The 72,089-nt window shown below is 35.9% G+C and overlaps 1 protein-coding gene across 2 annotated transcripts; it reads left to right on the forward strand.

Annotated features, from left to right (window-relative positions):
- The first annotated feature begins 19,684 nt into the window (after positions 1–19,684).
- Positions 19,685–45,329, forward strand: LOC129889131 (delta-1-pyrroline-5-carboxylate synthase). Of its 2 annotated transcripts, XM_055964306.1 has the most exons (21): positions 19,685–19,866; positions 20,144–20,215; positions 20,309–20,412; positions 21,024–21,126; positions 21,254–21,415; positions 22,076–22,353; positions 26,161–26,220; positions 35,502–35,652; positions 35,732–35,896; positions 35,980–36,057; positions 36,421–36,510; positions 36,773–36,859; positions 36,974–37,060; positions 37,174–37,270; positions 37,370–37,473; positions 37,581–37,656; positions 40,779–40,929; positions 41,071–41,139; positions 41,330–41,396; positions 41,499–41,569; positions 44,910–45,329. In XM_055964306.1, the coding sequence occupies exons 1-21, from the start codon at positions 19,807–19,809 to the stop codon at positions 44,989–44,991; spliced, it is 2,214 nt and encodes a 737-aa protein (XP_055820281.1). In that variant the 5' UTR covers positions 19,685–19,806; the 3' UTR covers positions 44,992–45,329. The 2 variants fall into 2 exon arrangements, with proteins under 2 accessions (XP_055820281.1, XP_055820282.1); XM_055964307.1 differs by lacking the exon at positions 26,161–26,220.
- Positions 45,330–72,089: the final 26,760 nt, after the last annotated feature.

Genomic DNA, 72,089 nt, shown 5'->3' on the forward strand with positions numbered 1-72,089 from the left:
CCAAGATTTGATATTTTGGGGTACTCACCTCTTAGAAATTTGGATATTTCGCCTCTAATCCCTATATATCTATGATGGTACGTAGTTCTGAGATGTGGTTATTTGTCCCTAGTCTAACTCGATTCTAGCTGAGCACTCAACGGAATAACATTTAAATATCATAATAACATAAACATATATATACCTTTAACATAAAATCATCACTTGATAGAATATCTCATTAAAACCTTTCATTTGATTCAATGCTAGAAATGTCCTTTCATATTGAAACCTTACTTTGGCTAAGAATACTTTTTCATCATTTAATCAATCATAAGACTCCCATTTCATAAACACTTGCTTCATATCATTCATTTTGGAGTTAAAGCTTTTATTTCAAACTTCATTGGAAATATAGTCAAACTAGGTGGGTTCTATTCAATTCATCTTTCAAACATGCATTTTCAAAAGGATTATGCATAAACATTGTTAATTGAGTCAATTCAAAACATACGTCAAATAACACACTATTCATTTCAAATATCCATAATAGCTTGAGATAGAAAATTACTTGAAATTCAACAATTTATGTAATTGAGTATTAATATATGCTTATTTGAATATAATATCAATAATTTGAACCATAACCTAGAAATTTGAGAAGGATTGAATAATACACATTCAAAGATTCATAAAACCAAGATAGAAAATTAGAACATTCATAGGTCGTAATTAATTTCATTCAATTTGAGTCAATAATCATAATTTCAATTATGATTAATGCTAATAAGAAGAAATTCGAATTACCCATAAAGAATTTAAATACTTAAAATCAAAGAAATTAGTAGGAGAGGGTTTGAGGATCCATGTGCGGAAGGACCCATGGATGAAGAAACTCACATACCTTAGAGTGAAACTTTAAGAAATCTTGATTCTTGTTCTTCAATGAGGAACCTTGAATCCTTTGAGTTTGAGAAAAAAATTGAAGGGGATGATTTGAGAGAGATGAGGATGAAGGTTAGGTTTTTGGTGAGGTGAAAGACTGAAAAATGACCCCCGAACACGTCCAAGCCAACATATGTTTGTTTAGGTAATTGTCCAAGATGTCGTTCATCAAAAACAAATCTGAAAATGGGTTCAAAAACCTGTAGGCGCTATAGTGGCACCCAGCACCAGAGCCAAAACTACTGTAGCTGATTTTGGGTGCTATAGTGGCACCCGGTGCTAGAACCAAAACTACTGCAGCTGATTTATAGCACTATAGTGGCACGCCGCACCAGGCTTGAAATCGTTGCAGTGATAGTATCTAGTAAAAAGGTCATAACTTTTTTTTCCAACTTGAAATAAAGCAACCTTGGTGGCATTGGAAAGAAGACTCAAAGAACTTTAATTTGATTGGTTGTGAGACACCTAATTCTTTATATACTAGGACATGGGCATTTGAAGATGACCTTTTTCCATACTAAAATGAAAATTTAGTCAATGGAAATACTTTGGACTTGGCTTGGTGTTAGAGATCCCTTATGACCATAAAACACATACATTACACTTCAAATACTTAGGAATTGATCCTAACTCATAAATACAACTAAAAGTCATCAAGTTCGATCCTATACGCATATGAAAAATGATTCGGATCTTGGTGTAAAAATATTTTTAGGGTGTTACATTTTTTAAGTCCAAAAGAGGTATAAGAAAGTAATTTGTTGGACCATTGTTGACATCATTGGCATACAGCCTAGTATTACACTCATAAAATCAAGTTAGAAAAAGAATGCATTCCTAGCATTAAGCACCAGCAGAGATTGAATCTACCTATTCAAGAAGTGGTGAAGAAAGAGATTATAAAGTGGCTTATTGCAGGCGTGGTGTATCCAATTTCAAACAACAGTAGGGTTAGTCATCTGCAATGTGTCCCCAAGAAGGGTTGTATGCTGGTTGTTTCTAATGACAAAAATAAGCTAGTTCCACTTTGATCGGTTACAGGATGTAGGAAACTTAACAAATGGACCTTGAAAGACCATTTCCCTATGCCTTTCATGGACCATATTCTAGACAGGCTAGCAGGTAATGGTTGGTAATGCTTCCTAGATGGGTACTCCGATTATAAAAACTACTCCCAATTAAAAAAATTTGAAATGCTATGTGATTAAGTCTGATATGTGAAAACTAACTTGTCAGGATCTTTATAGGACATTTTACATATTGACTTTCCAATCAACTACTAGCTATAACATGAACTATATTGATTAGTGCTGAATAGTGTAACATATGTGCCATGTGTTTCTGAGCTGAACTACTTAGTTCGACCAATGCATCTGTCAGCTAGAACTTTCCTAGTTAGTCTCATTGAAAGGATTGGATAACTTAATTTGGAAACGATTATAGGTCATTGTTGAAAATAAGAGCCTAAAAATGACCAACCAAATGAAATTATACCCTTTGAACCAAAAGTTTGAACCTGAAAAAGACCTTTCTTTGAAATAAAACAATTCACCTTTCCTATCTAACTGTAGACCTTTATCTTGAACCTGATCCCTCCTAGGACAATGTGCACCTCAACTCAGGCTAAAAGCCTAAGTTGAGGATGGCTAGTATAGAGAGAAGAAGAAAGTTTAGGGTATGAAATGAATTGTGTAATGAGAGGAAAAAGAAAATCATTGGTTGTGGCCACCAAGGAAATGAAAGAACGAGTGTAAAGCATCAGAAAATTCAAATTGAAATGATAAAAACACTTAAGAAAAAGAAAGAACAAAAGATACCCTGGCATAAATAAAGAAATAAAAAGGGGATGACACTAGTTTGGGGTTGAAAAAGAAGTAGCTAAGTCAAAATAGCATCGTAGAGGGACATAATAGATATTCAAAAGTGATCCTAATGTGATCCTAAAAGAGATATTCAAAAGTTAAATTATACAAAATAAGGGGAAGCTTATGGTCTGTACATATGCATTGAGTGAACTTCATTTATGAGAGTGAGTGATTTCATTTCAGTCTATCTTTTGCTTATTCATATCGTATGAGAGACTTTCTTATGATGAGGGCACTATGAATATGCTATTGAGTTGCTATATTGACTAGTACTTTGATGTTTACATTAGCTTAGTTGACTGTGAGTATTATGATATCATCAATCAATCCTTGTGAGTTATTTGAACTGTCAGTGCATTGCATAACTAAGTTGGTTAAAAGAGAGGGTCATGGTTTTGTGTGTTGGGCTGCTATATGTCTTCTGATAGTCATTTGTGTTTGCGCATCGTGTTGTTTTATTTTGTGTCATTGCTTGAGGACAAATAATAAGTATAAGTTAAGGGTGTTGATGTGGCGCATATTTACGACAGTTTGATGCTCAAAACAGTGGATTAGTGTGAGTTTCAAGCATATTTTTATAGATATGATCTGTGTTTTATTCATTTTGCAGGAAAACTAAGTCTGACATGAGTTTTAGGCTTGATTTGAGTTTTGAGGAGTTTTTGCTGAGAAAAATACTGCAGGAAAAGGACTACGAGTGCCACCACAGTCTGTGATACCTTATACGATCTATGGGGCCTTATACAGTCCATGGTGGCTGGTCGTTATGCTGACATGCTGAAGTGTCACGACCCAAACTAGGGCCTAAATCTAACACAACAATTAGGATTCTTGAAGAAACCCCAACTAAGTCTCTTAGCATATCATAAGCATACATGAGGTAAATAATAAGTGGAAACTCATAAAAGTCCAAAATACAAAGCATAACTAGAGAGAATTAAGACAACATAGACTCCTTATACATATGCCAAACATGCCTCTACATGACTACATAGGCGGGGACGAGGACATGTTCCTAGCTTACCCTAAAAGAAAGTATTGACATATTGTAGAATAGTCTTTAAACATCATCATAGTCTAAAATCAACAAATAAGGAAAGAATGACTCGAGTTGCACTCGAAGCATGAGGACTCACCACACTAATCTTCAATGGAACACCAACTAGCCATGGAAAAAGGATGGAACGTCATCTCTACATTGTGATATAATGTAGGGAAAAAGTATGCATTAGTACGTTTGAATGTAATAAGTATATAGGTAATGCAATGCATAGAAAACCATGTTTGTGCAAATGACCATTTTAAATAGCATGATAAGAGAAGTAGTAAAAATCATGAGTAGTCTTAAGAAGTATCAATTCATAATAAACCATAAGAGTATCATATGAAGTAAATAATAGGATTAGTCATTTAAAATATAAAAAGGACCATACATACATAGGAGATAAAAGTCATTTTGAAATCCATAGTCTTGGTGAAAGATATATTAGCCATAGTAAGAAATACCTTGTACATTGAAAGAGAGACCTTTTTACCTTTGTGAGAGCGACCGTTAACCGACATAAACCATGTGAGCTATAATATGGAGTCCCAATGTTTACCCATACATCGGAGGAAAGGGTGACATTACTTGCCAAGGTAGACTCCTATATGCCTAAGTGGATCCACTAAGCTACATGAAGGATCGAGCCTCAACTACAAGTGACCCTTAAGAAATCAAGCCTCTTCTATAGGTGATCTTTTAACCTATGATGGCACGTAGTTATGGGACAATGGAATCTTACTACGCGTCTCTTTCCTTTGCTATGGGGAGAATGCCTATCCCAAGATCTACTCAGTGCTAGGTAAGCTCTCAATAGAATACATATCATAACATAGTAATCATAGTTAACATACATCATAGACATGATCATAGATTTGAAATTCATAAAGTATCTCATTTTCATAACATAAGTGCAATATGAGTATTGTCCTTCCACATTACATATCATACATACATAATCATAATTCATACTTGGAAATTAGGATAAAACATGAATACATGATTAATTGACTTGAAAATATGCATGATCATATACTTTCTATCAGCCCATCCACAATTCATAAAGATAATATTATTTAAAAGTATAATTGAAAATACCCATAATTCATATCATGAACCCTAGAAATCAATGTAGGAGAATTCATTGAAAAACTCTTTAATTCAATACAATAATCGTCAATTGATGTTAAAATAGATTCATAACCATGAGTAGAATCATAATTCATGCAATTTAATATGAATCAAATAAGACCCATAATGAGATCATGAATCCTAAATATCATGAAATAAGATCTATTGGAAAATCATTGAAATCATGTAATATCTTAGAATTCATACATATTTGAGTAAAGAATCATGTAATTAAACTCAATTCATGAAATTGAAAGAAAATTCATGGAACCATAAAATCTCATACTTGAATTTGATAGAAAACTTGAGAATTGATTGGGCTTTATGGATGAAAGAATCCATGAATCAATACCCACATATCTTGAGTGAGAAAATAAAAGAATTTGGAAGAATTTGAGAGTTTTGATGGAGGGCTTGAGTGAATTTCTTGAAAATCTTCAATGGAGTACTTGAGAGCCTTTTGTAGAAAGAGAAATATTTGAGTAGGTGAGTTGTAGAAGAATGAATGAAATTAGAGGTTTAGGTTAGTTATAGAGATGAATTAGTCCCTAAAAATGGTCAGATTCATCAACTAACAATTTAGAAAATATCTAAATTACCCCCACTTAAAACTGAATTTAGAAACATGTAAATCGTATTTGGAAAATATGTTTTATGATATGTAAGGTAAATCGCATTCATCAAATGTGATTTATGCCTAATTTTTCCAAAATGATTTTTGGCCAAATTTTGGATAAAATTGCACTATGAGGGAGCAAGTCCGCGACGCAGACTTGCCGCGCACCCTCCTTTTTGGTACAATTCTTGAAAAATTTATCTTTTGATATACGGGTCCTAAAAATTCCCCGAGTCCATTTTTTCGCAGGTTTTGACCCCCTGATCGATATTCTAGACTCACATTTGCCAAAAAAGATAAGGATAATGTGTTACGTACGCGACCTATTTCCAAGGCATTTTTAAGGTACTTGTGAGCATTTTAATGAATGTTACATGAAGCCTAAGGTTGAGGAGAATTTTGGCTAAGTGGAACTACATGAGACACTTGCCATGGAATCTACCACGGGTTGTGGCCAAGGCTTGCGAAAGATATTTTGAAAATGAGTTGAAATTGCCCAAGGAAAGGACCACGAACCCCATTACGAGGCGTGATGAGGACTATGAGGCATGAAGAGTACCCATAAAGGAGCAGAGGACCGCACAGTTGTGGAGCTAAGTCAGACACCACAGAGCATGACCACGGGACGTGAATATGAATATGACCCGTGAAGCCTTGGTGTGAGCTCTGCTGACTTAAGCTTTCCTAGTTAGTCTAGGATTGGGTTTTGTACTTCTATAAATACCCAAACTTGTTTTATTTTAAGGGTTACACACCTTTACTAATTTTTGAGTATTGTGAACATTGTGAGAACATAACTTCGAGTACTTTTCAAGATTCAAACGTACAATTTAATATTTTGTTAGTTCTTGATTCGTTCTTTGTTCTTGTGATTCAAGGTTTACTTTTTCATAAATGTAAGTGTTATTTTTATGAATTCTACAATGATTCTTAATTCATTTTGTAACTCTTCGATTTTTTGAAATGTCTAATTAATCTGTGTCTTCATGGTTAGATAAAGAGTGGTTAATTAATTAAGAAGTATGTGGCATGTCACATTTTAAGTTTTCAAGGTTCGTATTTTATGTTTTGAAGTTTAGTGGGTTGTAAATTAAAAGTTGGCAAAAATTATCGTAAGTTCCTTTATAAAGATTTCTCTGAAATTTGGGTAAAATGTCTTAGAGGTTTTCTCCCAATCTATAAGAAGTTATGGGGCCCACTACCTATCAAATCGAAGGTGAGTCTAGTTTCCAACGTATCAAATCATTTGTCAATACGACTTTAAAATAGCGAGATGCTCACATTTTTGTAAGACTGCACAAACATCCACATGAAGTGGGCCCCTAGGTCGGTGGAACTTTTTATATATCTTCTTCTTCATTTTTTCTTCATTTTCTTCAGTAATGAACAATAAAAACCTTCAAACCCAATTCTAGGATCACCCAAATTAGTAATTTTATCGACCTAAGTCCTTGACAGAAGTTGTTCTACTCATTGAGCTCATCATCATGGTATAGTTTGTTTTATCAATTTTATAGCTTATCACATCTTGGTGTTAGGGAAGAAGGATTTTAGCAGTATTTTAAGGTTTCTAGGTGTGTTACAAACTTAAGATCAAGGTAAGACCCTTCTTTTATTGACTTTAGCTTTGAGAAGCTGCAAATAGTAATTTGTAATGGAATTTTGTATATTTTGTCAAATTATCATGGCATCTTCTATTCTTGCTTGTTGGTATTCATCCTTCCTTGTTGTAGTAGCAAGGGGGATCATTAAGAATTCCATAGGCCACTGAAAAAAATTTAAAAAGGTATGTTAAGGCTATTTCCTTCCTTCGACATTTTTCCTTAAAGCTTAGAAGCAATATGAGAAGGTTGTTATTATCATTGTTATACTTGTAGACAAGATTATTGGTTTTTGTTTACCCGAGTTGTTGTAATCCTGCCTTTCTGGGATTCGTATTCTTTTAGTATTGGTCCTATATTGGGCACAACTTAGAGGACATTTGTATAGGTTGCTTATAGCTTAATTCCTCACCTTTAGCCTATTGAATTGTTAGTGTTGCCCTTAGGGATATTATGGGTAGCTGCAGAAATGTGATTGTTGCCTAAGAAGGCTATGTGTTTCCTATAGGGCTATATTGATTCCTAAGAAGGCTATGTGCTGCCTATATAGTTATCATGTTGCCTAAGAGGGCTATGAGTTGCCTACGAGGCTATATTGATGCCTAAGAAGGCTTTGTGTTGCCAATGAGGCTATGTTATTGCCAAGAGGGCTATGAGTTTACTATGATGTTATATTGATGCCTAAGAGGGCTATGTGCTTCCTATGGGTCTATATTATTACCTAAGAGGGGTATGTGACTACCTACGGGGCTAGGGGACTACCGATATGGGTATATAGACTGAAGGGCACCTTCTATACTTACTAGGTAGGTGGTCTTATTTATTATTTGTACCCACTAAGCTTATGGGGGATTGGTTAGGTTGTTTTTTGATTATATTTGGTATGCTTAGATTCTAGAGCAGGTCAATATGCTTATCCTATTCTTGATTTCCTTACCTGATTACTTTCAATGTATTATGATACCTGCTAAGTTTATTGCCTTACATACTTGGTACATTATTTTGTACTGATGCCCCCATTCATTGCCTAGGAGTGTGGCATTCATGCATCTAGGACTCGACAGGTGTCCTGATAGACACCCCCAGCAGCATAGTTAAGTTTTAGGAGGTTGGCTAGCCCCTTTCTTCTAAAGCTGCCAAATTTTTGAGGTTTGTTAGATTTTGTTGTATATATTTTTGGATAGGAAGGGGATTTTCCTGCAAAGCTTTACTACTATTAGAGTCTTGTTGTAAGACCCTAGAAGTTGGAAGGTCAAAAAATAAGGATCAAAAGGTGAAATCTCAGAAAAATGCAAATTTTGACACTAGGTGATGACTACGAAGGCCATCACGGGCAGAGCTCCGCACCACGCCATGTGATGAGCCACTATAATGGTGGTTCTGAAACTTAATCCTACAGACAAGGGACCACAGACCGTGGTGAGCACCATGTTGTGATGCCCTCCGTGGTAACCCTTCCTCTGAGATCTTAGAAGATGATCCCAAGGCAGGGACCATGCCTCACCACCATGGGTCGTATAGCTTTTTACGGACCGTGCTGGGTTTCATGGTGGTCTTTCCTGTAGACCACCCTTCATATCCTGCACCAATGCCGAGATTCACTAACTGTGATGACCACCACAGACTGTGAAGGTCTCCATGGAGAAAGTCCTAAAAAATTTCCCCTGAAATCCCTAATATCAAGATCAATCTAATCACGACGGACACCACAACAGGCCGTGGTGATGAGATGGGTCCTCTGGGGTGAGACCCAGTTCTAGTTAAATGAAGGGGTAATTTAATTAATTCCCTATTCTTTCATTAATGCATGTAGACGTTTTTGGGAATAACTTTATTACGAAATATATCCTAAATACTCTTATGTCTATTATTTTCCCTCATTAACTCCCAAACAACTTCAAGACTTCTCTCTCAAGTTTCATTCAAGAGTTCTTCTTCTTCTTCTAGTTTGGCTAGGGTTTCTTTAAGAACAAGTCTCTTTTCTCAATTCCAAGTTCAAATTCAATCAAGGTATATAGGGATTGATCCATGGGTTCCTTTCACCCATGGAGTCCCAAGATTTTTTCTCAAAATCTCATGAATTTCAATAGAGTTTGTAACTCTAGTTTGATAAATTACTTGGGCTATTTCAATTATGTTTTTAATCATTATAAATGATCATTATAAGTATGTTTCTATATGAACTACATAATTTCAAGTTAAATTACGAACGTCCATGCATGAAGCTATCTTCAATAATGATATACATGAAGTATGATTATGGAGTTCAATGATTTTTAAAGTATTCTCATGGTTTTCATCCAAATTGACTGTGTATATGAGTTTTACTCTAGGTTCAAGTATGTATTATGATGATTTCAATTATCTTCCAATTATGAATTTCATAAAAGATCTGGAAAAGGTGACTTAGGTCCCTATGTTGGGGACCAAGGAACTTAATGACATGAATTATGTAGAAATGATATTGTAATGTTGAAAGGCTTATACTCACATTGCAAGTATAACATGAAAATGAGCTACTCTATCAATTACGAAGTTTATGAACAAGTTTATTAAATGTATTAATTATGATTATTATGTTGGGGTAGTTTATAGATGATCCTAGTTCCATTATGCCTCTGGATAATATTGAGTCAAAGAGAGTCTTCCGTACGAAGAAGTTCCGATTGAGATCTTAGAACTGCAAGTTAGGAAATTCTGAAACAAAGAAATAACTTCAATTAAGGTGTTATGGAGGAATCAAGAGGTTGAGGGTACTATATCAAAGGCCAAAACCAATATGATGTCCTGATATCCTCATCTCTTTCCTTCCTTATCTAGTTGAGGTATTTATTTCATTCATGATCCAATCAGCCCAAATCCTATATTTAAGTTATTCTTATGGTTTCATATGCATTCATATTCATGAAATGAGTTTTAAAGTTATGTTTTGAATATAGATTAAAGATTTCATATTTTATGCTTTTTAGAGATGTTTTGCATTCATGTTGGGTTGTTATGTTCCTTTCCTATTCCATTCATGCTAGGTTGAGTCCCATTCGAGAACGAATGTTCCTAAGAGGGAGATATTGTAAGACCCCAGAAGTTGGAAAGTCAGAAAATGAGAATCAAAAGGTGAAATCTCAGAAAAATACAAATTTTGGCACCAGGTGATAACCACAAAGGCCATCACGGGATGTGGTCTACACCATGCCTCGTGGTGAGCCACCGTGGCGGTGGTTCTGAAACTTATTCCTGTGGGGACCACGATAAGGGACCATGGACCGTAGTGAGCACCACGGACCGTGATGCCCTCCGTGGTGGCCCTACCTATGAGACCTCAGAAAATGATCCTAAGGAAGGGACCGCACCTCACCACTATGGGTCATGTAGGTTTTCACGGACTGTGATGGGTTCCATATGGTCTCTCCAGCAGACCACCATGTAGGTCATGTACCAAGGTCGTGTTTCACGGACCGTCAAAGTCTCCGTGGAGGAAGTCCTGGAAATTTTCCCCAGCAATCCCTGATTTCAAGATCAAGTCAATCACCACGGACACCACCACGGGCCATGGTGATGATCACGTACCGTGATAGGTCCTCCATGGTAAGTCTCAATTCTAGTTAAATAAAGGGTAATTCGGTCAATTCCCTATTCTTTCATTAATGTATGTGGATATTTTTGGGACTAACTTCATTACGAAATCTATCCTAAATACTCCTATGTCTATTATTTTCTCTCATTATCTCCCAAACAACTTTAACACTTCTCTCTCAAGTTTCATTCAAAAGTTCATCTTTTTTTTCAAGTTTGGCTAAGGTTTTTTCAAGAACAAGTCTCTTTTCTCAATTCCAAGTTCAAATTTAATCAAGGTATGTAGGGATTGATCCATGGGTTTCTTTCACCCATGGAGTCCCAAGGTTTTTACTTAAAATCTCATAAATTTTAATTGGGTTTGTAACTCTAGTTTGATAAATTGCATTGGGCTATTTCAATTATGTTTTTAATCATTATAAATGATCATTGTATGTTTCTACATGAATTACATGATTTCAAGTTGAATTACGAACGCCCATGCATGAAGTTATCTTCAATAATGATATATATGAATTATGATTATGGAGTTTAATGATTTCAAAGTATTTTAATAGTTTTCATCCAAATTGACTATGTATACGAGTTTTACTCTAGGTTCAAGTATGAATTACGATCATGGATTTTAATTATCATCGAATTATGAATTTCATACAACATATGAAAAAGGTGACTTAGGTCCCTATATTGGTGACCAAGGAACTTAATGATATGAATTATACAAGTATGATATTGTAATGTTGAAAGGCTTATACTCATATTGCAAGTATAACATGAAAATGAGCTACTCTATTAATTATGAAGTTTATGAACAAGTTTATGATATGTATTAATTATGATTATTATGTTATGTATTCCATGGGATTTGACTTAGCACCCAATGATGACTTGAGATGGGAGCTCGACTTACGGGGTCCTTATATAAAGTCTCTTATCTCATAACCATGTGTCATCATAGGTTTGCCTTTTGGCCTAGCTAGTGGATCCACATATAGTGTATATACATGACTTGCCCAATAGGGTAAAGTCTACCTTAGCAAGTAGATTCCTCTTTCTTCTATTTTTAGGGAGACATCAAGATTCCATGTTATAGCTCGCATGGTATTATTGTCGGTTATGGTTTTATCCCACACTTTACAATCTTTATGATTTTAACCACGTCTTTCAAATTCTTTGATCATTATGGTTTTCTCATGACTTTACTTATTATCCCTTATCATATATGATGATTGATCATTGTATCTTATGATTTATATTGCATATCATGCCCTCATACTTAGTACATTTAAAAGTACTAATGCATATTGTAGCCTACATTATCTCATAATATAGGAGTTGAGGATCACATTCCTACATGTGGCTAGTTGAGCATTCATATCTACAGAGTTTGGTGAGACGTCATCTATCAAGGATTAGTTATGAGTTATTTTCTTTAAAAGACTTTTACTTCATAACAAATTGAGTGTGAGTTAGGGACATGTCTTAGCCTCCGCCTGTCTTATGTAGTAAAGGCATTGTTGGACCTATGTTGTAGAGTCTATGTAGTCAAGTTTACTTTTTTTTCTATGATCATGTTTTAGACTCTTCCTATGTTATTCCCGCATTTACTTACCTTATGTATGCTTACGATATGTCAAGAGACTTGGTTAGAGCCCTTTGGGGTTTCGATCGTCATGTTAAGACTAGACCCTAGGTTGGGTCGTGATACTTCAGACTAGTTTGTGGGTTGTATAGCTATGTTATGGACGTTTTGGCCTAGCTTGTTGGTTTGTTGAGGCTTGTTAGTTTTTTGATGTATTGTCTTGATTTATACCTGCTTTCAATTTCGGTATAGACATCATAATGGCCTCGAAGGCTTAATTAAGACTTGTGTGCTAGTTGGCTATTTCTTTATATGAACTATTAGGAGTACTTATTTCTTTTATAAATCTATTGTCAGGGGCCTTGCCGGTCGAGGGCTTAATTTTAAGCTGAGATATACTTATACTCTTGATTGCGCGTGGATGTCATGCGCTAGTAGAAAATGGTTCAGTAGGGTTGACTTGGGCCTGAATTTAGGCATTAGATGCCAATTGCGCCCTTGAGTTTGGGGTGTGACATATTCCTTGCGAATATATGTAGCTAAACCCCATAACTAGGGTATTGGGAACTGTGACAATATAATAAAGTAGGCAAACGTATATGTGATTGTTGTTCAGTGTTTACCATTGCATTGTAGTTTTCTTTTTTTTGTTTTCCTTTTAACAAGTTCACACATTAAAACTCATTTTTGTTCATTACTTGATTGGAAGAAGGATAGTGATTAGGAAGAGGAAACTACAACAGAGATTCGAGGTTCAAAACCTTCATCTAAGAACTTGAATCTAGGAAGGGTAGTTTTCTAAGGTCAAAACTAAGGGTTAGATTGTAATACACTCTGAGACCAAGAGGTAAAGAGTGAAATTCATCTAATAGGACCGGGAGGTACTTAGATATACATAACTTGCTATATTTTGCATGTGACGCTGGTATACCCTATACTTTTGTACCTTGGAACGTGTTCTTAAGCTTCTTAAGCTTTTTAAGTTTCTTGAAAGGTTCTTAGGCTTCTTAGAAGTCACCACGTGAGCTAGATAATCTATAACGCTATCAAGTAACTCTAAGAAAAGGAGAATGTGATACCCCATAATAGAGAAAATTGGAAATAGGATTATAGGAATCTGGAAGAAGTTGGAGGCCAAGTAATGAGTCGTAAGACTTGACTTACTCACGTAAGCTACCAAATTGAAAATTTTACATTCTTAAGCTACTTTAGTTCTTACCAAGCTTACGTAGCAAGGATTACATAGGTTCGTGAAGTAAGATGAGATTACAAACCCACAAGTAGAGAAAAAAAGTGACACGTGGCAGCAAGAGAGAGTGCCATATGGTAGCAGCTGGAAGTTCTACATGGCAGCAGCTGAAGCAAGGGAGGTGGACCCCACCTGCTATATGGCAGCCTATGAGTGGAGGCTTGATGCGTTGGCCCAATAAGGGCTTGACACATGTCACCACTTAGGGACTGACATATGTCACCCCCTAAGGTGGCCTATATATATATGTTTTATGACTCATTAGCTTCATCTTTATCCTTTAGTTCATCTTTATCAAGAAAATTCTAGAAAAAAAATAGAATAGAAACCTTAAGCTTGAGAGAGGGAGCCACGGATTTGGAGCCAAAAAGGTAAGCTCTCCGATTTCGTTCTGTGAATTAATTATATAGGGTATAAAACGAGGGTATGAAGGTGTTATTAATGTAAATTTATGGTTTGGAGCGGCACCAAAAGGATAACAAACAACCATGAAGTTTCAGCCGCGCTAAAAGAGCTTTTGAGGCGAGTTTTGGCGAGTTTCGGGCAAGGTAAGGCTTTTCCTTTCAAATCGGAGCTTATGATGTTGTTATGCAGTATAATACATGTCTCAAATAAGGATGGAAGTAGAAATATAGTATAAGGATGCTTGACGTTAGAAACAAACTAAATTGAAGTCTTTAGAGTTAAATCGAAGTCGAGTAGTGTGTTGTGATTGTAGTGCTGCAGTTGCAGTTGGGTTGGCTGTGTGTTACAGGGATGGAAAGTATTCTAAAAAAGGTGTGGGTTCTGTTGGTTTCAGCCACACAACCCTCCGTTTCCTATGGTTAAAGGTTTTACGAAACAAATATTAAAAACTTTATTTTGGTATCGTAGTTTTGAGCGAGTTAGTTGGAGTTTGTATTGTGTAATGTTGAAGTGATTTACTTGTATATATAGCTTCTGGTTATTGTTGGTAATATGGCTTCCAAGATTAGTATTGGGATAGGGAAAGTTACAAGGGAGATGCTGCCCCGATTTCCGCCAACTTTGGAACTAGTAATAAACTAGTCGAGGGAAATGGATAAGGAAATAATTCCTATGGATACTTGGTTGTAGAGTTGGAAATTGGAAAGTGAAAGGTTATTAACCTTAGTAATTAACCTTAGTATTTCTTTCATGTTAAATAGGTTCAAAAGACGACGAGGCAAACGTGGTTAAGGGTAATCCATAAGAGGTATGTGAAGCTACCTTCTTTCTCTTGGCATAAGTATGTAAAGCTACCCTTCTTCTCTCTTGATATGTCTTTGACATAAGTTATGATGTTATGATGAAATGTTTATGGTACCGAGTCCCTTGATGGGCCAAGTATGATATATGTTACTATCTAAGGATCGGGCCGAACGTTCCTCGACATATGTTACTATCTAAGGATCGGGCCGAACGTTCTTCGGCATATGTTACTATCTAAGGATCAGGCCGTATGTTCTATGACACATATGTATATGACGATTACATAAGGGAAAGTAGAGAGTATGTAAAGCAGTCCCTTTTTTCTTTTGGCATGTCTTAGAATTAAGTAAGGATTAATATGAGCTTCGAGGGTAATTCCATTCATAAGTCTCGAAGGTGATTCATGATTCATGTTCTTAGAGATTCTCCGATAATTAATGTCCTTGACTTTTATAAGTTATTTTGTATCGTCTTGATTCATGCCTATGGTTTCTAAGGCTCTTTTGATACAACTAATAGTGCTATTTGAGGGATGACTGATATGACTATCGCCCTGATTTTCAAATGACAATTTGTTTTTATTACTTCATTGAGTCTTGGACAATGTTTTAAATTGTATATGGTTACTCACTATTCTATTCGTGTATACTGTAACCCCTCCTATCACCGAGTCCCAGGTCGGGTACATAATCGTGCGTAGTTCACTGTATTATCCACCGAGTCCCTCACTAAAGGGCCGGGTACATAATCATGCGTAGTTCACTATATTATCCACTGAGTCCCTTACTAAAGGGCCGGGTACTCTATACGAGGACATAATAATTCAATGACATGAACAACTCATCGAGTCCCTCACTAAATGGCTGGGTACGTTATATGAGAACATGATAATGCAATGATATGAACAACTAATTGAGCCCCTCACTAGAGGGTCGGGTACGCATGTGCATATATATGTATGATGATGTGATGTGATAAGGTGATGATGGCGCCGGGCCCTATGATGGTCCTACATATATGATTCACCGAGTCCTAGAAGGGGCTGGCTATATGGTATTATATGAGCATGCATTTTTTTTGTATGATTCACCAGTACAGGTACAGTGGTTCCTTAAGCAACACCGACATCTCCTGACTCTCTATTTCAGAAATACTCCCAGTTATACTATGTTATGCTTTACATACTCAGTACATATGTCGTACTGACCCTCCTTTCTCGGAGGGCTGCATTTCATGCCCGCAGGTACAAATATACACTTTAGGGATCTGCCAGCGTAGGAGTCCCACTCAGCAGTTCAGAAGCGCTCCATTGTGCCGGAGCCTAGATTTTGATACTAACTCTCGATGTATATATTTATTTGTTTACAGGTACGGCGGGGGCCCTGTCCCGCCTTAGGTTACTTTTCTTACTCTTAGAGGTCGGTGGATATGTATGTGGGTTCTATATATATGTGCAGTTGTGCCTATAAGACGGATGTTTTAGGACTCCCATTTGTCATGACAGCCTTATCGACTTACGCGGATTTTATTATGGGACGACCCTATATGTTACGATAGCCTCGTTGGCTTATATGTTATCATGCCTGTTGATACATTATAACTCAAACAGGGGACAGGTTTACTTATAGTTAGCAGGGGTATATGCGAGTGTCCAATTCAGGCACCCGTCATGGCCTATGAGGTTGGGTCATGACAGACACATTGATTTGATATCACTAATACGATACGACTACTTAGTTACATGTCATGGGGAACACTGACCTAGCTACCTTCTCATACTATTTACAACCTTAAGTTTGTTTCACTCTATTACTGTGAGCATTTACTTATTAAACAACAAAACCCCCATTAAATTTATGCATTTTTATTGTGTAGAAATATTGACTACAGATAACTTTAAGTGCTAGTAGACTTATTTCCTCCACATTCCCTATTGGTTCGACCCCAATCTAGTTGGGTTTTATATTTGACAGCAACCGCTTTATACTTCTTAATTGAAGTGTAAGTTTAGGCGTATTAGAAAGCTCAAGTAGCAAACTAAAGGGACTCTAATAGCAACCTTTAGTCGCAAACTACGTTGCCTTATAGGTTTTCTTTAATTGGCCTAGCTAGTGGATACACATATAGCTCACGATGTTAAATGATGTTCTAACGGAGGCTACCTTCGCAAGTAATCTCTCTCTTTTCGGTATGGGAATAACACCGGATTCTATGTTATAGCTCGCAGGTCTTAAATATCGGTTAAAGGTTGTATCCCACAAATGAACAATGTTTTCGTATGAGCCCTTCTGATGATTTCACATGATGCATTGACCACATGTTATAACTTATGATATTCAAATATCATGCTTTTAAATGATTATTGGTCTTGCATTACATGTTTTATGCTTATCATGTCTTCATTATGCATATTTTTTCTCATATATTTAATACATTTCATGTGCTAACACATACTTTTTGCCTACATTGTATCATAATATAGGACTCGACAATCACCAGACTCATCCTCCCACTCGTGGCTAACTATTGAGTTGCTATTTCTGGTTGATGAGTCTTCATGTTTTGAGGACGCAACACTTATGTTTTCTCTATGTTTCCATGACTTTTATTCTTCATGTTTTGGTGAGATAGGAACTTATCCTAAGCCCCGTCTAATAGAAATAGAGGCATGTTTAGACGATCATGAATATGTAGATCCAAGTATTCGGACATATTGCTTTGAGTTTTCTGTTTTTTCGAGATTCTATCCTGACACTTATCTTCTACACTATGATCTTATTGGTGTCTTTACTTACCTTATGTATGCTAAGAGGCTTGAATGGAGTCCCTTGTGATTCTAATCACCGTATCACGCCTAAGGCCCAGCTTAGATCGTGACACTTGTATCCCAAAACTGAACACAATTTGGGATTCAGAATGAGGAGATGCAACACTTGCAATAAAAATCACCATTTAAGCATAACTAAGAGAGTTGACATCCCCTTCAGGGTGAAATTTACCTCAAATGAGTAGTCTCCAATGATCCTCAAACACTCTAGTGCGTACACGCAAAAACCCAAACCAATACAATATGAATCACTGAATTTGGATGGGTGTAGCTCTCAAAATCGCACTTAGGAGCTTAGGAGAAATGGCTGAAATAAGACAACCTTCAGTGATTTACTTTATGTTTCAATACTTTAGTGAGATCTCCATGATACCATCGCAGTATATCTATTTACTGACATGATATCATTGGAGTTTGCATCAGTCCGTAATGCTACCACTATGATACATCTGTATATTGTCATGGTATCATTAATGTCTAATTCAATCATTCAGTGACACCTTCATGATACAATCATTAAAAATTATTTCATATAATCAGTAACACTCCTTAAATCATGTATGATACCATTATATTATGTGAATATATTATTGTGGTAGCACTAAGGTTTCCTTCATTCATTCACTCACAAAACTACTCATTCATTAACGATACCATAATTGTATATTCATATACTGCTATGGTATCATTAAGATTTTCTTCATTCATTCACGTACAACCAACTCATTCCTTACACATTATATATATACCATCACAACATATCATATACTGACATGATATCATTAAGCACTATTTCATATATTTGTAACACTCCTCAGATCATATATGATACCATTACAGAATATGAATATACTATTGCGGTAGCACTAAAATTTCCTTCCTTTATTCATTCATTTTCAAAACTACTCATTTCTTAATGATACCATACCAGTATATTCATATACTCTTATGGTATCATTTATGTTTTCTACAACCATTCATGTACAACCAACTCATTTCTCAATGATATCATCATAAAATATCATATACTGACATGGTGTCATTAAATACTGTTTCATATTTACATATACTGCTATGGTATTATTAAGATTTTCTACAATCATTCATGTATAACTAATTCATTTCTCAATGATACCATCACAATATATTATATACTGATATGGTATCATTAAGGACGAAAGAAAAGTGCAGCGGTGAAAGTCATATAATTCTGTATTTTTCAAAAACACATTAATTGTCAAATGTACTTTATGCACAGTCAAAATTACATAATTTTGTATTTTTCTTATTTATTTATTATTGTAGTCTAGTTATTTAGTTCTTTTATTTTATTAATTTGAAAGTAGTTAGTTAGTATTTTAATTTTTTGTATTTATTTTGTCTTCGTAAAAAACAAAAAATATAGAAAGAGAGAAAAAAATTAAAAAGAAGATAAACTAACAAAAAAGGGAAAAAAAAAGAAAAGAAAAGAAGAAAGAAAGAAACAAATGGTATCTCTAGGATAAATTGAAAAAAAGGATAAAAATAATAAATGAGAAAATAACAAAAATAATTGCTAATAGAACAAAAATATAAAATGAGAAAAGAAAACCCTTGTTATTAGCCACGATTTGTGTACCATACAGTCACAATTTCTCGCGTGGCTAAAATCTTTGATTTTTTGTAGTAGGATAAAAGACTTGATTTGATAAGGAATTGGACTGAGACTAAAGAAGGCATGCCAGATAATATGTTTGAGCCGAAGCAACATAAATTGAATTACTTAAAGTTGAGCTGTGAGAGCATTATTGAGTCCAATTAGAGCATGTTTGAATGAATTTATTTTAACTAACTTATAAATTAAAAAGTGTTTATAAGTTAAAAAAATAAATAGGTGTAACTCAATTTTTTTTATTTATAAGCTGTTTTCAACTTATAAATTATTTAAAATAAATTTAATTATTTATTGAAACTTATTTTAAATATAAAATAATATTAAATTGACCAATCAAATATTCAAAAAATTAAAAATAACTTATAAATAACTTATTAGTAATCCAAACTAGTGTCAGTGTTTTTAGTCGGAAAACGTGGTGGGCATCCCTGCAATCCCAAAGTTCGGATACTAGTAGTACTAGAAAAGTGGGTGAAGGAAGTTGACTCCACATTTGTGCTGTTACATCCTACCTTTCTTTCTCTTCCCTAAAAATGGAGACAGTTGATTACACTCGGGAATTTGTCAAGAACGTGAAACGAGTGATTGTCAAGGTCTCAACTTTATCCTCCAATTTCTTCTTAATCCTTTCCCTTTTTTCTAGAATAATTCTTGTCAGATTGGAAAGAATCGTTTACCCTATAAGGATTTAACTTATTTATTCACTCGGACAACCTAAATAACAATGAGTATAATTTAACCTAGTTTCAGGCCGTGCCTAATATAAAGATGGAAATAAGTGACATGCTTTTTAGTTTTTAAACCACCACTGTATATTGCTTTCTTTGTTCCTTTTACTTCGTCAGTGCTAACAAAATTTCATTTTTAAAGGTTGGGACTGCAGTTGTGACTCGAGCTGATGGAAGATTAGCACTTGGAAGATTAGGAGCGCTCTGTGAACAGGTGAATTTTTAAATTTGTTTTCATACATAGTATGTTTGCTAGTATCAATTGCATGTTCTAAAGCTTAGTCGTTATGCTGCAAATTACATACAGATTCAGGAGCTTAATTCGCAAGGGTATGAAGTTATTTTGGTGACTTCAGGTGCTGTAGGTGTTGGTCGTCAGCGGCTTAGATATAGGAAGTTGCTGAACAGCAGGTTTCTACCATATCCCTGCTGTCAAAAAAGATATTTACTAGTAAATAGGTTACAATTAGAATTGTTAATCAACAAGTTCCAGCTAAATATAATTTGACTTATTTCTAAGAAAACTTCACGGTGCAGTTGATATTGAATTGTGCATAGAGTTAAGGTACTAATTTAGCACATTATATTAGTGAGGGTAGACGAAAATACTAAAGTAATAAGAAAAGTTAGTTTGATAGAAAAACACCACATTAGTGTTTAAGCTTTGAATAGTTTAATGAATTTCTTGAAATTTGTATAGAGATATCATAGTGTCAGTCATTTTGGGATCTCTAAATGGAAATAGTGTCATATAATTTGGTTATTAGGTAGTAACTCATTTCGTTTGTCATATCTATGTAGGTTGTACTAATGATCTTAATAAGGAAGTTATGAATTATACAAGTGCCTCTTTATGAATAAGACATTAACTGAAGAAATCAATAAGATACTTTTTGATTTAGTATATTACTGAAAAGGGGAATAAGCTCTTATCATTTATCCTTGGTGACAAGATCCAAATGATGGGATTCGAGTTCCAGTCTTGCAATTTACTACTAACTTGCAAGTCATCATATTTGCAGTTTTCTTGATCTTCAAAAGCCCCAAACTGAGCTTGATGGCAAGGCTTGTGCTGCTGTAGGCCAGAATGGCCTCATGGCTCTGTATGATTCTTTGTTCAGTCAGGTTGGCACAACGTTTTTGGAACTTTTCTTTTTGGTCTAACTCATGATCTGCTTATCATAACGACAAATCTGTCCTCAGCTGAAAATATTGTCTACTACCTTTTACTCTTTGTGCCATCTTTATACAGTTGGATGTGACATCAGCTCAGCTTCTGGTGACTGATAATGACTTTAGAGATCCAGATTTTAGGAGACAACTCAATGACACAGTAAATTCGTTGCTTTCTCTAAAAGTTATACCTATATTCAATGAGAATGATGCTATCAGTACGCGGAGAGCTCCTTATGAGGTGTGTTTCTCTGATTTTACTATGTAGTTGCTGTCCTCTTGCTCCTTTTTATGACAGTTCCTCGATTAGTAGATAGATCACAATGTTTCTTGCTGTAGAGCCTGACCAGTTGCATACATGTGTCTAGATCAATCCATGCGTTGGGCGTAGAAAACCCCTTAACTAATGTTCATCCATCTGTTCCAAATATTAACTTCACTATGCTTTGTTACTAATGTTCATGCATCTGTTTCAAATATTAACTTCATTATGCTTTGTTATTAACAAAGCATAATGAAGTTATATGTATTTATATATATGACATATACATGTATACTATCTGATTTAGGCTTCTACTCATCAGTTCGCTGTAATTATTCTCAATGTTGATTCCTGGGATTGGGAGGGGAATGGATTGAGATAGTGCATGTGACTACGTACGTCATTTAAAATTGGTTCCTGCCACTTTGGCACCAAATTTCATCTTTGCTTTGATGAGGTTTGGTTCAGTTGAATCCTGGTGTTGTCTTAAGCTGTAAAATGATTTCGAGTTCCACCATGTTTTCTAGATCCACTATTTTAAGTTAAAAATCATTCTTTCAATTTAGAATGAACACTCCTTGTAGGACTCCTTGTAATATGATCCACTAGTTTTATCGTAATAATGAACACTCTTTGTAGGACTCTTCTGGAATATTTTGGGATAATGACAGTTTGGCAGCTCTTCTAGCTTTGGAATTAAAAGCTGATCTTCTAGTTCTGTTGAGTGATGTAGAGGGTCTTTACAGTGGCCCTCCCCGTGATCCAGATTCAAAGTTAATTCACACATACATTAAGGAGAGACATGAGAGAGTTATTACTTTTGGAGACAAGTCCAGGGTGGGAAGAGGGGGCATGACTGCCAAAGTAAAAGCTGCTATATATGCTGCTTATGCTGACATTCCTGTTGTCATAACCAGGTACGATACTAGTATTTACGCAATTCTAAATTTTAATTTTGGTGTACATCAGTTGTGAACTTGTTCATTTAAAATGTTCAACTGTTATCTTCTTAAACAAGTTGATAAGTTTTTGTGATGCTTCTTGTCTATGGGCTTTGACCTTTTCTTGTCAATAAAACAATGTAACTGTCCAAAGAGAAGCATTTAGGGTGGTGTGCAGCAAAGAGTCTGAATCAAAGTTGAATCTATAGCTCAGTTGAGGATGCACAAGTAAATGTGAGGTATCTGACTGGAGCTGAAAGGGAAAACGCTGTCATTGAGTCTGCATCGAAGTTGAATTTGTAGCTTACAGTAGGGGAGGCAGAAGAATTTGAGGTATTTTACTGGGGCTGAACGTGAAAAGCATGCCATTGTATGATAAAACATGATATTGATCTGCTGAAAGCACAAATAGGCACACAAGAGAAAAGTAAAAAGTAAAAAAATAAAAATAAAGAAAAGATTCAAAAGCAAGAAAGAACATTAGGTAAACTGAGTTCTGCATTGCAAGTCATGTGTAATGTAGAATGCATTTTGGGACGTATGAACATTTAACAAACAGTTTCCTTTTTATCTATGGGAAGTCAGGTCAGGACTTAGTTCATTACATAGAAAGATGCAACATTACAATCAAAAGGGGAAACCTGTTTGGGAGTTGGCTTCAAATGTAGTACTTCTTGATTGCGTCTGAGTTGATCGGCTTTGTGCTTGTCTGGCCATCCATTTCTTCCAGATCTAGTGCTCCTAAAAGGACCCTTTGAACCATGTAAGGACCCTGCCAATATGGTGCAAACTTCCCTTTGCTTCATCTTGATTAGGGAGTATCTGTTTCAATACTAATTGCCCAGGGGAGAATTGTCTAGGTCTTATCTTCTTATTGACCGCCTTAGTTATTCGATTTTGGTAAAGTTGACCATGACACATTGCATCCACTGTTTTCTCATCAGTGAGCATCAATTCTTCATGTCTGATTTATAACCATTTTGTATCATCCAGTCCAATAGAAGTACTAAATGTGAGACAAATGATGACTATATTTATGTCTTTTTGGCCTAACATCATGTACCTAGCTTCATATAGTGTGAACGTTCTTGCTCAGATAGTAGATAACTTGTTCCTGTTTTTTCCGTTTCATCGTGTTGTCCCAATAAACATCCGAATACACCGTAAACGACTGATAAGTACAACAACAATGATGGCTCTGGTGGTACCAGGACGGGAGGCTTGGACAAGTATTCTTAATTCTGTTGAAGGCTTTCGGACATTCTTCCGTCCACTCGTGACTGCTTCCTTCTTCAACAACTTAAATATGGGCTCACAAATTACCGTCGACTGTGCTATGAACGATTAATATAGTTGAGTTCTCCAAGAAAATTCATCACCTCTTTCTTGCTCTTAGGGGGAGGCAAGTCTTGAATTGCCTTGATTTTTGAAGGGTCTTGCTCTATACCATTCCTACTAACAATGAATCCCAACTATTTTCCAGCAGATATACCGAATGCGCACTTTGCTTGATTCAACTTTAGGTTGTATTTTCACAGCCGTGCAAAAACCTTTTTGCAGGACTGTCAGATGCTTTGATCCCCTTCGTGACTTAATAATAGGCATCATCCACGTAGACCTCTATCTCCTTATGGATCATGTAATGAAAAAGAGTGGTCGTGACCTTCATGTAGGTTGCACCGACATTCTTCAGACCGAAAGGCATTACTCTATAGAAGTAGGCTCCCCATGGTGCAGTGAATGTGTTTTTTCAACATTATCCTCAGGATCTAATGTTACCTAACAAAACAGTCAGCAAATGATTGCATCTCATGTTCGACACTGTTGTCAATGAGTATATGGATGCTTGGGATAGGGGAATCATCTTTGGTTCTAGCTTTGTTGAGATCCTTGTAGTCTACATATCCTTAGTCTACACATCTTGATCTTTTCATCTTATTTGGTGCCGGTACAATGTTGGCCAACCATGAATGATAGTTGGTAAATCTGACGACATTGGTTTCTATCGGTTTGGTACCTTCTTCCTTGATTCTTAGGCTCAAGTTTGGTTAGAACTTCCTTGGCTTTTGTTTGACTGGTGGGAAAGTCGGATCAATCAGCAATCTGTGTGAGACAATGTCGGTACTCAAACGGGCATTTCCATGTACTATTTGAGCTAGTTTACCATCCCCTGCCTTTGCTCAGCTTCCAAATGGATACTAATTTTGGTTTCTTTCACCGCCTCCTCGTGCCCTAGGTTGAACATTTTTGTTTCTTCCAGACAAAGACATTCAGATATGAAAAAGATAAAGAAAGACGTGTTAAGCTTGTGTTTTCCCAGCCGACTAAATTTCTTTTTTTTTTCTAGCTTTCAAGTTCTCGTTCTTGGGGTAAGCTTTCAGGCATCATACTTTTATCATACTCTTTCTAGTCTTGCTCATTGTCCATATTCAGTTCAACGATTTCATTACTAGTCATAATCATAGAAAAACGTATTTATTAATTTGAGTGTTGAAGAAAGGGAAGTAGGCATAGTAAAAGAAATAGAATAGTGAAAAATAAAGTGAAATATGCGTAATAGTTGAAAAGTAAAGACGCCACTTCATTCATTTTAGCATAAGTGCTTTTAAATAGAGAGGCAGTGCACAAAAAGGCACATGCATGAATCACGTCTCCATGATTTATGCTATATATATATATATAATTCTTTTTCAAAACAAATTACAACTCCACACTACCAAGACGCCCGATGAACTGGAGGCGAGCTAATGGTCTACTTCTGGAGAACCTTATCCCATTCAGTTTGTGGGGGATTGACCATATTTGGGCGGCGGGTATTGTTAGGAAAGAGTGTGGGGGGGGGGGGGGCGGGTACGGATTGGAGGGTTTGGTGGGTTGGCGGGTGTGATTTGAGGTACGACCCATGGGAAACTCGTGAGGTCCATATACCCGCCCGAAACCATTTCTTGTCGAGCATCATCAAAATCACTCGTCTTGAACCATTTACCCTTTGAAAATAGATTTCACACTAGACAAATAGTCACTGAATTATTTTTCTAATAATATATTTAGAAATAAAAACCTAATATTTTGGACTTTAAAATAAGTTCCCACGTTGAATAAATTGTGATATTAATACTTAATTTAGGAATTTAAATCCTTTCTTTTTGAGTAGTTTATGTCAATTAACAATTTAAGCAAGATTTCTGTCTCTGAATACATTATTTTTATTTTTACTTTGTCTGACCAAATATGAAGTAGCTTGAATTTATATTTCCCAATTTACAGTTAATGTTTGGTTATTATATAAAAAGAAAAGAATATTTTTGTGAGCTATAACCAATCATCACTTCTATTCTAAGTAACTTTTGGTAATCACTTACTTACTATTCCCTCTGTTCACTTTTACGTGTCCACTATTTAAAAATAGATTTTCAGTTTCACTTGTCACTTTTAACATATCAAGAAAGATAATTATATTTTTTCCTATTCTCCCTTAACATTAATTACTTATTCCTCAAATCATTTTTCAAAGTCTAATACTAAACATCAATTAATATGACAATAACGGTAAAATACTCATATCAAACATTGTTTTTAAAAGGACGTTCAAAGTCCAAAGTGGACAAGTAAAAGTAAATGGTGGGAGTATATAATAAATATTAATTAATGCGCCAACATACAATTCAAATAGTTTAGAATCTGCCAAGCTGATCCATAAATAGTTTCATTTTTATTATATCGTATTTTATTTTTAGATTGAACACTAATATATATTGAAAAGGAAAAAAAACATGGGTACAGGCTACCGCAAGAAGAAACTAACCTGCAAAAGACACATAAGAAGAAACAAAAGGAGAAAAGGTAAAGTAAATTCGTAGTTATTTCATTTATGTAGTAATATCATGTCACGACCCGATTTCTCAGGTCATGATGACATCTACTAACTTCCTATCAGTAGGTAAGCCAAACCCATAGCCCGAAACCAGGAGTAAAGGGCTATCACCCGGAAGAAAACATAAAGGAATCAGGGAACAATATTGAAATAGAAGAAGGAGAAATAAACAGATATATACAAACAAAACAACCTAAGACCTAACAGTAGTCGGTAGTCGAGATTCTAATCAAAATAGGATTACAAGGTATTACAATACAATATATATACAAAATTGTCTTGGAATGCAAAGTAAAGACTAGTCCTATCCAAAACAGAGGGAGAATGACTGCTCCAAAAACTAGGAGCTCACCCCATTCTTCGAATCCCCAAAAGCTGCTCTGCACGAGGCACACGTCAATAGCAAGAACTCGTACTATGATTTGTAGGATGCAAAAGTATAGTATGAGTACCAACAAGCAGTACATAGTGGGCATAGACCGACTGAGCTCCAAAGACAAAGAAAGTATAGATAACAAGTGAGTAAGGAAAGTACCGTACAAGCAACTAAAGAAGAGATATCGCACGATCAAGATAAACAAATACAGAGGAATAAAATAAAAATAGCAAGAGACCGAGACAAAGGAACATACCTGAAAGTTCTAGCCCAACAACCTAATCACAACAAGAACATACTACGGATGTCAACTAACCAAAGACATATTGACGGTAATCACCGCTATTCTACATAATAGCCCAAAAGGGCAATCCAATCCAATTCAATGAGGGGACATCGATATATAAGCAAAGTTAGGCCAATCATGTAACCAACTATCAAACCAACACAAGATACACAAATATAGTCAAGCAATAACCTAATTGGACCCTCATAAGCCCGAAAGGTACAAAACGACAAACATAACCCCCTCCCATAAGACTGGCAGGTGCAAACAATAATCAATTATACTGGTGATAGGCAATGCATATGAATGTGAGTTGTGAAATCATTGTCATAAGTACCGCCAAAGCTGAGTGCCATGAGACCAGGTACATTGGGCCATAATGTCAAGGTTAAAACACGAATATCAGTAGTGAGTCCGGAGCTCGAACCGTGGTTGATAGTAGTGCGCCCGGACCTTCAATTTACGACTAGTGCACTAGTGAGAACAACCGTGATGGTTTTCTATCTCAAAGATCCATTAAAACAAAGATATATGCAGTCATTTAGTAGAAAAACAATCGACAGTAATTTCGACCGATCAAGTAAAAAGGAGGCACATCCTTGAAGCCGCTTTTATCTCAAAAGCTAGTTTATCAAGTGATCCAGGTGGTATGACTTTTGTTAAAATCAATTTTTTTTTAAAGAGTAAAAGTGTGAAATCAATCTTTCCCGAAAACAGAAATGAAATTCTAATGCATGAACTGGGATCGTACCACAAAACACGTGAAAAATGAGTATCAATGCAATGCATGCCATCACCAGCATCCAAAGAATAACATCCACACAACTTAAAGTACATAAGGAAAACACCTTACTCCTACGGCACAAATAGACTAACCAGAGTCCAGCTAGTCCTCGACCAAGGCCTCGGGCCCAACAATGCACCAACAACTCAATGATAACAACATAACATGCTCACCATAACTCTTAAGAAACGAAGGAATCAATGAAGAGTTCAACAATAAATAAGGGAATAACTCAAGGATCGACACCTTACCCCACACATATTACTCGAACAACAATCAAGCACACCTAACACCAACCCACGGTTATGACAAACAACTAAGGCTCTAAGTAAGAGCGGAGCGTACCAAACCATAACAACTACTATGGAGAGCGATATAGAGCCCGTTTGGATGGGCTTATAAGTTGGTCAAACCAACTTATAAGCCTTTTTTAGCTTATTGTGGTGTTTGTCTAATGCTAACTTTAAGCCATAAAGTTCTTAAAGTCAACCAAAAATGAAAAGTTAGGATTCCTAACTTTTTTTTTCTAAGTGCTTAAAGCCATTTTCTTTGACCATGAAAATTACTTTATATTCCTTATATTTTAACTAAATTACCAAACTACCCTTTTTATTCTTTTAACCCTAAAATTCACATTATTTTCCTCATTTCTTCGACATAAGTACTTTTATCCAAACACTCAACTGCTTATTTATATAAATAACTTTCAGCACTTCATACATAAAAGTTACTTTTTTTAAGCCCATCCAAACGGGCTCATAGTACTAAGGAATCACTAAGGACTCGTTCTAAATCACTTAGATCACCGCACACTCAAAAGCCTCAATTATCACTTCCGAAGAGATCAACCACACCAACCAAGCCATAAGCATGGAACTACTAGCCTAAGCTAAGGATCCTGCAACCCAAGACTAACCGAAAGCTTCTATGGGAATCAAGAAAATGGAAATAAGGGAAGATTTCTAAATCCAACATATACAATTCTCATTAGCATGCGATTCATACTACACATTCTCTAATCAAGAAAAAGAGGCCGTAGCCTACCTCAAAGCCGATCACATGCGCTCCCAATTTGCTAGATTGGAGCTTTTCCCATTCTAAATACCTTCGATCACCACCACACTTTCATAATGGTGATCACGACGTCAATACAGACGTTTTGATACCAAAATCGCAACAATTGGAGACAAACCCAAAAACGAGTCAAAAACAAAATTGCAAGACTTGCACCAAGAATTCTGAAACTGACTCCGTCAATAGGGACAAAATAGCTTATTGAACTTTTGCCACAAAATTGTGCACAATTCAAGCTCGGAAACTGATCATGCAACAAAATGAAATAAAAACCACCATTAAAGAAGCTCGGGCAGTCCCTCGGGATAGAAGTTTACCTCGAAAATGCATCCCCCGTACTCTCCCAATCATCCCAACACGGAGCCTCGCAAATTCTTGAACATTTGGAGGTGTATAGCTCAAGAAATCACACTTGGAATATTTGAACAAAGGGTTGATCCCGTCTAGTCTTAATATAAAAGACTAGTCAACATACCCTTTGCAAACGTGGGACCCAGTCCGCGAACGTGAAAGGTTAGGCCCTCAATTCTCCGTGAACGCAGAGAGTCAATTCATTGACCTTCGCAAACGCGGTGCAAGGCCCGCAAATGCGGAGGCCAATTCCACTGGTTACTGCGATCGCATCTTGAGGTGCACGCGAAGAGAAACAGGAGCTGTACCAGCTGGTGCAAGTTATTGTTTAACTATTTTCTTAATGTTAAGAACTTTGAAATCAACTAAAACTTTGCATGTAATCTTTTTTTTATTTGAATTGTGTAGAAAGTTCTAACATTTAGAATTTTAAAATCAATTTAGATTACTTTATATAGTTAATCTCTCTATAACGGTATTGTTTGTCCGATTTTATTTTGATTGATATAGCAGAATGCTATTATAGAGAACATATAATATAACATAAAAAGTTAGTTTTACAAAGAAAAATTGATCATTATAGTGAAATATTGTTGTATAGGATGATTGTTATATAAAGGTTTGAAGGTATAAATTCTTTCCTTGCTTGACTAACTTTTATATCCTATAAAAAATGAATTAAGCTACAGACATCTTATGTGAATTTGTGTTTACAATTAATATTTTAAACTTCTGATAAACAAATTTTGGAACTTTAAAATAACGATAATTTTGTGATGTTGTTTTCATTATATTTTGAAAATTTGTCCTCATCACTATGAACTCTTGAAAATTCAAACCCTTTTGCTGGCAATCCATCCGGGATTAGGATGAGTATAGAGTAATCTTTATTTTATGGGTAAACATGATAAACAAGAGGGTTTTTAGGCTTTGAGGAAAAAGAATCTAGACAACTTATACATATGAAGATGTCCACTTAACTTGCCTATAATTTTTGATAAATGTGAATGATAAATTGAATCTGTATGAAAAATGGCTTAATGTTATTTTTTTTTACATAAAATAATTAGCTTGGAATGTTGACAAACTAAGACCTTAATTTTTGTTCTCCGTTTTAATTAAAAAAAAGATTTTTTATTCTCCTGGGAAATGGAAATCATTTCTTCATAAATTAAAATTAAGTAGAAAGTTATATATTGACTTTGTACATGATAATTAGAAATACTTTTATATGCATGTTACTATGTATATATATATATATATATATATATATATACACACACACACACATACTAGTTAGCTAAATTTTGTAATCATGTCCAAAAGGTATTAAATTTAGCTATTGTGTCAATGTAATGATATTTATTTTTATTATTTAAATAAATATTTGCCTCTCTACCTCTGAGGTAGAGATAAGGTCTGCATACATTCTACCTTGCCCAGAGCCACTTTATGGACAAGGGGGGGGGGGGGGTGATTTGAAAATCAAATAACATCCATAGACACATACATTACACTGGGTATGTTGTCGTTAAATAATTATTTGTATTTATTTTACCTCTACAATTTTTTAAAAATATGTCTTTTTGTATTTATATTTTGTTCGTTGATGTGATACACATGTGCAATGCACATATGCTAAAACTAATAAGATAGGGAGATAAAGTAATTTAGTTATATAAACTTAAGAGGTATATATACAATATATATGTTATATGTAGGGTATATATATATATGGTACATACACGTGGCAATTGAAGATACCAAGAGAAGTTAGTAGAAGGTAACAAAATAAATTTGTATCCTAAAGTAAAAAATAATTTGCAAAATATATATCTTGTTTTGGTCTTTGGCAAATAACTTGGGCCAGCATTTGGGCCTTAAAGTCGGTTTGAATCACTTTTCCTTTGAGATCTGAATTGGGCCAAGAGAGATTTGTGAAATCTGTCCTTTTGAAATCAGTTGGGCCAAAGCCCAAATTTGTTTTGACATACATTGTGTATCCAAAAAGATGTCTTGGGTTGAACTTGTTAATAAGTCAGATTTTAAAAATTGGGCCAGACATGCCCATTTTTTCATTGAGTCAGAGGCGGATTCAGAATTTGGAGGTTCTGGGTGTCACACTGTTTGGAACATAGACATGTTGCTATTTACATCATCAAAATAGGGTAAATAATTGATGTGATTACTGTTTTGGATGATTTGCCATGCTGTCAATAGTATTTTGCCATGACTTTTTCATTTCCATTATTCTTTTTCCCATTATGCTTTGGATTGTTTTTTCCTTGAGCTTAGAGTCTATCAAGAACAATCTCTCTAATTCCAAGGTAGGGGTAAGGCTTGGTTACACTTTGCCCTCCACAGATCCCATTTTGTGAGATTATACTAGGTATGTTGTTGGGTTTCAGTTTGGATTATTCGTCTTTTTGATTTATATAGACGACTCGATAAAACAAAAAAATGAAATAATTACAACAACTTGGTGCAAAGCAAAACTTTTCAGCAATATTACTAATATCATACATATATATAATTTATTTATAACTGTACTCGTCAATTTTTCATATTCTGAAAACACTCTATGATGCATAATTATTTATATTCATAAATATTTCACGCATTTTGTGATAAATTAAATACACATTTATTAGTTTAGGAGGCATCTTATTGGTGTGCTTACATAAGTCGTTAGTTACTTTAAGCAAGCATATTAATTAGACACTACTTTTCAAGTGTACCTCCTGAAGGTCGGGTGGTCACAAGGAGGAATTGATACGTAGTAATAATCAGTTAGTAAGAAATAAGAATCAAGATTCTTAGGAAGAAGCTCCAATAAGTAACAATTGATGCTTTGAAATAGTTTTTTTCAAAAAGCACGAAAAAGATTTGTAAAAATAATTGTCCAAACAATCATGAAATGGAGCATCTGTCACATTTTCAAACTTCAATCAAATCCAATATATTTTATGCTTAATAAAAAGAAAAAAAACTAATAAATTTAAAAGGTCAACAAAGAATTAAGTTAATTTTTTTTACAATTAAGTCTGCAAAAAAAAGTTATTTCATATCTCACACTACATTAATGATGTGAGGTCATTGTATTTTGTGGCACATGCTTATATCTGGATGTCAGGTGTTATTGTAAAACCAAAAAATGAAAAAAAGATTAAAGAAAAACAAGGTTTTGTATACACAGACAAATAGAGACAATTTTTTTTGAAATATAATTTACAAATTATAAGATCAACAACAACAACAACATACCCAGTGAAATCCCACAAGTGGGGTCTGGGGAGGGTAGGATGTACGCATACCTTACCACTACCTTATGGAGATAGAAATGCTATTTCCGAAAGACCCTCGGCTCAAAAGTCACAGTTCCAAGTAAGAGAGAAAAACAATATATATTGTATAATGACAAAAAAAATGAAAAGCGATGCAAATTTTTACAAGACAAGAACAATAATGATAGCAAAGTAATGTGATAATTAAAGGCAATAACAACACAACTATAAAAACACGCCTAGACCTACGATCATCCTAAATCGACACACGACAAGACACCATTCTATGCCTACTAGCCTTCTACCTTAATCCGCGACCTCCACCCCTTTCTATCTAAGGTCATGTCCTCAGTGATATGGAGTAGCGTCATATCTTGTCTAATCACCTCTCTCTAATACTTTTTCGATCTACTCCTACCCCTTCGCATAACCCTTAAATCCAACCGCTTGCACCTCCTAATTGGGGTGTCGACACCCCTTCTCTGCACATGTTCAAACCATCTCAGCCTCGCTTCTCTCATTTTATCTGTCACAGATGCAACTTCCACCTTCTCCCGAATAACGTCATTCCTAATCTTATCACTTCTAGTGTGTCCATACATCCATCTCAGCATCCTCATCTCCGCAACATGCATCTTCTGAACATGAGAGTTCTTTATTGGCCAACACTCCACTCCATATAACAACGGCGGTCTAACCACTATTTTGTAGAACTTACCTTTAAGTTTAGATGGTACATTTTTATCATAGGACTCCAGAGTCAAGCCTCCATTACATCCACGCTGCCCTAAAGCAATGTGTGACATCATCATCGATGTCCCCACTACTCTGGATGATGGATACAAGATATTTAAAATTTTCTGTCTTGGGGATAGGTTGAGTGGCAAGCCTCACTTCCATGCCCTCTTTATCCATCACAACACTAAATTTGCACTCCAAGTATTCTGTTTTGGTCCTACTCAATTTGAACCCTATAGACTCTAGAGTTTGTCTACAAACCTCCAACATATCATTAACTCTGTCCCGAGTGTCATCAATCAAAACTATGTCGTCCACAAATCACATACACCATGGAACTTCCTCCTGAATAGATCGTGTCAGCTCATTCATCACCGAGGCAAAAAGAAAGGGACTCAACACAGATTCCTGATGTAGTCCCATCTCAACTGGAAAATGCTCTTAGTCACCTTCCACCGTCCTAACCTGAGTCTTGGCTCCAGCATACATGTCCTTTATCCCCCTAATATACACCTTGGGACACCTTTAGCCTCCAGACACCTCCAGAGAACATCCCTCGGAACTTTGTCACAAGCCCTTTCAAAGTCAATGAACACCATATGGAGATTCCTTTTTCTTTCTCTAAATTTCTCCACCAGTCTCCACATAAGATGGATTGCTTCAGTAGTTGACCGCCCCGGCATGAATCCGAACTGATTCTCTGAGATTGACGCTCCTCTCCTCACCCTCATCTCCATCACTCTCTCCCAAATCTTCATAGTGTGGCTTAGCAATTTGATACCCCTGTAATTATTACCTATGTTGCTCGGACTCTTCAAAAATATCATTGGGTGCGTATCGGATCCTTCAAAAGTAGTGCATTTTTGGAGGATCCGACATGGGTGTGACAACAATTTTGGAGAGTCCGAACAACTTAGATTATTACAGTTTTGGATATCATCCATGTTCTTGTACAATGGAACCATAGTACTCCATCTCCATTCATCGGGCATCTTAGCAGTCTTCAGAATAACATTAAACAACTTAGTCAACCACTCCAAACCTGCCTTGTCAGTGCTCTTCCAAAAGTCCACCGGAATCTCATCGTTTTCTGCTATAAGATGCATAAAAGAAAATAGGAGAATGGGAAAAATTAAAAGAAAGGATAAAGAGGGGAGGGGCCGAGAGGCGGGGTCCACGTAAATCTAGGTGTCAAAGGTGTAATGACTCCACGAGGAATAAATCTTTTCCTTAAACATGGAATACTATAAAATAGATTAAGAAGTGTCGTTAATGGGAATTGAACTCGCATCTGTTAAGATGTAAAACTTAACTCTTGCTACTGGCACCATGTCCTCCAACATTTTTCTGGGTGGGACGCTTAATAAATATACAATTTCTTATACATATATACATAATTTCAACCTAGGCCTCTGGTGGCATGGCTACCCCCACCCTTCTACATAGATCTGCCTCTGCATTGAGTGCCTAGAACTTGTTTTTGGCCTAATCAGCCCCTTAAAAATTCTGCAGAAAAATAAAATTGAGCCCAAATTCTTTTAAGGCCAAAGAGGCCAAAATTTAGAAATTGGAACAAAGTTTGTCTTTAAATCTGCGTTCTAGCTCCTTAAAATCTGTTTTCTCAAGCTCTCGTTTTTGTTAAAAGGCAACCTGAGAACTTTGTTAGGAACAGTTGATTTGTAAAAGGTCTTCCAGGTTTATCGCATTTGTGAAGTTAAATAAATTCTGGCATCATGCTAAAAGGAAGTTAATCGAAGCCAAATGTTATAAACGAATTTAAGCTAAGCAACTACAACAGTTTAAGTTGCACTAACTTCTCAAAGAGATTACTCTATTTCATCTTTGGACTATATGAAGTTGCTTTGAAAATGTCTACTATGGCGCTTAGCTAGAAAGGATAACTATTCAATGAAGAGCTTTCCAAGGTGTGACTCATTTGATGAAACTGGAATAAATACCATAGGAGACCATGATCTGGAATCCAGCAGAGGCCAGCTGGACACAGTTACCTTACCCTGTATATGTATTGGTGGTAGGATGCAAGTAAACAGTGAAATAGTCACAAGGAGCATGCAAGACGGTCCAACACACCATTGTTATTTAAAAAGAAAAGGGGTGTAGCAGAACAAGATGGTGACCAAAAGTGGTTTGGTTGAAAAGGAATGCAGTAAATTAAGGGTAAAAAACAAATGCAAATCACTACAAACGTTTTATATGCAGCGAAGCATTTTTCTTCAGCAGTTCTGTGTAAAGGCTCATTTCTCAAAGTTTCTTGCTCACTTTACCTAAAATTGCTACTGATTCTCTCTCTCTCTCTCTCTCTCTCTCTCTGACTGCGCACGTTCATGGGGATAAAGTGGCTTTGCTGTTGATAACATCATTAAAGTGCTGCATGGGGAACGTATCGGCACCCTCTTTCATTGTGATGCCAATAAATGGGCCTCAATTGGAGAGATTGATGCTCGTGAGATGGCAGTTGCTGCAAGGGAATGTTCCAGACGGCTTCAGGTATATTTAGAGGGGCATCTGGCTGTAACATTTTGTAAGCTGCAATGGATGTGACTGTATATTCTTTGTTCACCTCCAGGCACTTTCTTCGCAAGAAAGGAGTAAAATATTGCAGGATATAGCTGATGCATTGGAAGCAAATGAAAAGGCAATCCTCGCTGAGAATGAAGCTGATGTTGTTGCTGCTCAACAGGCCGGGTATGAGAAGTCTCTGATATCTCGGCTGGCTTTAAAGCAAGGAAAAGTAAGAGCTTGCTCACTTATGTAAACTGAATGATTGTGTACCTTTTTAGTACTCTTGCTGAAATTGCTACTCCTTTGTCATAGATTTCCAATCTTGCAAACTCAGTTCGTGTGCTTGCTAACATGGATGAGCCCCTTGGTCGCATTTTGAAAAGAACGGAGGTGAGTAAAATCAGATCAAATATATGTGGCATATGTATTTTTCATTGACATGGGGAACAAATAGATTGTGAAGGAGTCTTTTGAAGTACCTCTTTATAGAAAACCTTCTGCACTGTCAGACGATTTTAGTGGGTACTATACTATGTCCACTGACAATTACACTGAATGGTATAGCCAAAGCTATTTTTATGGTTGTTTTGTTTCTTGATTAATGGAATGAACTGGTTGACTTGCCAGAAGATTGGGAGAAATAGAGATGTCGATTTGTAACTAGCAACTTTCATTGATCAGTGTTCAATTATTAGCCTTTAATTTCAGATTGGGATGTTGATTTAATCTCTGGAATATTATCATCTTGTTCAGGTCGCTAATGGATTCATCTTGGAGAAATCATCAGCTCCATTAGGCGTTCTATTGATTATTTTTGAGTCACGACCCGATGCACTTGTACAGGTATGCAATGCTGGCAAAGTTGATGTTCCCCACTAGCAGAAAGAGCTGCATTCCTCTTACTTTCCCCCCTTTCCAATATAAATTAGTAGGGTTCTCTTTTTAGTAGTTATTCAACACTTTTTTGTTACTTGTAGCGGGGATAATGCTGATCGGCATGTCTCTATATGTAAACTTATGGAATTCTCTGCATGCTTGAAGTGCCCATCCTTAGATTATACTTTTACTGTTCACAAACTCGTTGCACTTTTTTTTTCATGACTAGATAGCTTCTTTAGCAGTTCGAAGTGGGAATGGCCTCTTGTTGAAAGGAGGAAAGGAGTCCAAAAGATCAAACGCCATCTTACACAAGGTTTAACTGATAGTTTTTATGTTCTCATGCACTCTATTCTGGAGGTTCACATTCTCTTCATTTCATGCCAACTTTGTAACCTTGTCCTCTTTTTCTTTCTCTTTTTTGTGTCAGGTGATTACCTCGGCCATTCCTGTAACTGTAGGTGAAAGGCTTATTGGACTAGTGACTTCTAGAGAAGAGATCCCTGAATTGCTTAAGGTGCCTGCTGAATATCTTAAGAAACTTATATTCCATCTCTGTTTCGTTTTTAAGAAATCATGACCTACATTAGACATGATTTTGGTTCTTAATTTTTTTTCCCTGCATTGTAGCATGACGATGTGATTGATCTTGTTATCCCAAGAGGTAGCAATAAACTTGTTTCTCAAATCAAGGCATCAACAAAAATTCCTGTTCTAGGCCATGCTGGTAATTATGTGTTACTTGAATGTTAATTACTTGTACATGCTATATTCATTGTCTGCTTTGATATTCCAGTGATGGTGAAGTTACTATGTTTGTTTCCAGATGGAATTTGCCATGTTTATGTTGACAAGTCTGCTGACATGGATATGGCAAAGCGCATTATTGTGGATGCAAAAACCGATTATCCTGCAGCCTGTAATGCAATGGTAGTTTCTTATACCTTTTTATAAAGCAGTGTCCAGTGTTTAACTTCAGTAGTTTATTGTTTTCTTTTCTGTTTTTGTACTTTTTTTTTCATTGCTTTCCTTTATAGGAAACACTTCTTGTGCATAAGGATTTCACACAAAATGGAGGTCTTAATGACCTGATTGTGGAACTTCAAACAAAAGGTAATTCTTTTGCAAACTCCTCCAATAATTGAGCTTCTACATGAAAGAACTCACAGATCCCGCTAGATCAATAAAACTCTGATACCACTATTGGAAATGTCTCAATGGATTGAAATAGCTTTTCGATTGCTTTCAATGATTTTATTAAGCATTGAGAGGTTTTAAATAGCCAACATAAAACACATAATCTGCATAATTTGAAATTTAAAACAACCTAAAATATCTCAATAACTCAAACAACTTAACTAAAATTTAAAATTCAAATTTATCTTAGACTAAACAAGTTATTTTGCTAAAACCTACTGCAGTAACTAAAAGCAAATTCAACATGATTATCATTTATTAGCCTATAGCTTGCTTTACGATAGTACAAGAGTCGCTAATGTTACTAGTGTTTCTATTTATCGTTTCTAATTATCATTGTGACTTGCTGATCTTGCGCACTTTCATCTAAATTGAGGTTAGAAGTGGTTAATAATATATGGATTACTCATGAATATTTTCTAATTATCATTGTGACTTGCTAATCTTGCGCACTTTCATCTAAATTAAGGTTAGAAGTGGTTAATAATAAATAGGTTACTCATGAACATGTTCAAAATACTGTGGATAGCTAATCAATGTAGCAAATACTAGCTGCAAACAAGGCACTATTTGTGAGCCATAGATTTTAAGCATTTCTTTTTGAGAAGGAAATGTACTAACCCTCTAGTCAAGGAGAAAGAGTGCATGGATCAAATATAGAAAACAAAGGAAATCTGGGCCCTTTCTCTCTAAAGCATCAAAACAATCTTGAAAAAGATCACGTGGAATCAGATGCAAAGAACTTGGACAAAAAAGAAGTGACTTGGACAAACCGAAACGAAGTAGCTTTTTTGTCGATAACCTCAGACCAATCAATTGAATGTTGATTAATGCATAAATGATCGAACGCTACTTGAAAAGTCTCTATCCCAGGGGTGTCAATGGTACGGTTCGTTCGGTTATTTTATAAAATTTATACCATACCATTTTTTCGGTTATTTTATTTTATATAACCAAAACTAAACTTTTCAAAACCGTACCATTATTTCGATTTTTCTTCGGTATCGGTACGGTTCGGTTAATTTTTGGTAATATTTTAAAAAAATATAAAAGTTAGAACATGCTACCATGTATACTTGTGTATGACTTTGGGAAAAATTCTCAAGACATTTTTATTATTTAAAAGGTGATGATCAAGAAAACAAGAATAGAGATTCATCCCATTTTATTATGGTAATGTGAAATATTAACCAAAGATGAAAAAATAATATAATTTACGTCACACGAGCAGAAATAGCTCAATCCAGATGAAACTCATAAACAGAGTTTACTTGATTGAAGTATCCAATAAGAAAATTTTTAACTATAAGAGAGGGAAAATGTCTAATAACTTGTAGCTTATTATCCAAGATCGTTGGAATACCTTGTAGTTTACTAGTTACTACTCGAGAGTTGACATGTTAGAACTAATTTAGTTTCAATTGGAGTAGTATGAGAAGTTTTAGTGTTATGATTTTGAGTGTTAATTATGTTGTCGTTTGTAGTCACTTCCATTATCTTGCGCCTAAAGCAAAAAAATTAATATTTTATTATTTTTAAACTTAATATATTAAATATATTTTATACATATATTATTCGGTACGGTTCGGTATTTTTTCGGTTAATTTTTATAAAATAAAAAACCTATCCAATTATTTGGTACGGTTATAAGTTTATATAAAAATCGTTGGTTTTATAAAAATAAACCTAAAAATTGGTTCGATATGGTTCGGTCGGTTGGTTAAGTCGGTTTTTTGAAAACCATTGACACCCTACTCTATCCTAATAGTTTTAAAATGGGTGAAAATCATTTTCACCCCCAACTTTGCTTTTAAAATCAAACTCCCTCCCTCAACTTTGAACAATAATCAAACTCCCCTCTTTATCCTAATTAAAATTTTAAAATGCCTATTATACCCTTTCATTATTAATTTTTTTTACTTCTTTAGAAATCATGATATTTTCATTTTTTTATTTAATGTAACAATTTTTTCATAAAAACATAAACATTATTTTTTGGACAAAAAATTAAAAAATACTAATTAAGTATATAAGTTAATGATGTTCTATAATGTAAATTAGCATAATGAGAAAATTAATTTTTTTAATAATAATCAAAACTCTAATATTTATTTATACAAGTGAAAATAACAACGAATAATAACTATACAAATATATATCAATGTAGGAAATACAAATAATTAATTTAATTAAGGACAAATTTTTAAATATTGTATTATTTAAATTTTAAATTATTTTAGATTATAATTTATGTAATACTCCATCAATGTCAATCAAAACTTGTTTATTTATATAGAAGAGAATACCCCCCACCATTTATATTACTTGACTTTCATTCTAAAAATAGTTGCTTTAATTTACTTGTCCAATTTATGAAATTTTTAATATCTTTTTATTTCTAGCCTTAGTATTAAATAACTGCATAAAGTAGTAATAATCAAATTTAAGGTTTCAAAATATTATTAAATAATGTTAATTTAGTAAAATACACCTCTAATTAATTTTTTTAAGGGGTGTCATATATATCAAGAAGAGTCAAGTAATATGAAATGCATGGAGTAGAATAGTGGAGAAAAGAAAAAATATACGTATACATACATATACACATAATTAATGCATATTATATTGAAATAACGATCATAAGAATAATATTAAATTTTGTGATAAATTCTTAAAAATAGTATTCTACTTATAATGTTAAAGAAGTTAAAGAAAAAGTTATAAATATCTATGTTAAAAAGTAAATTATATATAATATAAAGAGAGATTAAATAGATGTGATATAACAAGGGTAAAATCGACAATGCATGGGATAAAGGGGGGAGTTTGATTATTGTTCAAAGTTGAGGGGGGAGTTTGATTTTAAAAGCAAAGTTGGGGGTGAAAATGATTTTCACCCGTTTTAAAATATGGTAAATGCTGAATATCTACAGCCATTACTTTTTAATGAGAAAAGTGATGCTGACTATCCTCAAGGCCTTGAAAGAACAGTTTAATTAGATTCAAGACGTGTTAACTGATGTTTGCCTCTTTGCCAGGGGTTTCTTTGTTTGGTGGACCCAAAGCATGCTCCCTGCTCAAGATTCCAGAGGCACGTGCATTTCATCACGAATATAGTTCACTAGCTTGCACTGTGGAAGTGGTTGAAGATGTATATGCTGCGATAGATCATATACATCAGCATGGAAGGCATGTTATGTTTGCCTAATTTTTTTTTTTTTTTACAAGGATGTACTATGATTATTTTTTAAAAAAATTACTTCATATTGAAGCTCCAGTTCCATGCAAACTTTTGCAATCCTTATGTTGTTATACCCAACTCATTGGCAGTGCCCACACTGATAGCATCATTACCGAAGATCAGGAAGTTGCTGAAGTGTTTTTACGTCAGGTTGACAGGTATATTTTACTGGACTACTTTATCTTATCATTCTTATGTTTTCAACTTCATCCTTTACCACAGTTCATGAGTAGTTTCTTCAATCTGATATACTAAGTCCTCTAGCATTTCATTAGTTCCCAATAATAAGTTTTGCTCATTGTAGTTAATCATTTTATGGGGGGAATACATTTGATTTTCACTTTTCAGTGCTGCTGTATTTCACAATGCAAGCACAAGATTTAGTGATGGGTTCCGCTTTGGACTTGGTGCAGAGGTATATAATCTATCAGTGATTCCAAATTATCTATCAGTATTTCACAATACATTTGATTGTAGTTTCATATTCTATGTATCTTGCTTGCTTTTGGGTGAATAGGTGGGCATTAGTACTGGTCGTATTCATGCTCGTGGCCCAGTTGGAGTTGAAGGATTGCTAACAACTAAATGGTATGTTTGCTATCAACTTCTACTTCTTTCTGGCTTTAAGTCCTATCTGGGAAGCTACCACTCTTGAGAGATTGCCTTCTGAAACAACAAAACTGTTTCTTCTCAAATCTCTTTGGTGATTCATGTATCTCTTATGATAAAAGAGGAAATAGAAGTAAAGAAGGTGATGTAGTCAGTTTAATCTCCTTATGTTAGTAGAAATGAATTCTCTCAACTTGACCTAGATACTATTTCTTTCCCATACGACACGTCCATCAGCTTTATAGCTTTTGCTACAACTTCTTGATTATATTTTTATCTCTCTGCATCATGAACTTGGTTATTACTTCATTACAGGATCACTTAGTTATTTTCTTGACCATACCAGTCTTTTAGACCCAGTGCAGCCAGATCTCAGTGCATATCCAGCCTGCACTCCATTGCCCGGTTGTTTTCCTACTTGGCAAGATTCAGGTGCTTCTGTTTCTTACTATCATGGCACTACTACCCTGTAACATCTATTCTTAGTCAGCTAACCAAGAATCACGGGAAAAAGATGGAGTTCTAGCTATGTCTCTTGCTGGTCTTGGTGGTAGGGCTCACATGTTTCAACATCCTGCCAATAATGCTTCAGCCATCTCATCACTTTCTCTTCTTTTCTTTTCCCCCCTTTTTGAGTACATCGTTCACATTCGACTATTAGCTCAAATCCACAATTACCTCCTCCTTGGTAACACGTACCTCATTTTGCTTCCAATTTCATTCTTAATGTCTCATACCTTAACTGATACTTTCACAATCTTTCTCTCAATGGGTGAGATCAACACTTGAGCCCCGAGATTCTGATCCATTGCTTGAACATCTGGTATGTACGTGATTTGCTAGGAACTTCGCATTCACTTACCACCCTAAGCTCAATTGCGTGGAGTGGAATGATTCCCGAAAGCATGGTTCTATTGCACAATTTAGAGTATGAAATGAAAGAAAGGTAATTGTTCCTAAATGTCTATGTAGCCTCCCCCCTTGAAGATGTGATTGACAACAAACCAATAAAAAGGACTCTACTAAACACGACTTCATAGACTCCATGGGATACATGAACCATGAACCCAGTGCTCTAATACTAAGTTTGTCACAAAACTTGGTGAGCCAGACCAGCACTCAGTGCCTTAACTTGACCGAGCGGACCAACTAGAGCTGAATCATAGAAACTTAAATAAACATGAAGCATATTTATACATAGAGAAGTCTTTGGGCCTGAAACATACAACTGGCATGAGACCCAACTGAAACATGAATTATAATATCTGTACATACATGACAACATCAACACAGGTCTATGAAGCCTCTACGATAATCTAGGACCTGTAGGAAGTGTCGGGACAGGGCCCGGACCTTCTCAAATATCTATGGTAATACATGGATACTAGACTTAGCCCCAGGTAGTAGCCGAGATGAAAACATGTTTCACTTCAGTAACACGCTCTGTTGCAATTCCAAACTTTAGTCATTTGAAAAATTCGTAGTAAAATCCACTATTCACAAAATAACTTACTTTATGCATATAATTCTGATTCATGGTGTAGCTTACACTAACTTGTCGGAGTACTCCCACATTTCAAATTACAATTCAAGCTTTTAAAACATTTAATGAGAATGCCTTAAGAAATATCAAGTCTCAACTTACCTTAGCGTCGGAGCTCAAATTTGACTTCTGTCCCACAAGCTGTCAACAAGATATATTCTAACATATAATAGGGTTTGAAACATTAAAATACGCTTAACAAGCTCAATGCATCAAAATTGAACTAAGCCCTAGTTTATCGTTTCCCAAATCCATGTCTAGAGTGAAGTCTCAACTCACTCATTCTATTTTATACTTCCAATGGCTCACAAATAATTAATGGGATCATTTAAGACTACCCGACCTATCACCTCAACCATGAAGACCCTCTTCACCTTCCTTATTTAATGTCCATTAATGAATTTTCACCATTCTACCATCAAACCACTAATTAAGTACATTTAGTACTCTTATATCATAACTACACTAATATATTAAGCCCAAGAGTTGGAATTACCTTTAGGGCTCGTTTGGTTTGAAGGATAAGGGATAACTAATCCCAAAATTAATTTTAGAATGAGTTTATCCCATGTTTGATTGGGATATAAACACCGGATAACTTATCTCGGGATTAATTATCCTTGGATTCTAGTATTATTTTTATCCCACCATAACTAATCCTGGGATAGTTAATGCCAGGATAACTTGTTCCCCAACCAAACGAGCTCTTGGATTTCAAATCGCAAACACCTACCCATAGGGTTATTGGTGGAATTTCCTTGGAACTTTTCAAATTCATGATATTGATATTAATATCATGATTAGGGAGTGATATAATGCATATATAACGTCTGAGCAGTTGGCAGTTGGCAAAAGCACTGAGCGTGCTTTATTTTGTGGTCGCACTGCCTGATTTGCCCTCTCGGAAGTTTTTCTTTCATGGCCGTGGTTTGTCCCCTTCTCACACCTTTCAGTAAAACATCTATAAGTTTTTGTAAGAATGTTCAAATGACAAATGGTTTGAAGTGTTTCGAAACTAGACTTTAAGGGCACAACTTTCATCATAATATCATGGCCAAATTTCTTCTACATTAAGAGATGTACTCCTTTGAAGTTAGGGTATGTTTCATTTGGATGTCTTTATATCATTTCCATCTTGCTCCAAACTTTTGTTCTGTAATTTCAAACATCCATATAGCTTTTCAAGCAGAAGATTTGGATATTATACTCCTCCTCAACTTGTCAAACACTCCTATGCACAACTTAGAACATAGGCGTTGACATAATACTTGGCGAAAATTTTCCACGGCTTCATACTAGGACTCTTTGTAAAGTTGAACTAAATTTGTTATCTCTACCAATAGCTTTAAGGTTTAGGACGAAACATGTGTAATTTTTGTATATTTTTGTTTAATGATTCATCCAAGGACCATAATAGTCCAACCCCTAAAAATTTAGGGCCATTTTGTCAATACTTGAACACCAAAATGAAATGAAAACAATAAAAAAGATGAGAGGCATGAGTTTGTCATGGTTTTACTGGGTGTCTTCTATGTGCTAGAGGAAGAGGTTACTTGCTGTTTAAAATATATACTAAGTTCTAGAGTCCAGTACCTATTTGATTCCTTTTCAGCTGCTTCTTTCTTTCTTTATTATAATTATAAATGAGTGTTTCTTCCTTCAAATTTTCTTAAGCTTGTTGTTTACTTATTTTCATTGGGCGTAGCAATTAACATATTGAATTTGATTCTTCATTTTGAACATGAGTTATTTACCCAATGCTGCAATTTTATATAGGCTTGCAAGGGGATCTGGACAAATTGTTGACGGTGATAAAGCAATTGTCTACATCCACAAAGACCTTACTCAGCAGACGTGAGACTGGAAGCTGATTGTCCAGTTGTGTATTTAGGAAGATCTTGTGTCGTGCTATTGGATGTGGGTAAAGCAGGTTTGGTGCTTACCATAGATTTTCTGTATGTTCCAGCCATGGAGACTGACTTGTGATCATTTGCATACACAGGTCAAAAACTCTTAATATTATTCTGTATTAACAAAGTTCCGTTGTTGCATAGGCTCTTACTTGCAGCCTAATTTGTCTGGCAAAGGTTTCCAATCATAATAAAATTGAAATGTGTATTCCAAATAAAAGAAAAAAAGTTACATTAATATTTTCCTTATAAAGGTAATGGCCGGGGCAACTTGCCTACACCTCAACTTTTCTTCTAGGTTGTTACTATCACCCACCATAAAAGTTTCATTAAATATTTTCCTTATAAAGGTAATGGCCGGGGCAACTTGCCTACACCTCAACTTTTCTTCTAGGTTGTTACTACCACCCACCATCACAAGTATTAGGTAATTCTACCAACCAAATCTTAGGTAGGTGTGTGTCTTTATTGAGATTTCAACCTTTGGTTTCACGGTTTGTACTAATTCATTGACCATTAGGTCCACTATTGATGTGAAATAGGCTTAGGAATTCATTGAAATTGAAGATGGATTCTTCAACAACATATGAACACCATGGACAATTTATGGAAAACAGTACAAGGATAGATTTTCTGTTTTGAAGGGTAGGAATAAAGATAATTGTTGGGATTAACACACACCTAAGTGATTAGTTACCAGTCATATGTGAATGAAATCAATAATTTAAATCTTGAATAGGAAGAAAGAAAGGAGTGACTAGAATTGAAATGCAATCATTTTACTCAAAAGAAACAACCAATTGAATCTAGAAACTGATTTGATTAAACATTAAAGGGAAAAGGCTCAAATATGCCATCAAACTTTGAGAAAGGGTTCATTTATGTCATTCATTAAAAGTTTGGCTCATCTATGCCATTTTTTTAACTTCGGTTTTGCAAAACAACCTAGATAACTTTTAACAATTTTGTATTGGAGTTTTGAATTAATTATACTCTTTTTGCTTCTTCTTCTTCAAGAACACGAAGAACATTTAAAACTCCAACATTTCAACTTCTTCAATTTTTTACGAAATTACTTCAAATTTCAATAGTAGCATCCCTCTAAGCTAGATATCAAAATTCAATATCTTTTGAGTTCGAATTCAACCTAACCCAAAAAGACACTTAAAATTTCTTCAAAATTTCAAAATTTAACCTTCTTTAATGGTGGAATTTTTGCCACAACTTCAAATTACTTCAAATTTTAAACATCGACTCAAAAAAAACTATATTAAAGTTCTGTTTAAAATTTTAAGTGATTTGGAGTTGTGGCAAAAATTTCACCATTAAAGAAGGTTAAAGTTTTGAAGCTTTGAAGAAATTTTAAGTGTGTCTTGTTAAGTTAGGTTGAATTTGAGCTCAAAAGATATTGGATTTTGATATTTATCTCGAAGGGATGCTACTATTGAGATTTGAGATGATTTCGTGAAAAATTGAAGAAGTTGGAAATTTGGAGTTTTTGATGTTCTTCATGTGTTATTGTTGTTCTTGAAGAAGAAGAAGCACAAAGAGTATATTTGATTCAAAATTTCAATAAAAAAATGTTAAAAGTTGTTTGGGTGGTTTTGCAAAATCGGAGTTAAAAATAATGGCATAGATGGACCTTTTCTCAAACGACAATGACATAGATGAGCCAAATTTTTAACGGATGACATAAATGAATCTTTTCTCAAAATTCGATGACGTATTTGGCACGTTTTCCAACATTAAAATATGAGATATAATACAACAACAACAACAACAACAACGAACCCAGTGTGATCCCACCATGTGGGGTCTGGGGAGGGTAGAGTGTACGCAGACCTAACCCCCACCTTAAAAGGTAGGGCGGCTGTTTCCGAAAGACCCTCGGCTTAAGAGAGAAGAACAAGGGAGGAGAAACAAGGAAAAACAAGGAAAAACAAGACATAGGTCAGTAAAGCCAGGCATATAACAGACAATATAAAGATATAAATAATGAGAGCGATAAAGCGATAAAGTCAGGGTAGGAAAGATCGGGGATAAAGGGGCATTAACTACTATAGATAAAATAGGATACCCAAAGTAGACTGGGCCAACTAATATAAGCAGTAATCCCATGCAAAATCCTATGTTAAGACAAATGAGCGCGACTACGACTACTATGGAGAACCGATCGGCCACCTAGCCCACTATCTTAGTCTGAGTCCTCCATAGCCTCCTATCTAAGGTCATGTCCTCGGAGAGCTGCAACTGTGCCATATCATGTCTAATGACCTCTTCCCAATATTTCTTCGGCCTCCCTTTGCCCCTCCTGAAACCGTCCATAGCCAACCTCTCGCACCTCCGCACTGGAGCATCTGTGTCTCTCCTCTTGACATGCCCAAACCATCTCAGTCTCGCTTCCCGCATCTTGTCCTCCACCGATGCCACTCCTACCTTGTCTCGGATATCTTCATTCCTAATTCTATCCATCCTAGTGTGCCCACACATCCACCGCAGCATTCGCATTTCCGCGACTCTCATCTTCTGGACATGAAGTTTCTTGATTGGCCAACACTCCACCCCGTACAATAGGGTCGGTCTAACCACCACTTTGTAGAACTTGCCTTTGAGTTTTGGTGGCACTTTCTTGTCACACAGCACTCCGGAGGCGAGCCTCCATTTCATCCACCCTGCACTGATGCGGTGTGAAACATCGTCGTCGATATCCCCATCTTCCTGTATAATAGACCCAAGGTATTTGAAGCTTCTTTTCTTTTGAATGGCCTGGGTACCAAGCCTCACTTCCCCGTCAGCCTCACGCGGCAGGCCACTGAAACTGCACTCCAAGTATTCTGTCTTGGTCCTACTCAATTTAAATCCTTTAGACTCCAACGTCTGTCTCCAGCCCTCCAACTTGTCGTTAACTCCGTTGTGAGTCTCGTCAATCAGGACTATGTCATCTGCGAACAACATACACCAAGGCACCTCACCTTGTATTTGTCTAGTCAATTGATCCATCACCAGGGCGAATAGAAACGGGCTAAGAGTCGATCCCTGGTGCAACCCCATCGTAACAGGAAAGTGCTCCGAGTCCCCCCCTACCGTCCTTACCCTGGTCTTAGCTCCATCATACATGTCTTTAATCGCTCTAATGTATGCCACAGGTAAACATTTCGCCTCCAAGCATCTCCATAGGACCTCCCTTGGAACTTTGTCATAGGCCTTTTCTAGGTCAATAAATATCATGTGTAAGTCCCTTTTCCACTCCCTATACTGCTCTACCAATCTCCTTAAGATATGAATGGCTTCTGTAGTCGAGCGCCCCGGCATAAATCCAAACTGGTTCTCTGAAATAGACACACTACTCCTCACTCTCATTTCTATCACCCTTTCCCACACTTTCATAGTGTGACTTAGCAGCTTGATACCTCTATAGTTGTTGCAGCTTTGAATGTCTCCCTTGTTCTTGTACACGGGAATGATTGTACTCCACCTCCATTCTTCAGGCATCTTCGATGTCCTGAAAATGACATTAAACAGCGCAGTCAGCCACTCCAATCCTACCCTACCTGCATTCTTCCAAAATTCCCCAGGGATCTCGTCAGGTCCGGTCGCTTTTCCCCTGCTTATCCTACGAACAGCTCCCATAACCTCCTCAACCTTTATTCTCCTACAATACCCAAAATCGCGACGCCTATCCAAGTGCTCCAAGTCTCCCAACACAAAGTCTCTGTCCCCTCCTTCGTTCAAGAGTTCGTGAAAGTATGACTGCCATCTCTGTCTAATGCGGGATTCCTGTACCAGTACTTGACCATCCTCGTCCTTGATGTACTTCACTTGATCCAAGTCGCGTGACTTCCTCTCTCTCGCCTTGGCAAGCTTAAATAGCTTCTTATCTCCGCCTTTTTCCTCTAGTTCTGCATAGAGGCGTTCAAAGGCTGCCGTTTTGGCCGTCGAAACTGCCATCTTCGCCTCCTTATTCGCTAACTTATACTTTTTCCTGTTCGTTCGCATCTCTTCATCATCCTTGCTATATACCAACTTTACATATGCCTGCTTCTTTGCTTCTACCTAACTCATACACGAGCCATCTTAGCTGAGGTAGTTCATTATGGTGATAAAGGATAAACCTATTGCTCAAGTGTGTTCAATGGTCATATGTCAAAGGGAGATAATGAAAGAAGAATCCTAAAGAGTCTGTTCATACTAATTATAATGGGCCGAGATAAATATTCAAAATACCCTTGTAGGCTTGAAATTAGCACTAGGTTTTGTTCTTTTAAATACTCAAGCATATTATGGGTCTTGAGTTCATCTTTCCATATGCAATCTTGAAGCACTTCATGTATTTGATGTCAATTTGGAAGTCTCCATTGTAGTAGGTGCCTAACGTGCATACATCATTCACTCTTAAAAAAATCGTCATTGAATTTGAACCTTGCAAAACAAAGAAAAAAACACAAATTTGTATACACTCACTCACTAACAAGATATTGCATAACAAAGCTAGAAGAATCATATACTCAAGTTTCTGTTTAAATTTAACACATTTGTAATATAACTAAGTATCATAATATACAATAAAGAAAAATTGCTCAATGCAAATGATAAGTATCATAATATACAATAAAGAAAAATTGCTCAATGCAAATGATATGTACTTGATTATAAGCAAAATAACAATAATTTGGTAAATTACAGTAATTAATATTCTCAATAGGTGCCGCAAATGTAACACAATTGATTGTCTCATCACTTGAAAGCATATCACTATTAATTTCCAAAACTGGATCAATTCCATAACCACAACATCATAAAAAATCAATAAGAATAAGTAGAGTTTCCTTGAGCTACCAAACTAGTTCACCCTCTACTTAATATTCCAACAAACTTTCATGCCTGAGTTTACACCATAGGCGTGGTGGGCACTCAAAAATCAGTGTTGATCCCAAGCGAATCCTTGTCCTGACCACTACTAAGCGGAAGACTAGACTTAATGAAAAAAGTATAAAGGTAGTGAGCATTTTAAATATTTAAAGTATTAACTCATAAAAACAGCCTGATATACTCTGAATGTATATAAAACATAAGTCTGAAATACTGAATTGACTCTTTACTCTATCTGTAAAGCCTATAAATAACTGTAGATAGGTGCTAGGAAAGACCCACGACTACCTCACAAGAACTAGAAATACTGACTAAATAAACTAAAAGGGGGTTTCTCCGAAAGCAAGGAGGTCTCGCCAAAAGCTAGAGAAGTATGATTTTCAAAGAAGCGTCTGTTGATGATCTGTAACATCTATATCTACATCATAAAATGATGTAGCATTGAAAGACTTTAGTACATGAAATGCAAGGTATATATATATATATATATAATTGAATTGACTGCTCAGGAATGAAATGCTGAAAAGTAACTCAACTGAATATGGATGTAAAGCATGCAAGTTATGATGAAGTGTCATGGCTTTACAAAATAAGTCAATAAATGCAACTAAAATAAAATAATAGTTTTCTCTTATGAGAGTTTCTCTAATCGACAACCATCACTATAAGCCTTGTGATGATACAACGTACTTCTCACGCTGCCATAGCCGTCCATTACCTTGTCAGGATAAGGGACACAAACTCAACTCATGGATCCATATAAACTTCTGTCCTTATCAGGGACTGAAATGAGGAGTCGCCCGAAGCAACAGTATGATCTTATCCTACGTTGGCTATGTATTTATGGGGTTTGAGTTGTCTAAATTCTCACCCAAATCGTTGCTCAATACTTCTCTAAAAATATGCATTAATGCTCATATATTCTTGTGAGAAAAAACTCAAAAATACTTCTTTTTAAGTCCTATTGAACTTAACTCGGTCTATCTCGACTCTTATCAAACTCATATACTCATATTTTTAAAGTAACATCCTTTATTAATCTCATCAAATGCATTTAAAATCACTCATATTTCTCAAATTCATTCTCAATATATGCTTTAGTTTACTCAAATTCTGAAAACATGTATAATTTAAAGTTATGCAACGAATTTAACTTCTCAACTAGTATAGGATTCATGTGAGGGATAATCATGAACTATAATCCAAGAAAATTAGAATTTCATATAATAAAATATATACTCAATAATAAAACTAAAAATTCAATAGAAAAAATGCAATCTCAATTCAAGAACTCAAAGAAACTTGGGTTAGAACCCTAGGTTAACTTTTTATCGACTGAATTTAGATGTAGGGCATGAGGAAGAACTAAGTCCAACACTCTGAGTAGCCTTATATACCTGAAAGAATGATGTTTTTGGCGAAACATGAAGAAGACGCTTGAACCCTAGCCTTTTTTCCTCTTGAAACCTTGCTCTAAGTCTTATAATTGATTATGAGAGGAAAGGGTTGTATTACACTGATAAGGGACTCAATTTAGTCCCAAAATAACAAGGTTTTGACTTGGAAAGGGTGGGGAAAATACAGAATTACCTCATTAATCTTGATAGAAGTCGTCTACGGTTGCCTCCTACGGTCCGTAGAAGTTTCTACGGGCCATAGGAGCCCTCTCGTAGAAACAAAATCGACTTACTAGAGCTTACTAAAATAGCAAAGGTTAGGTCTATGACCCTTCTACGGTTTGTCGATCATCATACGAGTTGTGGACCCTGGTCGTGGAAAGGGTCTGAGGGTGGGGCTTCAGGACCCTAGCCTACGGGACCTTCTACGGATTGTAGGGTCCCTTCATCCTGTACACTTGGAGGTTTTCGAGTCTCTGTGTCACTGAATCTCTCCTACGGGCACCATTTATAATCTTCAGGAGCTCCTGTGGGCCATAGAAGCCATCCATAGAAGAGTTGAAAAAAACCTTAAAATTGCACTAAGTCAGGAAGTGAACTTATGAGCCCCCACCTATGATCCGTAGCTCCATCTATGGTCTGTAGGTGTTAGCGGTGGTTCACAATTCTTAGGACTTTTTCTCACTTTCTCTTAGGCTCTTCTGGACTGATCTAAGTTAGAATATCTTGAGATGTTACAATATCTTCCCCCTTGGGATAATTCGTCCTCGAATGATGACCAATCTAGGAAATTACTCAAGGCACGAATACTATGCATAATTAGTAAAAGACTTATGATATATAATATGTATGATATTTCGTTGAGAGTTGACCTGGCACTGAGTGGAACTTGGGATAGAGGTTCACCCGTTAGTAGAGGCACTAATTGTGCATAGTATATACATAAGCGGGATAGTAAAAGACTTATGGCTCTCTGAATGACTTTTACTATCCCTCTTATGTATTTACTATGTTACAAGTCTCCATGATGATGTTTTTATGCATTGATTACATGATTTTGATGATTAAATATTTTTAAGGTTTTACTCATGTTTTAAAGATGTTCTATGTTCATGTTGTTTATGCCCTATTTTCATTATTCATGCATATTTCTCAAATACTTGGTGCATTTCATTTACTAACACATATTTTTTTCCTACATTATGTCATAATAAAGGGTCCGATGATCATCACGCACCTCCCTCTCGTGGCTAGAGATTTGACACTTCTTCTATTATTGGTGAGTCCTGATGCTTTGAGGACAATTTGCTACTAGCACATAATAGCCACATAATTAAGAAAACAAATAAGTATATCTCTGCTTAAAAATAAGCCCTCGACCGGCAAGGTCCCTGTAAACATTTCTATAAAGGAAACAACTACTCCCAACAGTTCATCTAAAGAAATAGCCAACTAGCACACAAGTTCTATTTTGATCACGAGACCATTATGATCTCTATACAGAAGATGAAAGTAGGTATATATCAAGACAATATATCAAACAACTATCAAGCCTCAGCAAACAAAAAAACCAGGCCAACATGGCTATTAATGTAGCTATACAACCCACACACTAGTTTGCAAGCCTGTAAGAGTAGTAAAGCTTGGCGGAATAGGGCTCTGGCCAGCCCAAAAATATATACAACAAAAGCTAACAAACCTAAAAAATCTGGCGGCTCTAGAATAAAAGGGCTAGCCAGCTTGCTAGAACTCAGCCGTGCTGCTCGAGAGGTATATCGAGCCATTTTTCAAGACTTGCAGGCATGAATGCAACGCCCCCAAGAAATAGAGCGTTAGTATGAAATAATGTACCTAGTATGAAATGCAATAAACTAAATGAGCATGTATCATAATATACTGATAGTAATCAAGTAAGGAAATCAAGAATAAGATAAGTGTAATGACCTGCTCCTAAATCTAGCCATACCAAATATAATCAAACAAAAACCTAACCAAGCCCCCATAAGCTCAGCAGGTACAAATAACAAACAAGACCACCTTCCTAGGCCCCCATAAGCCTAAAAGGTGCGAATTCAATCCATATAGCGCTATTAATAGTACTCTAGCCCCATAGGCAGTCACATCATCCTCTTAGGCAATAATATAGCCCTGTAGGAAGTTCATATCCCTATTAGGCTTCAATATAGTCTCGTAGTCAACTCATAGACCCCGTAGGCAATAACATAGTCTTCCTAGGAATTAATGTAGTCCCGTAGGTAACTCATAGCCCTCTTACGAAATAACATAGCCCTGTAGGTAGCATATAGCCTTCTCGGGAATCAATATGGCCTCGTAGAAAACTCATACCCTTTTTAAGTAACAATATAGACCTATAGGCTGCACATAGCCCTCTTAGGCCTCAATATAGCCCCGTAGGCAACTCATAGCCTTCTTAGGCAACAACATAGCCCCATAGGAAGCACATAACCTTCTTACGCATTAATATAGCCCCATAGGCAACTCATAGACTTCTTAGGAAACAACATATCCATATAGCAGTACATACCCTTCTTAGGCATCAATATAGCCCAATAGGCAACTTAGGCAATAATTACATTCCTGTAGCTAACCACAATAGCCCCAAGAGCAACAATAGCAATTCAATAGGCTAAAAGTAGGTAATTATCTATAGGCAACCTATACAAATAGTCTCTAATTCATTCCCAACATAGGTCCGCGACTAACAGAATAAGAATCCCAATAATAGAAAACTATAAAACCTCGAGCGACCAATAACCAACAATCGTGGCTACGATACATCAATGATAATAACAACCTTCTTATATAGCTCCTAAGCTTTAAGAAAACATGACAAAAGAAGGGAATAACCTTAACATACCTTTGAACTGAAGCCCCAAAAGTGTTGCAATGAATCTTGACCAACCAAATGTAATGCAACAAATTTGAGAATCAAAAGGTTGTAAAGATGAGCCATAACCAATCGTTAAGGCATCAATATCACACTCGCAACCATCCAAGTCCAAATCATAAAATTAGTACAATAAGAATGATAAACAACATCTATTATCTAATGAAGATATTCCAATAACATCTCAAAGGAGCGACGAGCTCTTGAGGCGATATAACAAGGTGTACTTCACGTTGCTCAATCCAATAACTATCGTACGTGGCTCCAATAAGAATTGCACCAATTACCCAATACCTCTAGCACTTCAACACCATCAGTAAACAACAACAATAACCAAATGTAGTAAAATAAAGGGGCTGTCCAAAGTTACGATATCCAAAATACCACTTCGTGGCTCGAAAAGCTATAAAAATGATACTAGAATATGTAATTGCGAAAGAAGGTCATAGGGGGAACATTTAATTAACAAAGTTTACTGAATTCTAAAGCTAAAAAACCCGGCTCCTTGCAGTAACAAAGAAAAAACCAACAAGAAACTACTACGAGCCATCGGCAAGTATGACTTTTCATAACTAGAAGCTTAGAATCTCATTTTAAGAAGTAGATAAGTGTACGGAATCCTTACCTTACTACTAAAACTCTGTATCTACTACCCAATATCAATAATCTCTTGGAACTCTTGCTTTCCAAACCCCAAAAGAGAAGCACCACACAAAACAAGAAGAAAACTATGCCAAAGTGATGAACTCGCAACGTAGAGCAATTTCAGTTAAAGATCCAAGAAAAGACTATCAATGTATAAGAGTGATTAAAGGGGGTAATCTCTTTGATTTTTATGGATTTTTGATCATTTCCAATGAAAAAAATGAAGGAGATAGCTGTATATAAGGATAAACCAACTTAGAGCTAAGGGGACCCACTTTGAGGTGCCTGCTTGTGCAGTCTCATGGAAATGTGTATATCTTTGTCCTCTAAAGTCGTATTGACAAAAGATATAGTTCATTGGAAACTAGATTCGTAGATCATTAATTTGATAGGTTTTGAGCCCCATAACTATTTATAGATTGGGAGAAAACCTCTAAGACATTTTACTCAACTTTTAGAGTAATCTTTATAAAGGAAGTTACAGTAACTTTCGCTAACTTTTATTTTTCCACTTGCTTAACTTCAAAACTTGAGATACAATCCTTGAACAATTAAAATATGATATACCACATCATTCTTAATTTATTACTCCCCCTCTTTATCTTACGGTGAAGGTACGAGTTAATTTAGACGTTTCAAAAAGTCGGGATGTTACACCAAAACCCTTTTTAATCTCTCATTCCCACTCAAAAGAACAAAAATCATCTCTCTAAGAAATTTCTCTCCCAAAGATCTTTCTTCTTCCTCAAGTCAAGCTAGGGCTGCAAGGTCAAGACCAAGTTTGCATTACTAGAAGCTTGCATTTAGGGCTTTAAAATTCCAAGGTATGTGGGAATTCATCCATGGAATCCCAATAATTTCTCTCTTTTTCTATCAATTTCAATTCTCCAAATTCTAGGGTTTGATCAAATTGCATATGGGTCAACTCAATTATGTTCTTATTCATTGTTAATAGTCTATTCATGCATGATTTCAATTGAATAATGTATTCAAGGTATTTTATGGTAACCCATGCATGATAAATATTTTATGATTACCAATTTATGATTCAAGATTATGCATGCATCATGAGCTCATGAACTATGATTTTAATGATGTTTATTGATGTGGTATGAATTATGGATTTTCAATGAAGGTAAAGATTACTTCAAAGTAAAGTATGTTATCATGAAGGTTTTCCATGATTTTCTATGAACAAGCTTATCATGATCTTGATGCTTTAGATAAGTATCTTTATGAATATGTTATGATGTCATGACATGTTATAGGAGCTATTCTTATGATTTTCAAGTATTTAAGATGAACTTGGTATTACTAGATTTTTATCATCTTCAAAGCTTATGATATATAATATATATATATATATATATATATTATATTACGTTGAGAGTTGACCTAGCATCGAGTGGACTTTGGGAAAAGAGGCTCACTTGTTAGTAGAGGCATGAGGCCGTTAGTAAAAATCCCATTATTCCATAACTATGTGCCACCGTACAAAGAAGGATCACCCTGTTAGTAGAGGCATGATTCCTTAGAAAGTGCCACCCATTAGTTGAGGCATGATTCCTTAGTAGCTTAGTGGATCCACTTAGGCATCACAAAGTCTATCTTGGTAAGTAGTCTCTCTCTTCTGGATGTGGAAGTTACATCAAAATTCTATGTTATTGCTCACATGATTTCATATGTCGGTTAGTGGTATATCGCACAGAGACTTATGGCTCTCAGAATGACTTTTACTATCCCTCTTATGTACATACTATGTTACAAGTCTCCATGATGATGTTTTTGTGCATTGACCACATAATTTTGATGATTAAATATTTTCAAGGTTTTACTCATATTTTAAAGATATTGGTCATGCATCCTATGCTCATGTTGTTTATGTCTTATTTTCATTGTTCATGCATACTTCTCACATACTTGATGCATTCCATGTACTAATACATATTTTTTGCCTACATTATATCATAATGTAGGGTCCGATGATCATCTTGCACCTCCCACTCTTGGCTAGAGATTTAGCATTTCTTTTATTATTTGGTGAGTCCTCATGATTTGAGGACAAGATACTGATCTTTTCATTGTACCTATGTTTTTATTTCTCATTATGGGTGAATTAGGAGCTTGTCTTATGCCCCCATCTAGACTTAATAGAGGCATGTTTAGATATTCATGAGTTGTAGCTCCGTTTATTCAGACAATTTGTTTTGAGTTTCTTTTTATTCAAGGTTTTTAGTTTGAGAGTTATCCTCCGGTTTATGATTTTTATCGTTGTCTTTTACTTACTTTATGTATGCGATGTATTCTAAGAGTATTATTTGGAGTCTTTCGGGATTCTAAGTATCTAACTTTCATATCCTCTTCAGTTTTCCATTGTCATGACCCAAGTCTAGGGCCTAGATGGGACACAGCAAATGAAGCACCTAGAGGTACCTCACCTAATCCTCTTAGCATTCATTGAGCATTTCATCGGTAATGATAAACAACAACAAGCGGAAACATAAGGGGTAACCGGGACTAAGGGGTTTGACATTCAGTAAGAATCAAAGTCAATATATCAGCTTTTACTAGGTCCAACAATACCTTCTACATTATGATTTGGCGGCGGCTAAGACATGTCCTTAGATCACCCTCAAGATTAGTTCAAAATACCAAAAGTGTAACTAAAAGGTCTAAACATAATATAAGCTAGATTCGTTAGGAGTGTTGTTCCCAAAACATGGAAATTCACCAAAGCGATAGACTTCAATGATCAACTTAGCCATGAAGAGGAGAGTGTGATGTAATGCTGATTCCTACATTGTGATATTACGTAGGCAAAAATATGCGTTAGTACTTTGAATGTACTAAGTATGTGAGCATGTTAAAAATGAAGAACATCAAGTCATATATATAAGCAATATGTATAAGTTAATACATGCATGAGAAACATCATATGAAACCTTAAAATATTCATTTTATGGGAATGTGACCATAACCGAAAATTAAGACCATGCGAGCTATTACATGGAATTCGATGACTCCTACATATCGGGGGAGGCCGATGACTCCTGCATCGAGACAAGAAAGGTTACCTTTCTAGGCCACTCTCCATTAAATCTTTCCTTCTTTCTTTAACTTTAACGGCTATTTGTGGATCCACTAGCCTAAAATAGCCGACAAGGGCCCCTATGGTGGCACATAGTTAATGCAACACAAGAGTTTACTTAAGGACCCCTTCGGTTGAGTACCCATCTGCATGCTACATTCGGTGCTAGGTCAAATCCCATGGAATAACATTTAAATATCATAATAACATAAGTATTTGTATAACTTTAAACATCAAACCATCATTTGGTGGAATAGCTCATTAAAACATTTTATTTGATTCAAATATGTGAGAATTATACTTTCACATTGAACCCTTTCTTTGGCTAAGAAGACCTTGCATCATCATTTCAACCATTTTGTAAGTCTCCCTTAAACATAACATTTTCTTTCATAAACTTTTATTTGGAGTCAAAGCTTTCAATTCAAATTCATTTCAACATAAAGAAGCTTGGTGGGTTTATTTCATTCAACTTTCAAATCTATTTAAACAATGCAAGCATGCATGAGAGTGATGAAAATGCATCAATGAAAATATATTAAAATAACCCACCATTATACTTGGAAACTACCTTTATGCCTTCATATAGGAATCTTGATAAAATATCTATTTTATGAAATCGAGGGTCAATATATATCAATATAGGTAAATAACCTTCAAATATACAATAATCTATGCATTTGGGATCATCATGTACAAACTCATAAGATTTTATCCTTTAAAATTGAAATACTAAGTTGAGAAAACATTTGGGCTCCATAGGTGGAGGAATTCATGGATGGAAACTCACGTACCTTGGGGACACAAAATCCCAACGGAAACTTGAGGAGGAAGGGAGACATGAAATGCCTTGAATAGAAACCCTAGCTTTGCCTTGAAGTTCTTGGGAGAGCTTGAGAGGAGGAAAATTAGTATACCGAGTCTAAGTATGGAGAATGAGGGTTTTAGAGGTTTTAGGGTCTTTAGATAGAAGGATTCAACCTCCAAAATGATACTATTTAGAATTAAATACAGGAAAAGACTAAAATGCCCCTTTTAAAATATGGCTTGAAAGAACTCATGGGGGTCCTTCAAGGTACGTGGTTCTCACCATGGTTCGTGGTGGGGTACCATGGTATGGGACTTAGAAATATCATGAAAAAGGGCTTGCAGGATAGTCTCTAAACTTTCATCACGAGACCTCTTCATGGTCCGTGAAGGGTATTACGGTCCGTGAAAGATGGTCGTGGTGCAGGTCATGTAGGTGGAATTGCAGGATGTCCACCACGAGGACACACTACGGTCCGTTGAGGGTTCCACGATCCATGGTTGTCGTCTGTGGACCCTGCCTTGGAAAATTCCTGAAGGTCTTGGGGAGGGCTCACCACTGAGGGCTTCACGACCCGTGGTACTCAACACGGTACGTGGTCCTCCATCTTGGTTTGTCCCCTATATTATGAGTCATTTAATATCTACCATGGTTTCTCACCATGATTCGTGGTACTTACCATGGCCCGTGATGGCTTCCGCGGTCAGCTCCAGGTGCTAGATTTCTGCACTTTCTTAGAATTCTTCCTTGGTTCCTTTGTTTATGACCTTTCACATTTCTGGGGTCTTACAATATCTCCCCCTTGGGAACATCCGTCCTCGAATGAGAATCATTAGCATAGAAAAGAACATGGCACGAGGACTAGCAACCCAACATATATACAATGACACTTGAAATGCATCAAACACGAAATCTTTGGACTTTAACATAAAATCATAACTTTAAAATTCAACTTCATGAATATGCGTGCATATGAAGACTTGGGAAACTGAAACATAAGAGCCTTAAATACTTGAGCATGAATGACTTAGTACCTTAGCCTTAAGTTGAATGAAAGAGATGAGGGTAACATTTCATCATATCCTCTTCCTCTTCCCATGTAGCACTTTTAACTTGTTGATACCTCCAAAGGACTTTGATGGATGCAACTTTCTTGTTCCTCGATCTCTTTACTTGATGGTCTAAAATTTCAACCGAAACCTTTTCATAGGTCAAATTCTTTTCAACGTTCACTATATACAAGGGCACTATAGAACTTGGATCTCCCACACATTTCCTCAACATAGACACATGGAATACCGGATGGACCATGGCAATTTTTGAAGGCAATTCCAACTCATAGGAAACCTTTCCAACCGGCTTTAAGATTCTATAAGGCCCTACATACCTAGGTCTCAATTTCCCTTTCTTACCAAATCAAATCACCCCTTCATGGGTGAAACCTTCAAATAAACCCAATCATCCACATTGAACTCAAGGACTCTCTTTCTTGTGTTAGAATAAGACTTTTGATGAGTTTGAACCATATTCAACCTTTCTCTAATGTCCTTCACCTTCTAAAAAGCATCAAGTACAAAATTGGGACCTAACATGGTCATGTCACCTACTTCAAACCACCCAAATGGAGACCTACATCATCTCTCATACAAGGCTTCAAACGGTGCCATCTCGATACTTGAGTGGTAGCTATTATAATAGGCAAACTCAATGAGCGATAGATAATCATCCCAACTCCCTTTGAACTCCAACACACAAGCCCTTAAAATATCCTCTAGTATTTGACTCGTTCTTTCTGCTTACCTATCGGTTTGAGAATGGAATGCAATGCTTAACTTAACCTTAGTACTGAGGCCCTTTTGAAAAGATCTCCAAAAGTGAGAAGTGAATTGGGTATCACGATCCAAAATAATGGACAAAAACACACCATGCAACCTCAGTAACTCTTGAATATACAACTTGTCATAGTCTTTGGCACTATAAGAAGTTTTAACCTATAGGAAGTGAGCCGACTTAGTCATTCTATCAATAATTACCCAAATCGAATAATGACTCTTCCGGGTATGAGAAAAACCCACTACAAAATCTATTTTCATATCTTCCCACTTCCAAGTAGGGATTTCAATGTCGTGGGCTAGGCCATCCGACCTTTGATGCTCGGCTTTCACTTATTAGTAATTCGGACATTTGGATACGAACTTTGCTATGTACTTCTTCATGCCACCCCACCAATAGGACTGTCACAATTCTGGCCTAGGTCCTAAGGACTAGATGTGACATGGAGAATGAAACACTCGAAGGTACCTCACCCAAGCCTCTTAGCATTCATTAAGCATTTTATCAGTATTGGTGAACAAATAAGAAGAAACATAAGGGATATAGGGACTAAGGGGCTTCATATTTAATAAGAGTCAAAGACAACATAATATCTTTTTCTATGTCCAACCATACCTTATACATTAAAGACTCAGTGGGGATAAGACATGTTCATAGCTCACCCATAAGATTTAGTCAAAAATATGAAAAACTCAACATAAGAGTCTAAACATAACATAATATAGATAAGATAAGAGTGCCATTCCTAGAATATGGGAACTCACCAAAATGGTATCCTTCGACGAATAATCTAGCCACGGGGAGGAGAGTGTGGAGCAACGTCGGTGCCTACATGGTGATATCATGTAGGCAAAAGTATGTGTTAGTACTTTGAATGTACTAAGTATGTGAGTATGCTATAAAATAAAGAACATAAGAGAAGGACATATATAAGCAATATGCATAGTTAATGCATGTATGTGACATCATCATATTAAACCTTAAAACCTCCATTTTGTGGGGAAGTGATCATAACCAATATTTAAGACCATGCAAGCTATTACATGGAATCCAACATATTCCCCTACGTTGGCACGGGGAGACTACTTGCCTGGTAAAACTCAGATCAGCTTTAACCATTCATTACTTTAACTTTAACATTTGATATCTAGAAAGGCCTAGCCGACAAGGGCTCCTATGGAGGCACATAGTTAATGCAACATGAGACTTTACTTAAGAACCCCTTCGATCGAGTTTCCATCTTCATGCTACATTTGGTTCTATGTCAAATCCCATGGAATAACGTTTAAATATTAATATAACATAAGTTATGTAACTTTAACATTAAAATATCAATTGGTGGATTAGCTCATTAAAACCTTTTATTTGATTCAATGCGAGAATTGTCCTTACACATTGAAACCTTACTTTGGCTAAGAAGCCCTTCATCAAACAATCATTTCATAAAGACTCCCTTTCATAAGAATTTACTTCATAACATTCATTTGGAGTCAAACTTCATTTCAATTTTGCTTTATCATAAGAAACTATGTGGGTTCATTCCAAAAACACCTTTCAATGCCTTTAAAGAATTCTTGCATGCATGAGAGTAATGGAAATGCATAAAATACACATTCTTAAAGCAACCCACCATATATGTCTTAAAACTCTTTTCAAGACTTTATATAGGCACTTTAATAACATCGTAATTTCATGAAATTAAGAGTCAATATACATCAATGTATGGAAGGAAACCTCAAATATATCATGATCTATGCATTTAAAATCATCATGTAAAAGCCCATAAGATTTCATCATTTAAAATTTGAAAATTTAGTTTGAGAAAATATTTGGGCTCCATGGTTGGAAGGACCCATCGATGAAAATCCACATACTTTGGGAAAATAAAATCTCTAATAACACTCGAGGAAGAAAGGAGACTTGAATGCCTTGAATTTGGAAACCTTAGCCTTTTCTTGAGGTTCTTGAGAGAGTTTGGGAAGAGAGAATTTGAGAGTCTTGAGTCTAAGTGTGAAGACTAAGGTCTTGGAAGGGTTTAGGTTCTTTAGGTAAGAGAATTCAGTCCTCAAAATTACACCATTTTGATTTAAAACATAGGAAAAGACTAGAATGCCCTTTTAAAAATCTGGCCAAAAGAGACTTCATGGGGACCCTTCATGGTTTGTGTTGCTCACCACAATCCGTGGTGGGGTCCCGTGATAAGGGACTTAGAGAATTTTGAAAAAGGACTTGCAGGGTAGTCTCTGAAGTTTCTTCACAGGCATCTTGACAGTCCGTGAAATGCATCATGACTCGTGAAGGGTGGCCATGGTGTAGGTCTTGTAGGAGGCCCCTAGAAGTGGTCACATGGACCACTCCAAGGTTCGTGAAGGTCTACACAGCCCGTGGTGGTCGTCCGTGGACCCTGCCTTGAGAAAATTCCTTAGGGCTTTGGGGAGGGCTCACCACGGAGGGATTCGCTGCCCGTGGTGCTCACCACAGTCCGTGTTCCTCCATCGTGTTTCATTCTTTGCAGACTAAGTCTCTGAATATCTACCATGGTTGCACAGCACGGTCCGTGAAGGCTTCCCTTGTTAGCTTTTGAGCCAGTTTTCTGTAACTTTTTGAGAATTCTTCCTTGGTTCTTAGTTTAGGATCTTTCACATTTTTGAGATTTTATAATATGTCCCACTTGGGAATATTCGTTCTCAAATGAGAATCATTGACATGAAAAAGGATATGGCACAAGGACTAGCAACCAAACATATATATAATGACACTTAAGATGCATCAAATATGAAATCTTTAAACTTGAGCTTAAAACATAACTTTAAAATTCAAATTCATGAATATGCATGCACATGATGACTTGGAAAAACTGAAACATAAGAGTCTTAATCATTTGAACATGAATGACTTATTACCTTAGGCTTGAGTAGAATAAAAGAGATGAGGATAACGTTTTATTATATTCTCTTTTGCTTCCCATGTAGCACTTTCGACTTGTTGATTCCTCCAAAGGACTTTAACGGAGGCAACTTCTTTGCTCCTCAACCTTTTGACTTGCCGATCCAAAATTTCAACCGAGACTTATTCATAGGTCAACTTCTCCTCAACATTCACTACCTCCAAAGGCACAATGGAGTTAGGGTCTCCCACACATTTTCTCAACATTGACACATGGAACACCGGATGTATCATTGTTATTTCTGAAGGTAGTTCCAATTCATAGGCAACCTTGCCAACCCTCTTTAGGATTTTATAAGTTTCCACATACCTAGGTCTCAATTTTCCTTTCTTATCAAACCAAACCACACCCTTCATGGGTGAAACCTTTAAATACACCCAATCATCTACATTAAATCCAAGATCCCCTTTCGAGTGTCGAAATAGGACTTTTGACGACTTTGAGCCGTCTTTAACCTTTCTTGAATGATATTCACCCTCTCTAAAGCATCAAGTACCAAATCGAGACCAAACAAGGTCATCTCACCCACTTTGGACATGATTACAAAATTTAGCTAACTGGTATATATATATAGTAACATGTATATAAAAGTATTTCTAATTATCATGTACAAAGTCAATAGATAACTTTTTGCTTAACTTTAATTTATGAAGAAATGATTTCCATTTCCCAGGAGAATAAAAAAAATAATTAAATGGGAGAAAAAAAATTAAGGTCTTAGTTTGTCAACATTCTAAGCTAATTATTTTATGTAAAAAAAATAACATTAAGCTATTTTTCATAGACTATTTAACTCTTGCAAGTATTACAACAAAGATTGATGAAAATTAGAACGTACTTTGTCCTTCTTTTTTCCCGGTCAATACTTATTTTTTAGTGTACTTTGATATTTATATATCTATCTTCAACATGATGATGTAATTTACTCTGGTTATAGGCAAATTAAGTGGACATCTTCATATGTATAAGTTGTCTAGATTCTTTTTCCTTAAAGTCTAAAAACCCTCTCATTTATCATGTTTACCCATCAAATAAAGATTACTCTATAGTCATCCTAATCCCGGATGGATTGCCAGCAAAATGGTTTGAATTTTCAAGAGTTCATAGTGAGGAGGAAATTTTTTCTAAATATATGGAAAACAACGTTACAAAATTATCATTATTTTAAAGTTCCAAAATTTGTTTATCAGAAGTTTAAAATATTAATTGTAGCCACAAATTCACATAAGATGTTTGTAGCTTAATTCATTTTTTATAGGATATAAAAGTTCGTCAAGCAAGGAAAGAATTTATACCTTCAAACCTTTATATAACAATCATCCTATACAACAATATTTCACTCTAATGATCAATTTTCTTTGTAAAACTAACTTTTTATGTTATATTATATGTTTTCTATAATAGCATTCTGCTATATCAATCAAACAAAAATCGGACAAACAATACCGTTATAGAGAGAAACTATATAAAGTAATCTAAATTGATTTTAAAATTCTAAATGTTGGAACTTTCTACACAATTCAAATAAAAAAAGATTCCATGCAAAGTTTTTGTTGATTTCAAAGTTCTTAACATTAAGAAAATAGTTAAACAATAACTTGCACCAGCTGGTACAACTCCAGTTTCTCTTCGAGTTCGTGCGCCTCATGGCTCGATTGCAGTAACCAGTGGAATTAGCCTCCGCATTTGCGGGCCTTGCGCTGCATTTGCGAAGGTCAATGAATTGACTCTCTGTGTTCACGGAGAATTAAGGGCCTGACCCTTCACATTCGCAGACTGGGGGTCCCACATTTGCGAAGGGTATGTTGACTAGTCTTTTATATTAAGACCAGATGGGATCAACTCTTTGTTCAAATATTTCGAATGTGATTTCTTGAGCTATACACCTCCAAATATTCGAAAATTTTTGGGTCTTCGTGTTGGGGTCATTGGGAGAGTGCGGGGGATGCGTTTTCGAGGTAAACTTATATTCTCGAAGGACTGTCTGAGCTTCTTTAATGGTGGTTTTTATTTCATTTTGTTGCATGATCTGTTTCAGAGCTTGAATTGTGCACAATTTTGGGGAAAAAGTTCAGTAAGCTATTTTGTACCTATTGACGAAGTCCGTTTCGAAATTCTCAGTGCAGGTCTCGCAATTTTTTTTGACTCATTTTTGGGTCTGTCTCTAATTATTGCGATTTTTGTATCAAAACGTCTGTATTGATGTCCTGATAAACATTATGAAAGTGTGGCAGTGATCGAAGGCATTTTGAAAGGGAAAAGCTCTAATTCAGCAAATTGTGAGTGCGTGTGATCGGCATCGAGGTAGGCTACGACCTACTTTTCTTGATTTGATAATGTGTAGTATGAATCACATGCTAATGAGAATTGCATATGTAGAGTTTAGAAATCTTCCCTTATTTCCATTTTCTTGATTCCCATAGCAACTTTCGATTAGTTTTGGGTTGCAGGATCCTTAGCTTAGTGTAACACCCTCTAAAAATGTTGTATATGGTGTTCTAATTCTCTACAAAAATGATATTGCTTCTGTATTTTAGGCATACCTTTTCATAGAATGGTCCAAATTAAGGGATTCAAAATTCTAAATAACCCCAACATCATTACCTACAATTTTTATGGAGACCATAGCTTAAGAATCAAAAGTTAAGTAGGTCAAATAAATTAATCTTTGCAAGACTTGGTGCAGTGATGAAATAGAGTAATTGTAGAAGCAAAATCATATTTGACTATAAGATGCTCCAAATCAGTTGATTCTGTTACACCCTGTATTTTTGTACTTTGGAATGCATTCTTAAGTCTCTTGAAAGGTTCTTAAGTCTCTTGAAAGGCTCTTAAGTTTCTTGGAAGGATCGTAAGCCTCTTAAGTTTATTAAGGCTTCCTAAATTTTCTTAAAGCTTCTTAAAGCTTATTAAGACTCCTTAAGAACTCTTAAGCTCTTAAGGGCTACCATGTGATTCGGATAATCTATAACTCTACCAAACAACTCTAAGGAAAGGAGAATGTGATACCCCATAGTAGAGAATATTGGAAATAGAGTTATAAGAATCCGGAAGAAGTCGGAGACCAAATAATGATTCATAGGATTCGACTTATTTATGTAAGCAACCAACTTGGAAATCTTACATACTTAAGCTACTTGAGTATATACCAAGCTTACGTAGCAAGGATTACATAGGTTCATAAAGTAAGACGAGATTATGAACCCACGAGGAGGAAAAAAGAGTGCTACATGGAAGAAAGAGAGAGTGCCATATGGCAGCAGCTAGAAGTGCCACATGGCAGAAGCTGAAGAAAGGGGGTAGGCCCCCACCTACCATGTGACAGTCCATGAGTGGAGGCATGATACATTTGCCCAATGAGGGCTTGACATGTGTCACCACTTAGAGGTTGACACGTGTCACCACTTAGAGGTTGACACGTGTCACCTCCTAAGGTGGCCTATATATATATATATATATATATATATATATATATATATATTTTATGACTTTTAGTTCATATTTATCCTATAAGTTTCATTCTTATCCAACAATTCTAGAGAAAAAAAGAAGAGACCTTAATCTAGAGAGAAGAGAGCTACAGATTTTGGGAGAAAAAAAGGTAAGGTCTCCAATTTTATTCCATGAATTAATTATCTAGGGTATACCATGAGGGTATGAAGGTGTTATTAATATAAATTTAAGGTTTGTAGCAGCACTAAAATGATAGCAAATAGCTATAAAGTTTCAGCCGCGCTAGGAGAACTTCCGAGGCGAGTTTTGGCAAGTTTTGGCGAGTTTCGGGCAAGTTAAGGTTTTCCATTTCAAAGAGGAGTTTATGATGTTGTTATGTAGTATATTAAATGTCTTAAATGAGGCTGGAAGTGGAAAAAATTGTATAAGGATGCTTGATGTTAGAAACAAACTAAATTGAAGTTGTTATAGTCAAATCGAAGTCAAGTAGTGTGTTGTGATTGTGGTGATGCTGTTGCAGCTTGTTGGATTGAGTGGTTCAGGGCTGGGAAGTGTTCTAAAAGGGGTGTGGGTACTTCTGGTTGCATCCACATGACCCTCCATTTGGTATGATTAAAGATTTTGCAAAATAAAGATTTAAAAACTCTATTTTGGTATCGTAGTTTAGAGCTAGTTGTTTGGAGCTTGTATTGTGTAATGTTGAAGTGATTTACTTGTAAATATACTTCTGATTGTTGATATTTTGGCCGAGTCAAAATCTCGGGGATGTTGAAGTTATAGGGGAAATGCTGCCCGATTTTTGGTAGCTTCGGAACTAGTAACAAACTAGTCGAGGGTAATAGATAGGAAATGATTCCTATGGATACTTGGTTGTAGAGTTGGAATTTAGAAAGTGGAGGGTTATTAACCTTAGTATTGCTTTCATGTTAAATAGTTTCAAAAGATGACGAGGCGAACATGGTTAAAGGTAATCTATAAGAGGTATGTGAAGCTTACCCTTTCTTTTTTTTGACATGTCTTAGCCTTCTGTTATCATTATACTCTTAGAGGTCTGTATATATGTGTGTGGGTTGTATATGGGTTATATAGGTATGTATGTACAGTCGTGTGGATATGGTTTATGTTTTGGGGGACATTTTCCCCTATCATGATCGCCGTGCTGGCTGAGGTGTTATCTAGTATATTTATACACTAGGAATCAAACAGGGGACAAGTTTGCTTATAGCTAGCAAGGGTATACGTGAGTGTCCAGTTTGGGCATCCCTTATGGCCTACGGGGTTGGGTTGTGACAGATTCTTGAACTACATGAAAGAAGACTTCTAGAGATATAATTCATATGACGACATCAAATCCTAATTAGGAAGTTATCTTGTTCAAACATACCTCCAAAAAGGGTATTTCATAAAAAGAAGATTCATCTCACCAACCATAAAAGATCTAGATCCATTTGACATTACCCTTTATATCAATAGTCCTCCATTTGATATCACCAATGGCATCATAATCCTCTATTAAATTTTTAGATTTTTTTATAATTATTTTAATTATTGTTAGGTCCCTCCTTTATACCTATAAATACCCACCTTATTTCATCATTTTATTCATCAAACGTTTTCAAGCATCTCTTCTCTCTATACACTTCTTACTCATTCTCAAAATATAATTTTAGTTCTTAGTAGTGTAGAAATACTATTCCGGTGATTCATATACTCTGGGTAGTACACAAAATGCTCTAGCGAGGAGAAAAGACCAGTATTCAAGAGTGTTCAATAAGTCCTTCAATTCTGAGTAACGCTTTGGATTCCAGGTATGTAAGACCTCAATAAGAGTATTCCTTCCACACTCATACCTAAAGTTTTTTAATTATATGATAAATTATGTTTATTTTCTTTAAGCTTTACTCTAAAGTATGTGGGTGTTTATCCGTGGATTCTTCCACCCATGTAGTTCAAAACCCTTTCAACTAAATCTCTTGATTTCAAGTAAGATTTTCTTATGGGTAATTTTTATTTCTACTTAATAGCATGCATCATGGTTCAACTAATGATTATTGGTCTATTTTGATGCAAAATAATTTTATATGTATGAATTGATGGTTTGCAAGTAATTTCTCTATTTATCTCTTTAAAGGTTTTTGAAATTCATGGTGGGTTGTTTAAAGCATGGTTTTTAATTAATAGATTTTAAAGTATTTATGCATAATTTTATTTATATACATGTTTGAAAGTTGAAGTGACTTAAACCCACCTAGTTTTACTATATTTTTAAGGATGTTTGACTTGAAAGTTTTGGCTACAAATAAATATTTATGAAAGCAATATCTATGATAAAAAAGAGTCTAATAAAATAAAATAATGATGAAATTCTATGAATGATGTATTCTTTATGCTATAAGGACAATTCTCGCATTTTTGAATCACTAAAGATTTTAATGAGCTATTCCACCGAATGTGATGTTTTTGAATTTTCAAGCTATATGCTATGACTATTTTAAAGTATTAACTATTCTGTGGGATTGAGTTTGCACCGAATGAGGCATTAAGATAGGATTCAGTAAGGAAACCCTTGTAGAAACCCCTTGTCTCATTAACTTGTGCCAACATAGTAGCCCTTGTAGGCTTCGGCTAATGGATCCACAAATAGCCGTTAAAGTTAAAGTTAAAGAAATGAATGAAGTTGACGGAGTTTTACCCGGCAAGTAGTCTCCTTGTTCAACGTAGGGGGTTATGTTGGATTTTATGTAATAGATTTTATGGTATTAAATGTCAGTTATAGTCATCTTCCCATAAAATGAATGTTTTAAATGATACCTATATGATTGATTATGCATGCATTGCATTATGTTTTATATTACATAAATGTTTTAATGTTTTCTCAATATTCATGTATACCTATATACTAAGTACATTTAAAGTACTAATGCATACTCTTTTGCCTATATGATATCACTATGTAGGAACTGGTGCTCCTTCTCGTTCTCCTCCACATGGCTAGTTGAGATTTTATTTGAAGACTACTTTTGGTGAGTTTCCATATTCCAGGAACAGTACTCCTTTATCTTTCTAGCTTATGATATGCTGAGATCTTTAGACACTTACTATGGCATTTCTTTCAATTATGATTGAGGGTGAGCTAGAGACTTGTCTTAGCCCCATTAAGTTTAAAAGTTAGAGGTATTTTTGAATATATGTAACTTGAAGATTTACTATTATGATTTCCGCTTCTTTATTTATTGTCATTACTTATGACATGATAAAAGAACGATAAGAAGCTTGTTTGAGGTACTTTAGAGTTCCTCATTCGCCATGTCATATCTAGGTCCTAGACTTGGGTTGTGATAAACTTGCTATCAGAGCCTGAGGTTTTGAACGGTCCTTGGATTCCAACATACCGCATCAAAATAGGATATTATTCATGGTTGTGAAGCACACCATAAGTTTGAATAGGAGACTATGGGATGTTTAGGAAAGTTTTCACTTCTTTCAAATTCATGTCGTGCCTTAGAATGTCCTAAGCTTTCCTCTAACTAATGACCCATTTCGTGTTCTCTAGATAATGACTCGTGGAAGAGAACCTCCAAGAGAAAGGGTTGATGATGAGGACCAAGCTTCTCAAGTTCCCAATGCCCCACTTCATGAGGAAGGGGTAACCCATGCCGAGTTTTGCAATATCATTATGTTGTTATCTAAAGTCGTAGCCAACCAAAGGTATCAATGTATTCCTTCTCCCTAAATGCAAAATCCAACCTCTAGGATTAGGGATTTCCAAAGGATGAATCCGCCCGAGTTCGATGTTTCTAAACTAAATGAGGACCTTATAGAGTTCATTGACGAGCTGTACCAGATTTTTTCTATCATGGGTGTGCCACCGAATGAGAAGGCTAAGCTAGTGGTCTATCAAATCAAAGGTGTATCTCGAGTGTGGTACGAATAATGGGTTGTTGAGAGGGATGAAGAAATAGGGATGATAGGATGGGAAGAGTTCAAAATCTTCCTAGACTGCTTCTTCACATTGGAGCTAAGGGAGGCCAAAATCCATGAGTTCATCAACCTCCATCAAGGGATATGATCATGACATAGTATGCTCTCAAATTCACTAAGTTATCAAATTATGCTCCCTTTATGGCCTCCGACCAAAGAGCTAGGATGAGCAAGTTTATTTCCGATGTCTCAAGCTTGGTGTCCAAGGTGTGAAAAATGGCCATGTTGGTCAAGTAGATGGACATCTATTGGTTAATGACTTACGCAAAACAAATTAAAGAAGAGAAGCTGAGAGAGAGATCAAGGGGGTTCAAAAAGGCTAGAGTGGATGGTGGAGGGTTTAACCCTCAAAGGTCAGATTATGGAAATAATGGCAAAATCCAAGATGGGCAACGGTTTGTGGGACAAGGTTCCACCAATGCTCCTCCTCCAAGGTTCAACAAGGACAAGGGTGATAACCCAATGATTCCAAGAGAGAATGTTGGTGCTCAAATTTCCCCTCTTGCAAGAAGTGTGGAAGAAATCACAAAGAGGAATACTTAGCCGACTCCAATGCATGCTTCAAGTGTGGCAAGACGGGCTACCATGCTAGGGATTTTATAGGTGGTGGTGGTAGGCCTCAAGGCCATATTGCTTAGGTCAACAAGCCCAAGGAGGTGGCTAATGCACCAACCACTTTTATGCCTTGCATGGGAGATAAAAAGTTGAGGACGCACCCAATATCATTATCGGTATATTAAAGGTCTTTGATTTTTATGTGTATGCATTATTAAATTTGGGCGCAAATTTATCTTGTTGTACTCCATTCCTTGCTAATAGGTTTGACGTGTCATTGAAAATGTTATTAGAGCCTTATTTGGTGTCTACCCCCGTTGGTGAGTTGATTATTTCTAAAAAGGTCTATAGGGATTGTCTTGTGTCTATATTGCATAAAGTTATTCCTTGTGATCTCATTGAGCTTGACATGGTAGATTTCGATATCATTCTTGGGATGGATTAGTTATATATATTTTATGCTTCCATAGATTGTAGGGATCATCGAGTAAAGTTCTAATTTCCAAATAAGTCCTCTATTGAATGGGAGGGTCGTGATTCAGTAGTGAAGGTTAAGTTTATT

The sequence above is a fragment of the Solanum dulcamara genome, chromosome 5, assembly GCF_947179165.1.
Source record: "Solanum dulcamara chromosome 5, daSolDulc1.2, whole genome shotgun sequence".
In the NCBI taxonomy this organism is placed as follows: Eukaryota; Viridiplantae; Streptophyta; class Magnoliopsida; order Solanales; family Solanaceae; genus Solanum; species Solanum dulcamara.

Bases quoted from the DNA above. Each gene is read 5' to 3' on its own strand.
- LOC129889131 (XM_055964306.1), top strand. From the start codon at position 19,807: ATGGAGACAGTTGATTACACTCGGGAATTTGTCAAGAACGTGAAACGA. The intron at 36,058-36,420 runs GTGAGTAAAATC...CATCTTGTTCAG, and splicing joins GCATTTTGAAAAGAACGGAG to GTCGCTAATGGATTCATCTT. The intron at 41,140-41,329 runs GTATATTTTACT...TTCACTTTTCAG, and splicing joins TTTTTACGTCAGGTTGACAG to TGCTGCTGTATTTCACAATG.